At 42.9% G+C, this 61886-nt stretch overlaps 1 protein-coding gene, 1 long non-coding RNA gene and 1 other non-coding gene across 3 annotated transcripts; 2 read left to right on the top strand and 1 right to left on the bottom strand.

Moving 5' to 3' along the window:
* The first annotated feature begins 17869 nt into the window (after window positions 1–17869).
* Window positions 17870–20020, top strand: LOC116358663 (uncharacterized). Its single transcript, XR_004206448.1, has 2 exons — window positions 17870–18421; window positions 19541–20020. It is a non-coding gene; the product is annotated as an uncharacterized LOC116358663 (long non-coding RNA).
* On the bottom strand, window positions 19096–55857 carry LOC109875180 (amyloid beta A4 precursor protein-binding family B member 1-interacting protein-like). Its single transcript, XM_020467404.2, has 13 exons — window positions 55730–55857; window positions 53193–53252; window positions 49412–49499; window positions 43253–43497; window positions 42166–42243; window positions 41753–41912; window positions 40263–40384; window positions 39813–39887; window positions 39507–39650; window positions 34745–34855; window positions 24329–24427; window positions 22885–23005; window positions 19096–21134 (listed from the first exon to the last, which is right to left on the bottom strand). Exons 2-13 carry the CDS (start codon window positions 53250–53252, stop codon window positions 21046–21048), a joined length of 1392 nt encoding a protein of 463 aa, XP_020322993.1. The 5' UTR covers window positions 55730–55857; the 3' UTR covers window positions 19096–21045.
* Window positions 42746–42800, top strand: LOC116358700 (U7 small nuclear RNA). The gene has a single exon (XR_004206465.1). It is a non-coding gene; the product is annotated as a U7 small nuclear RNA (small nuclear RNA).
* Window positions 55858–61886: the final 6029 nt, after the last annotated feature.

Genomic DNA, 61886 nt, shown 5'->3' with positions numbered 1-61886 from the left:
CGGGGACTTTAATGCAGGGAAACTTAAATAGGTTTTACCTCATTTCTATCAACATGTTAAATGTGCAACCAGAGGGAAAATAACTTTGGACCACCTATACTCCACACACAGAGATGCATACAAAGCTCTCCCTCGCCCTCCATTTGGCAAATCTGACCATATTTCTATCCTCCTGATTCCTCCTTTCAAGCAAAAAATGTAAGCAGGAAGCACCAGTGACTTGATCAATAAAAAAGTGGTCAGATGAAGCAGATGCTAAACTACAGGACTGTTTTGCTAGCACAGACTGGAATATGTTCCAGGATTCCTCCAATGGCATTGAGGAGTACACCACATCTGTCATTGGCTTCATCAATAAGTGCATCGATGACATCGTCCCCACAGTGACCGTACATACATACCCCAACCAGAAACCATGGATTACAGGCTGCATCCGCACTGAGCTAAAGGCTAGAGCTGCCGCTTTCAAGGAGTGGGATTCTAACCCCGAAGCTTATAAGAAATCCCGCTATACTCTCCAACGAACCATCAAACAGGCAAAGCGTAAATACAGGACTAAGACCGAGTCGTACTACACCGGCTCTGAAGCTCGTCGGATGTGACAGGGCGTGCAAACCATTAGACTACAAAGGGAAGCACATCCGAGAGCTGCTCAGAGACAAGAGCCTACTGGACGAGCTTAACTACTTCTATACTCACATGCATGAGAGCACCAGCTGTACTGGAAGACTATGTGATCACACTCTCTGCAGCCGATGTGAGTAAGACCTTTAGACAGGTCAACATTCACAAGGCTACAGGGTCAGACGGATTACCAGGACGTGTACTGCGAGCATGCACTGACCAACTAGCAAGTGTCTTCACTGATATTTTCAACCTCTCCCGGTCCAAGTCTGTAATATCAACATGTTTTAAGCAGACCAACATAGTGTCTGTGCCCAAAAACACTAAGGTAACCTGCCTAAATGACTACCGACCCATCACTCATATCTGTAGCCATGAAGTGCTTTGAAAGGCTGGTCATGGCTCACATCAACACCATCATCCCAGAAGCCCTAGACCCACTCCAATTTGTATACCACCCACACAGATCCACAGATGATGCATTCCACACTGGAATGGGCATTCCACACTGCCCATTCCCACATGGACAAAAGGAACACCTATGTAAGAATGCTATTCATTGACTACAGCTCAGCATTCAACACCATAGTGCATAGTTCATCACTAAGCTAAGGACCCTGGGACTAAACGCCTCCCTCTGCAAATGGATCCTGGACTTCCTGACAGACCGCCCCCAGGTGGTAATGGTATGTAACAACACATCCACCACGCTGATCCTCAACACAGGGGCCCCTCAGGGGTGCGTGCTCAGACCCCTCGTGTACTCTCCATGAGGTGGCTGCATGGCCAGGCATGACTCCAACACCATCATTACATTTGCAGATGACACAACAGTGGTAAGCCTGATCAACGACAACAACGAGACAGCCTATAGGGATGAGATCAGAGACCTGGCCGTGTGGTGCCAGGACAACCACCTCTCCCTCAACGTGATCAAGACAAAGGAGATGATTGTGGACCACTAGAAAAAGAGGACCGAGCATGCCCCCATTCTCATCGACGGGGCTGCAGTGGAGCAGGTTGAGAGCTCCAAGTTCCTTGGTGTCACCGACAAACTAACATAGTCCAAGCACACCATGACAGTTGTGAAGCGGGCACGACAAAACCTATTCCCCCTCAGGAGACTGAAAAGATTTGGATTGGGTCCTCAGATCCTCAAAATGTTCTACAGCTGCACCATCGAGAGCATCCTGATTGGTTGCATTACTCCCTGGTATGGCAACTGTTTGGCCTCCGACCGCAAGGCACTACAGAGAGTAGTGTGATAGGCCCAGTACATCACTGGGGCCAAGCTTCCTGCCATCCAGGACCTCTATACCAGGCGGTGTCAGAGTAAGGCCCTGAAAATTGTCAAAGACTCCAGCCCCCCTAGTCATAGACTGTTCTCTCTGCTACCACACGGCAAGCGGTACCGGAGCGCCAAGTCTAGGCCAAAGAGGATTCTAAACAGCTTCTGCCCTCAAGCCATAAGACTCCTGAACATCTAGTCAAATGGCTACCCAGACTATTCACATTGCCCCCCTCCCCTCTCCACACCACTGCCACTTTCTGTTGTCATCTATGCATAGTCACTTGAATTAACTCTACCTACACGTACATACTACCTCAACCGGTGCCCCGCACGTTGACTCTGTACCGACACCCCCCTGTATATTTAGGTAATTTTTTACTACTCTTTAATTACTTCACTTTTATCTCTTACTCTTATCCGTATTTTTTGAAACTGCACTGTCGGTTAGGGGCTCGTAAGTAAGCATTTCATTGTAAGGTCTACACCTGTTGTATTCGGCGCATGTGACTAATAAAATTGGATTTGATTTGTGTCGAATCCCACCATGACATAGAGATCCATGAGGTGGCGCACAATTAGCCCAGAATCATATGGGTTAGGGGAGGGTTTGGCCATCCGGGTTGTCCTTGTCCCATCGCGCTCTAGCAACTCCTGTGGCAGGCCAGGCACATGCACGCTGACATGGTTGCCAGGTCGACAGTGTTTCCTCTGACTCATTGGTGTGGCTGGCTTCCGGATTAAGCGAGAAGTGTTTTAAGAAGCAGTGTGGCTTGGCAGGGTCGTGTTTCAGAGGATGCATGGCTCTCAACCTTCGCCTCTCCGGAGTCCGTACAGGACCTCCCTGACCAAGGCCCCTTCTCCCCCGATTGCTCAGTTTGGCTGGGCGGCCAGCTCTAGGAAGAGTCTTGATGGTTCCAAACTTCTTCCATTTAAGAATGATGGAGGCCACTGTGTTCTTGGGGACCTTCAATGCTGCAGAAATGTTTTGGTACCCTTCACCAGATCTGTGCCTGGACACAGTCATGTATCTGAGCTCTATGGACAATTCCTCATGGCCTTGTTTTTGCTCTGACATGCACTGTCAACTGTGGGATCTTTATATAGACAGGTGTGTGCCTTTCCAAATCATGTCCAATCAATTGAAGTTAACACAGGTGGACTCCAATCAAGTTGTGCAAACATCTCAAGGATGATCATTGGGAATGGGATGCACCTGAGCTCAAATTCAAGTCTCATAGCAAAGGGTTTGAATACTTATGTAAGGTATATTATGTAAGGTATTTCTGTTTTTTATTTGTAATACATTTGCAAAAAGAAAAAAACTGTTTTCAGTTTGTCATTATGCGGTATTGTGTGTAGATTGGTCAGATCATTTTTAAAATCCATTTTAGAATAAGGCTGTGTCGTAACAAAATATGGGAAAAGTCAAAGGGTCTGAATACTTTCCAAATGCACTGTATATGTATATATATACTGTAATGTGAGAAGCTGCCAGTTTGTGTGTCAGTAGTGTTTTACCTGTGATTTGCCATCTGTCTTTTAAGGGGTCAATGGCATGCAAAGTTGTGCCAGGTAGGGATGATGTTACTCGCTCTTATTTAACCATTGTTGGGTTTTTCTTTGATTTTTCACTTCTAGTGCCATTTCTACCCTCAGTTTAGCCAATTGTCACTTGATATTACGTTTTTTTAATGTAATTTTTAAAATGATATCTTCTTATTTTATGCTGTCAGGCTACTGTAGCAAAACGTGAAGAAACTGATTATTGTACGTTCTATTCCATCATGGTTCCATTGTGTTGGAATGTCTGCACTGATTAGTTCTCAATGGCTAAAAAGCCATCGATATGATATCAATCACATGGCTTTGATTGCAACACACGTTTGATTGCGTTCTGGCTATCCAAACGTTGCATTATCGTTGTTAGTTATATCAACCTGGCTTTGACAGTGGGCTCTGGTTAGGTGCTTATCTTTGGTACTTGATAACCATCATCAACACAACCTCAAAACAAGGACGCAAGACTGTCAAAAAAATGGTGTAGGCTACTAGCCTACTTATTGAGCAGAAAAGAGTGATTTGTAACAGTGGTAAACATTCAATCTTGAATGTAACCTTGCTCTATCATTTCTATCACAATGAATGTAGGCAATTCAGCAGTGCATTGTGGACTCAAATGTACTACATTGATTGTATTTAAAAGAAGCAGACACATTTGTGCCACACAGTTATGATGAACTAATATTCCACACACATTGTCAGTGCATAGGAATGCCTACACAACTTTATTGTCAACATGACATGATGACATTATAACTAAATACTTCCATGCAAATATGTAGGTTGCTTGTAGTTGGATGGCCTTACATCCTGTCATTTGAGGTTTATTTTTCATGAGCCATCAGTGATGTTACGGTTATGACAATAGGTTGTGACCACATGGAGTAGGTGTTATGACGCACAGACAAAGTTAAGTTAAAGCTGGCCACATGCGGCCTCCCGGGTGGCACGGTGGTCTAAGGCATTACAGTGCTAGCTGTGCCACTAGAGATTCTGGGTTCGAGTCCAGGGTCTGTCACAGCCGGCCACGACAGGTAGACCCATGGGGCGGCACACTATTGGCCCAGAGTCGTTCAGGTTAGGGGAGAGTTTGGCCGGCAGGGATGTCCTTGTCCCATCGCGCACTTGCAACTCCTGTTAGGGAGGCTGGCTTCTGGGTTAAGTGGACATTGTGTCAAGAAGCAGTTGTGTCAAGAACCAGCTTGGTCTGGTTTTTTCAGAGGACGCACAGCTCTCGACCTAGAGAATGGGATAAAGAGAGGGAAAGTGTGTGTGAGAAAGAAAGAATGAAAAATAACTAGAGTGAGAGACAGTGGAGGAGAGAAAGAGAGAATGAAAGTAAGAGAGAAAGCAGAGAGAGAGAGAGAGACCTGTCGTCCCCTGGTTCCAAATATAGTATACTCTGTTATTGTGGCTTTTTTTTATTAATTAAAGACTCATACATAACAAAATCCGTTTTCGTTCGGAGCATTGCTTTGTACAGACGTTTGATTGGCTTTTTGGCTCGATGAGACAAGACTGTAATTACCAATTGGATACCATGAAATTGGGGAGAAAATCTTCAACACAATCAGTATTCAACCTCAATGTATGCATACATTTTTTACTGAGACTAATAATTTGCCACTACATCCAGTTATTGACTGTACTTTTAACTCTTCCATCATTTTTGGTCATTTTTGTAAGAGAAAAAATTACTTTTCCTACCTAAGCATTTTTAGCATTCCATTTTGTTGTTTTGAAATACTTTGTCTGAGACTGCTGTACATGGTTAAGTAGCGGTGTGTGTTTTTATTTATTTCTATTTTCCTAGAAAAATATGAGACAACCACTCACATGCAGCAGAACATTGCATGTATGTTTACTACTAAAAACCTAAAACATTTCAGGGCACCAGGGCTCAAGGCATCTTGATTTTATGTCTGTTTTCTTATATGAAATGTGGAAAAAGTGATGATCTGTAACTTAAATGTTCATGGGAACATAATCTGATTTGTCTTCTTTCCTCTTGGTTTGTATATATAATGTGTTAATTGAAATGTATGTACAGTCCTTTTGTAATAAACAGCTCGCCGAAACAACAAATGAAGCTGGTCTTTGGTGGGGGATTTCTCCTTGGGACAGTTAAAGAACAGCATTTTTTTTGACTTTCTATGGCTTTTTGCCAAACAAATTAACACCAGATAATACTGCCCATAAAGCCACACACACACACACACACACACACACACACACACACACACACACACACACACACACACACACACACACACACACTCACTCAGTGGAGGCTTTTCAGAGGAGGACGGGGAGAACCATGCTCAGTGAATTTCATAAAAATAGTAAAACGTTAAAAAAGTTATCCTTTTTAGATAAAAATATACAATATTCACATCACCAAACAATTGATTAAAACACACAATGTTTTGCAATGAAGGTCTACAGTAGCCTCAGCAGCACTATGTAGGGTAGCACCATGGTGTAGCCGGAGGACAGCGTCCTCTGGATACATTGACTTCAATACAATACAAAACCTAGGAGGCTCATGGTTCTCACCCCCTTCCATAGATTTACACCAGGGCTGCCCAACCTTCTTCCTGGAGATCTATCATCCTGTGGGATTTTAGTCCAACCCTAATTTAACACACCTGATTCTACTTATTAGCTGCTCAACAAAACTATAGCTAGCTGAATCAGATATGCTAAATTAGGGTTGGACTGAAAAACTACAGGACAGTAGATCTCCGGGAAGAGGGTTGGGCAGCCCTGCCTTACACAGTAATTATGACAAGGACATCTGTTACGGGCGTCGTAAGAAGTGGACCAATGTGCAGAGTGGTGAGCGTACATATTCCTTTTTATTATAGAAAATAGTAGTGCCACTAACAAAGATAACTACCCACACTAAAAGGAGGGAAAAAGGGGTACCTAAGTATGATTCCCAATCAGAGACAACGATAGACAGCTGTCCCTGATTGAGAACCATACCCGGCCAACACATAGAAACACAAATCATAGAAATAAAGGACATAGAATGCCCACCCAAATCACACCCTGACCAAACCAAAAAGAGACATAAAAAAAGCTCTCTAAGGTCAGGGAGTGACAACGTCCTCCAAACTATCAGAGCTCTTGCAAAATGAACTGACATGTTGTCCATCCAATCAAGGATCGTAGAATGAATCTACTACTGAAATCATAAGCTACAGCTAGCTAGCACTGCAGTGCATAAAAGCGTGGTGAGTAGTTGACTCAAAGGGAGAGAGAAATTGTTGAACGGTTTGAACAAATTACTTTTTCCAAAATTAAGGAGGAGCGAGAGAGAGCGCCAGCTAGTTATATTTGGTTGTATTTTTCTTAAAATGTTGCTTTCACTTAGCTAGCAAACGCAGCTAGCTAGTTGAACATACTCAAACACCTGGCTCAAACAGAGAGGGATGCTATGTTAGCTAGCTGGCTATGGGCATAGTACTACTGGAACTCTTCCAAGTCAAGGTAAGCTTTTGGTTTTATTAATTTATTGCCTCCGGTGCCTGCCGGTGTAACTGCTAAAGTGCTTCCGGGCTGTACACTGTACTGCATGATTGTAGCGGGTTTACTAAAGCCTTAGTTCTAGTAGTTCTAGTTGACTATGATGTGAAAATGATGTAGGCTATGTGTAGCAGTTAGCAGTCATGATAGGAAGGTTTGGCATGGAAAGTTATTTTTGCCTGGTCACAGACAGCTGATATGATGTGCACTGAAGTCTACAAGTGAAGGGAAAAGGTGACAGGACGAGAGCGCGTAGATGGTTGCGAGAAAGAATCATATATACAACGAGCAAAGTGATCATGATCGTGTGACTACTATGAAAGTGAACGGATTGCGTGTGATCCAGGGGTGTATTCATTCCACCGAGCAAACGGACAAAACGGGGATAAACATACCTGGATTCGTCCAATAGAAACTCTCGTTTGCAACTGTTGGACTGATGATTATACCCTAGATCAGCTAGATGCAACCAAGATGCAGCCAGGTCTCTCGACCTGTGCACCTACATTTTAAACTTTCATTCATAGGCTAGGTTGTAGCAACCTCATGGGTACAGGGAACATTTCATGTAGTAGTAAAAACCTATCAATGTTACATTGAGCTAGGTGAATGGAATATGAATGACAGTCATCAGTCATCCAATATGCTATAATAGAAATAAGGCCATGCTTATAATTCTTAAACGGCACCGACCACCACTGACACACACACACACACACACACACAAACAGACACACACACACACAACTTAACCACTTTATTGCAAATACTAACCATAGTATGATTACTCTACATAAATGTTTTATTTAAGTTCGATCAACGACGAACAATAAGGTTCATTGTAAACTATCAGATAGTAACAGGAGTTAACGATATACATAGTGTATATTAAGCACTATGCCAAAGGCATGTTTATCTGCCATTCAACATGTAATAATACTATAGGGATTGATCTATCTTAGCCCACTTTATCTCAATTTTTGAAAAGGGAGTGGCTACATGACCTATGATGAAAAAGCTTAATACCAACATAATGCACATTTTTGTTTGGCTACAAAGATTGCCTTTCCAGTGGCATAGCGGTTGTTTAGACAGTTTTGGAGGTGGAACTGTACGGAAATCCAGAAATATCACAACTTAGTTATTTGATGATCACTACAATACAAAAGTTGTTTTAAAATCAAATCAAAGTAGCGAGGCTACATACAGACACTGGTTAGTCAGGCTGATTGAGGTAGTATGTACAGGTAGATATGGTTAAAGTGATTATGCATATATGATGAACAGAGAGTAGCAGTTGCATAAAGAGGGGTTGCGGGTGGTGGGTGGTGGGATACAATGCAGACAGCCTGGTTAGCCATTTGATTACCTGTTCAGGAGTCTTGTGGCTTGGGGGTAAAAACTGTTGAGAAGCCTTTTTGTCCTAGACTTAGCACTCCGGTACCACTTGCCATGTGGTAGTAGAGAGAACAGTTTATGACTGGGGTGGCTGGGGTCTTTAACAATCTTTAGGGTCTTCCTCTGACACCGCCTGGTGCAGAGGTCCTGGATGGCAGGCAGCTTAGCCCCAGTGGTGTACTGGGCCGATCACACTACTCTCTGTAGTGGACCATTCTAGTTTGTGGGTGATGTGGACACCAAGGAACTTGAAGCTCTCAACCTGCTCCACTACAGCCCGTAGATGAGAATGGAGGCGTGCTCGGTCCTCCTTTTCCTGTAGTCCACAATCATCTCCTTAGTCTTGGTTACGTTGAGGGATAGGTTGTTATTCTGGCACCACCCGGCCAAGTCTCTGACCTCCTCCCTATAGGCTGTTGTGTAGTCTGCAAACTTAATGATGATGTAGGAGTCGTGCCTGGCCTTGCAGTCGTGGGTGAACAGGGAGTACAGGAGGGGACTGAGCACGCACCCCTGGGGGCCTCTAGTGTTCAGGATCAGAGTGGCAGATGTGTTGTTACCTACCCTCACCACCTGGTGGTGTTTAGTCCCAGGATCCTTAGCTTAGTGATGAGCTTTGAGGGTAGTATGGTGTTGAACGCTGAGCTGTCGTCAATTAATTGCATTCTCACATAAGTGTTCCTTTTGTCCAGGTGGGAAAGGGCAGTGTGGAGTGCAATAGAGATTGCATCATCTGTGGATCTGTTGTGGCGGTATGCAAATTGGAGTGGGTCTAGGGTTTCTGGGATGATGGTGTTGATGTGAGCCATGACCAGCCTTTCAAAGCACTTCATGGCTACGGACGTGAGTGCATGGGTCTGTAGTAATTTAGGCAGGTTGCCTTTGTGCTCTTGGGCACAGGGACTATGGTGGTCTGCTTGAAACATGTTGGTGTTACAGACTCAATCAGGGACATGTTGAAAATGTCATTGAAGACACCTGCCAGTTGGTCAGCACATGCCCGGAGCCTTGTGTGTATTGACCTGTTTAAAGGTCTTACTCACGACGGCTATGGAGAGCGTGATCACACAGTCATCCGGAACAGCTTATGCTCTCATGCATGCCTCAGTGTTGCTTGCCTCGAAGCGAGCATAGAAGTGGTTTAGCTTGTCCAGTAGGCTTGTGTCACTGGGCAGCTCGCGGCTTTGCTTCCCTTTGTAGTCTGTAATAGTTTGCAAGCCCTGCCACGTAAAACGAGCGTCAGAGCGTGAGTAGTATGATTCAATCTTAGTCATGTATTGACGCTGTGCAAGTTTGATGGTTTGTCGCAGGGCATAGCAGAATTTCTTGTAAGCTTCCGGGTTAGAGTCCCGCACCTTGAAAGCGGCAGCTCTACCCTTTAGCTCAGTGTGAATGTTGCCTGTAATCCATGGCCTCTGGTTGGGGTATGTACGTACAGTCACTGTGGGGATGGCGTCCTCAATGCACTTATTGATAAAGCCATTGACTGATGTGGTGTCTCCTCAATGCCATCAGAGGAATCCCGGAATATGTTCCAGTCTGTGATAGCAAAACAGTCCTGTAGTTTAGCATCTGCTTCATCTGACCACTTTTTATAGACCGAGTCACTGGTGCTTCCTGCTTTAATTTGTGCTTGTAAGCAGGAATCAGGAGGATAGAGTAGTGGTCAGATTTACCAAATGGAGGGCGAGGGAGAGCTTTGTACTTGTCTCTGTATGTGGAGTAGAGGTGATAGGAGTGGATGTATTGATGATAGATTGACAGTATGGCTGAGATGGCAGAGCCCATGGTGGATGAATGTATTTGTTGATTGCTGCACTAAGGGATGGTACATTTCCTGCTAACATCATGCTTTCATTTGTGTGGAGCTCATTATCAGTTTATAAGTTAGAATGTTAGCAAGCTCTTACCTTGAGCTAAGAGCTCATGGGACAGCTAAGCCTTTGTGGGGCATTTAAGCCCTGAACCATTCCTGACAGGCAACCCTGTCTCCCAGTCTGCGTCACCCCCATGACCATAGCCACTTGCATGTAAGCAACAACACAGCTAATTTGGCTAGTGTTGTGAACGAGCGAGGTAGTTAGCTAGGTAGTATTTTTAGCTATCTAGGCTAGCTAGGTTGTTTTCTATTCTGGTTGTTAGCTTGTATAACAGATAACAGCATCTGCCTATAAAGAAATTTGACCTATGAAACAGCCTATAAGGCAGCATCCTGACTTATCAGCATCTGAGGCTGAAACTGAATCTGATCAGCCTGTCAAGAATGGAGCTCACCCACTGTAAATTGTAATAATATCCACAAAACATGAAGTGTCCCTTATAATTATACACATATCAGGTATGCAAGCTAACAACCAGCACAGATAACAAGCTAGTTTGCTAGTTAGATAACAAGACTACCTAGCTAACTAGCCATGTTACAATAATAGCCAAGTTAGCTGCATTGTTCCTTGCATGCAATTGGCTGTGGTCTTGGGGGCGACACGTAGCCTGGTAGACATAGTTGCCTATCAGGTATCGTTCAGGGCTTAAACGCCCCACGAGGACATCGCAATCAATGCAGCCACAGGACTCCTTGATGAGGTGGTTAATTGAATAATGCAAGTATGGAAAGCAGTTATAACATATATTTGACACACATACATATTTTAACTTACAAGCATTTCGCTACATTATTTCACTTATAATTCACTTAATCACAATTCCAGTGGGTCAGAAGTTTACATTCACTACATTTACATTCAGATAGGCTAATTGACATAATTTGATTCAATTGGAGGTGTTCCTGTGGATGTATTTCAAGGCATACCTTCAAACTCAGTGCCTCTTTGCTGGACCGCATGGGAAAATCAAAAGAAATCAGCCAAGACCTCAGAAAAAAATTGTAGACGTTCACAAGTCTGGTCATCCTTGGTAGCAATTTCCATACACTTGAAGGTACCACGTTCATCTGTAAAAACAATGGTACGCAAGCATAAACACCATGGCACCACGCAGCCATCATACCGCTCTGGAAGGAGAAGCGTTCTGTCTCATTGAGATGAATGTACTTTGGTGCAAAAAGTGCAAATCAATCCCGGAACAACAGCAAAGGACCTTGTGAAGATGCTGGAGGAAACCGGTACAAAAGTATCTATGTCCACAGTAAAACGAGTCCTATATCGTCATAACCTGAAAGGCCGCTCAGCAAGGAAGAAGCCATTGCTCCAAAACCGCCATAAAAAAGTCAGACTATGGTTTGCAACCGCACATGGGTACAAAGATCGTACTTTTCTGAGAAATGTCCTCTGGTCTGATGAAACAAAAATCGAACTGTTTGGTCATAACGACCATCGTTATGTTTGGAGGAAAAAGGGGTGTCACGCCCTGACCATAGAGTGCTGCTTATTCTCTGTTGGTTGGGGTGTGACAGTGACTAGGGTGGGTCATCTAGGTGTTTAATGATCTATGTTGGCCTGGTGTGGCACCCAATCAGAGGCAGCTGTTTATCGTTGTCTCTGATTGGGGATCATATTTAGGCAGCCATTTCCCCATTGTGCTTTGTGGGATCTTGACTTTGTATAGTTGCCTGTGAGCACTATGTTAGCTTCACATTTTGTTGGAGTTTATTGTTTTGTTTTGCTGTGTGTTTCACTTAGAAATAAAAAGAGGTGGAACGCAGATCAACCTGCGCTTTCGTCCACTCCTTATGACGAACGTAACAGAACATCCCACCAACAACGGACCAAGCAGCGTGCCCAGGAGGTAATGGCATCCTGATCTTTGGACAAGATTAGGGAGAGAGCATCCTGGACATGGGACGACATAGTGGCAGGAGAGAAGAGCCTGCCGTGGAAGCAGGCGGAAGCAGCGAAGGAGAGACAGCGACGAAGTCGGTGAGGAAGGCCACAGAAACCCCCCCCAAAAAAAATTGGAGCTGAGCCAAGAAGTGAACCAGAGCCAGTCTGGGAGAAGAAGGAGAATTTGGAGGAGAGAGAAATGGGGGTTGAGTTGGTGGAGGATTCACGAATTTGGAATAAAGGAATGTGTTGTCAGTTTGGTGCCACCTGAGTCAGCTCCCCGTACTCATCCTGAGAAGGGTGTTAAAGTTCCGGAACAATTGATGCCGGCTATACACACCAGGTCTCCAGTGCACATTCACAGCTCAGTATGTCCTGTGCCAGCTCCTCGCACTTGCCATGTGAAGTGTGTTAAAGTTCCGGTACCATTGATGCCGGCTATACGCACCAGGTCTCCAGTACGTCTCCACAGCCCGGTAAGTCCTGTGCCTACTACTCGCACTCTCCCTCAAGTGCCCTTTCCCAGTCAGGTCCGTCCTGTTCCTGCTCCTCGTACTCACCCTGAGATGCTTGTCACCATCCTGGTGCCACCTGTACTGGTTCCACGCATCAGGCCTCCAGTGCGCCTCCACAGTCCAGTGTGTCCAGTGCCTCCTCCCCCCACTCGCTCTGAGGTGCATGTCACCAGCCCGGTACCACCAGTGCCGGCACCACGCATCAGGTCTCCAGTGTGCCTCCACAGTCCAGTACGTCCTGTGCCTCCTTACCGCACTCGCCCTGAGGTGGGTGTCATCAGCCCGGTACCACCAGTGCCGGCCCCATGCACCAAGCTTCCGGCGACAGTTTCCAGTCCAGAGCTTCCGGCGACACAGTCCGGAACCTCCTGAGACGGTCCGCGTTCCGGAACCTCCTGAGACGGTCCGCGTTCCGGAACCTCCTGAGACGGTCCGCGGTCCGGAACCACTAGCGACGGTCCGCGGTCCAGCGCCTCCAGCGACGGTCTGCGGTCCAGAGCCTCCAGAGGGGGTTCCCAGTCCGGAGCCTCCTGCGAGGGTTCCTAGTCCCTAGCCTACTGCGAGGGTTCCCAGTTCGGAGCCAACTGGCAATGATCCACGGTCCGGCGCTTCCGGCGACGATCCCCGCACCAGAGCCACCATGGAAGATGATGCGTCTGCGAGCGGAGTGGGTACTTCGCCCCGCACCGGAGCCGCCCCCGAAGGTAGATGCCCATCCGGACCTTCCCCTAGAGTCAGGTTTTGCGGTCTGCACCTTTGGAGGGGGGTACTGTCACGCCCTGCCCATAGAGAGATGCTTCTTCTCTATGTTGGTTGGGGCGTGACAGTGACTGGGATGGGTCATCTAGGTGTTTAATGAGCTATGTTGGCCTGGTATGGTTCCCAATCAGAGGCAGCTGTTTATCGTTGTCTCTGATTGGGGATCATATTTAGGCTGCCATTTCCACATTGTGCTTTATGGGATCTTGACTTTGTATAGTTGCCTGTGTGCACTATGTTAGCATCACGTTTCGCTTGAGTTTATTGTTTTGCTGTGTGTTTCACTTAGAAATAAAAAGATGTGGAACCCAGATCACGCTGCGCTTTGGTCCACTCCTTATGACGAACGTGACAGGGGGAGCCTTGCAAGCCGAAGAGCACCATCCCAACCCAACCGTGACGCACGGGGGTGCAGCATCATGTTGTGGGGGTGCTTTGCTGCAGGAGGTACTGGTGCACTTCACAAAATAGATCAGCATCATGAGGTGGGAAATTATGTGTATATGGACAATGACCCCAAGCATACTTCCAAAGTTGTGGCAAAATGACTTAAGGATAACAAAGTCAAGCTATTGGAGTGGCCATCACAAAGCCCTGACCTCAATCCTATAGCAAATTTGTGGGCAGAACTGAAATTTTGTGCAAGGAGGCCTACAAACCTGACTCAGTTACACCAGCTCTGTCAGGAGTAACGGGCCAAAATTCACCCAACTTCACCCAAGCTTGTGGAAGGCTACCCAAAACATTTGACCCAGGTTAAACATTTTAAAGGCAATGCTAATTGAGTGTATGTAAACTTCTGACCCACTGGCAATGCGATGAAAGAAGTAAAAGCTAAAATAAATCATTCTCTCTACTATTATTCTGACATTTCACAGTCTTAAAATGAATTGGTGATCCTAACTGACCTAAGACAGGGAATTTTTACGATGATTAAAGGTCAGGATTTGTGAAAAACTGAGTTTAATTGTATTTGGATGTATGTAAACTTCCGAATTCAAGTGTATGTGACCAATACTATTTGATTTGATTCATGACATTATTTATATGAAAAATATTTTATTTTATAAATCAATAATTTAATTTCTAACATTTTTTAAATCGATATAATAAAAAAAAATATATATCCATAATTCCCCATAGGCTTCAATGGAGGAATCAATTTTTTATATTGACAATCCAATGTTTTATGTAATATATATACACTACCAGTCAAAAGTTTTAGAACACCTACTCATTCAAGGGTTTTTCTTTATTTTTTAAATTTTGTTTAACACTTATTTGGTTACTATGTGATTCCATATGTGTCATTTCATAGTTTTGATGTCTTCACTATTATTCTGCAATGTAGAAAATAGTAAAAATACATAACAACCCCTCTAATGAGTATATGTTCAAAAACCTTTGACCTGTAGTATACAGTGCCTTGCGAAAGTATTTGGCCCCCTTGAACTTTGTGACCTTTTGCCACATTTCAGGCTTCAAACATAAAGATATAAAACTGTATTTTTTTGTGAAGAATCAACAACAAGTGGGACACAATCATGAAGTGGAACGACATTTATTGGATATTTCAAACTTTTTTAACAAATCAAAAACAGAAAAATTGGGCGTGCAAAATTAATTAAAAGTCTGTCGTTGTCTCCGATTGGCGATCATATATAAGTTGTCCTTTTTCGTTTGGGTTTTGTGGGTAGGTATTTTCTGTTTTGTATCTGCACCTGACAGGACTATTTTGGTTTTCACTCTTTGTTATTTTGTTCGAGTGTTTGGAATAATACATTTATCATGAACACTTACCACGCTGGACCTCGGTCTCCTTCTTCATCCGACGAAAGCCGTCACACCCATCATATACCCCACTCCAACACAAATGGTTAATAAATTAATGTCAGGCAGCAGGTAGCCTAGCAGTTAAGAGTGTTGGGCCAGTAACCGCAAAGTCGCTGGTTTGAATCTCGGAGCTGACTAGGTGAAAAATCTGTCAATGTACCCTTGCACAAGGCACTTAACCCTAATTCCTCCTGTAAGTAACTGGATAAAAGTGTCTACAGTTGTGGCCAAAAGTTTTGAGATTGACACCAATATTAATTTCCACAAAGTTTGCTGCTTCAGTGTCTTTAGATATTTTTGTCAGATGTTACTATGGAATACTGAAGTATAATTACAAGCATTTCATAATTGTCAAAGGCTTTTATTGACAATGACAAGAAGTTGATGCAAAGAGTCCATATTTGCAGTGCTGACCCTCCTTTTTCAAGACCTCTGCAATCCGCCCTGGCATGCTGTCAATTAACTTCTGGGAAACATCCTGACTGATAGCAGCCCATTCTTGCATTATCAATGCTTGGAGTTTGTCAGAATTTGTGGGTTTTTGTTTGTCCATCTGTCTCTTGAGGATTGACCACAAGTTCTCAATGGGATTAAGGTCTGGGGAGTTTCCTGGCCATGGACCCAAAATATCAATGTTTTGTTCCTTGAGCCACTTAGTTATCACTTTTGCCTTATGGCAAGGTGCTCCATCATGCTGGAAAAGGCATTGTTCATCACCAAACTGTTCCTGGATGGTTGGGAGAAGTTGCTCTCGGAGGATGTGTTGGTACCATTCTTTATTCATGGCTGTGTTCTTCGTCAAAATTGTGAGTGAACACACTCCCTTGACTGAGAAGCAACCCCACACATGAATGGTCTCAGGATGCTTTACTGTTGGCATGACACAGGACTGATGGTAGCGCTCACCTTGTCTTCTCCGGACAAGCTTTTCTCCGGATGCCCCAAACAATCGGAAAGGGGATTCATCAGAGAAAATGACTTTACCCCAGTTCTCAGCAGTCTAATCGCTGTAACTTTTGCAGAATATCAGTCTGTCCCTGATGTTTTTCCTGGAGAGAAGTGACTTCTTTGCTGCCTTTCTTGACACCAGGTCATCCTCCAAAAGTATTCGCATCACTGTGCATGCAGATACACTCACACCTGCCTGCTGCCATTCCTGAGCAAGCTCTGTACTAGTGGTGCCCCGATCCCGCAGCTGAATCAACTTTAGGAGACGGTCCTGGCGCTTGCTGGACTTTGTTGGGTGCCCTGAAGCCTTCTTCACAACAATTGAACCGCTCTCCTTGATGATCTGAGAAATTATTGATTTAGGTGCAATCTTACTGGCAGCAATATCCTTGCCTGTGAAGCCCTTTTTGTGCAAAGCAATAATGATGGCACGTGTTTCCTTCCAGGTAACCATGGTTGACAGAGGAAGAACAATGATTCCAAGCACCACCCTCCCTTTGAGTTCAAATAACAGACTGGAAGCTTCAATCAGCATGACAGAGTGATCTCCAGCCTTGTCCTTGTCAACACTCACACCTGTGTTAACGAGAGAATCACTGACATGATGTCAGCTGGTCCTTTTGTGGCAGGGCTGAAATGCAGTTGAAATGTTTTTGGGGGATTCAGTTAATTTGCATGGCAAAGAGGTACTTTGCAATTCATCTGATCACTCTTCATAACATTCTGGAGTATATGCAAATTGCCATCATACAAACTGAGGCACTGAGTTTCAGCTGATGCCATCTAGGAGGCGTGACAGGGTGCCAATAAAGCCCCACAGTGGAGGTGTTATAATACCCATAAATCCTAGCGGTCAAACAGGAAAATGGTTCCAATAGTTTTTCCACCATTCATTTTTCCCTTAGGGGATTTTAAAAACACTGAACATAAAGGGCTGTGTTTTGTGTAGGCCTGGTGGGATGTTTTGATAACCATGTAAATCTCTCAGACAACGTGACTTTATCAATATATTCAGCTCTATTTACTCTCAGATTCGAAAATGCTAATTAGCATCAAAGTAAACATCATGCAAAAATACAAATCCCTGCAAGCTCCTGCGTGTTATCTGTAGCTGAAACCTTTGCTAATAGGTATTGTGTCAATTTAAAACGTGCACAAGACAGTTCACAGAATTGTCAATTTAAAGAACTTTTGCCAATTTATTCATTCCTAAATTTAGCTAACATTAAATAGTTCATCCAAAGATTCTTATCTTTGCCTTGATTTGGCAGTTTTGTCCAGATCATCATGGTGTTTGTAGTTCTTTACGATAGTCACATTTTCAGCTAATTAGCATTTTTGGGGGGGTAAGTGCAGGCAAATATATTACAGATTTTATAGCAAAGTGCATCCTCCTGGATGTTCCTCCTCTGGCTACATTGACTTCAATACAAAACCTAGGATGCTCGTAGGCCTCACCCCCTTCCATAGACATACATTGTAATTCTGACTACATCTGGAGGACGTCCTCCATCCAATCAAAGCTTTTGAGGTATGAACTGACATGTTGTCCATCCAGTCATAGAATTAGGATCAAAGAACGAACCCATGATTTGTATTGGGATTGTGCCACAGAGCATTATGGGGGTTCTATGTGTTGAGAAGCTTGGGGACATTGTTGGATAGAGATTAAGAGTGAAAAGTGATAGTTGAGCATTTTTTGGAAATTATTCAATTAAAATTCGTTTTTTCAAATTACAGGAGACAGGTGAAATATTATCAATTGTTTTCTTAACTTTATTTTTGCGTCCAGTTTGTGCAATTTATTTACATTTGCCTTGCTAACTTCAGTAATTTAGCTAACCTTAGCTATAGCTAGCTACCAGAGCGAGTGTGCCGTTTTCTGTGCCATAATGGTAACGTTAGAATGGCCAACGCTGCCGAAAATGTTGTGGACTTTTTGTTGACCCCTTCCATTCTCTGGGGTACACGGAAAAGCTGCGAATTAAAAGCGAGGGTCGACCTCTGCCTGAGATCAGTTTCATGAAGAAGGGTGAAAAGGTGAGGGTGTTCAATGGCATCTGGTATCAAAAGTATAGCTGGTAAACAGGGAGCCTTTCATCAAGCCGCCTCTATTGATGGCCTTGCAAGATTTTGAGATGGAAAGTTCCACCGACAAGGGGAACTACAAGGAGCTTGCAGAGGTAATTGCACGTTACGATGCTTCACTTGTTGAACATATCGATCTTTCGACTGTCTTTTCTGGCATGTCGAAAACAATTCCGAATTCCGAAAGCTTCCATCTCATCATAAAATATTAAAGAGAGTTTGACGCAGCGCATTTTTTCGCGTGCGCTCAAGTAGGCTTTCCACTTGCATCCAGTATACATTTAGCAAAGATGATAACACGTAATCACTCCGGACAGACACAAGAAACAACTCATGATATAAATGTTGCAGCAGCCTAGGCTACACCTAAACATTAGAAATCTGACATGCTGTATGGGATGAAAACGAGACTATTTTTCAGTCTGATCAACTGTAGGCTACTAATAAGAGTAGCTTATGCGCCCTGTCCATCTGGTCAGGATAAACTAATGGTAACGTTATCTATTTATAGTCCATTTGTGTGTCAGGAGAAAATGTGAATGGGATGAAATTGAGCTAGGCTGCCTATACGTGTTTAATCCATAATGATTAACTGGAATTAACGAATCAACATAAGTGATGACGGATGTGAGTAAATGTTTTGTAAGGCCTACAGTTGCATAGACCTGCATGATGCAAACATGCCTAAAGCAAGCTCAGCCCTGTGAGTTGTATTGCCTTATCAATTGTTGTCTGTGTCTGGGTAGAGGAAATCCCCCTCCTAATCTAGTCTGAATATAATTTATATGAACAAATATAAGATAGCTGCAATTTGTAGTCAGGAGTAAAAAAAAAAGTGACCTGATTGTGAAAAACTGGTCCTGTCTTAGCCCATATAAAACCTTTTTACAACTGTCATAACTTAGGGTCCAGAGTATTCCTAGTTAGGTTAACATATAAGGAAAAACTTCAGGCCCCAGGGGGTAAAAATTGCCCCACAGTTCTGGGACCTATGGTGGCACCAGTCTGCTTGCAGTAGTCCGTTATCGTCAGGTATGTGGATGATCAGGGCTTTATTCAGGAATGTTTCTTGGGATTCTTTGTGTCATGTGGGCAAAATGTGCAGTCTGGTTGACTTTATGTATTTTGAGATGTTTAAGTTCATAGAGAAAGTCGTTGTCCAAACCTACGATGGCGCAGCTGTAATGGAATGTATCTGTTATTTGTATTTACAGCTAAGTCCCCTCCTGTTCCCTGATGAAGAGGCGATAACTACTCCACTCCTCTACCTTTGTCAACATTCTCCTGACATGAACTGAAGCCACGTCTCGTGCCCACTCATCCACTGGCGCATTGAATGTTTCCTCGCCAAGGAGTACCCCTATACATTTTCTCTCATTCCTGTCAATCATTAGAGTCAATCACGTACACAATTCACATTATTAGACATCTATGATTTTACTCCCTGCTTAGACAAAAGGGCTAAAAATGAGTTAGATTGACTATGTAGTGTGTTGTGTTATTGTTTTTTGTCTTCCCAGTCAAATCCTATCCTGCACTGGTCAAGCCTCTGAACACCTCAACTCATGCATCATACCCTCATTCAATCACTTCTGTGATCCCGCTCAGCCCTCTCATTCCCCATAATATTGTACTATAAATGTCTTTATTAAATGCTTTAGGCTAAAGTAATTAGTCTTTGCCGATTTTTGAAACACACTTTGTCGTCTCCGTGAGTTACACGCCTATACCGTGGGTCTCCCATCCTCCTCAAAATGTGTGTCACCAGCCTCCATAGACCCTAAAGTCAACGCAGGAAGTGCAAACGCTATTGGATGCGTGAGCACACGCTCTCCACATGGGTGCGCCAGCAAAGCCCACTGTCAATGTGGACCCCCAGGTACTTGTATGAGTTTACCTGCTTAATGTTCTTTCCGTGTACCACCATGGGGATGTAGTCTCCAATGGACTTAGAGTCAAGGATCATCTCCTCAGTTTTTTTCACATTCAGTTGTCGGTGATGTTCATCACACCATCTGACGAATCCTTCAATCGCCGCCCTGTAGCCGTTGGTGTCAGAGCCTTTGTTTAAGAGTCCGAGGACAGTGGTTTTGTCCGAGAACTGAACTACGTAGTTGTTGCGGTGCTTGCAGAGCAGATGCAAAGGTTTGTGTACAACGTGAAGAGGATAGGCGACCTTGAGGATAAGGTGCCTCTTCTTGAACTGCACTGTTGGTTAAGGGCTTGTAAGCATTTCACGGTAAGGTCTACACTTGTTATATTCAGCGCATGTGACAAATAAAGTTTGATTTGATTTATGGAAGCACTGTTGGCAGCCATTACAGATGTGAATCATTTTGAATAAGATTAGTATTGTGGTGGCAGAATCATGTTATGGGTATGCTTGTTGCTGGAAGGGGCTGGGGAGTTTGTTAGGATCAAAATAAATATGAAAAGAGCAAAGGACAGGTAAAAAGTTAGAGGAAAACCCGCCATAGTCTTCTGAATAGCTAACCCTGCGATAGTTAGATATTTTTGCGGAACAATTGCACAAATTCTAATGCTAAAGATACACCAGAATGGCTTTCTAAGAGGTGTTGAGTGTTCCTAAATAGTCTAGTAGTCTCAGTTCTGACCTAAATCTGATTGAAAATATTATTGTCCATCTGCCTGTCATCAGGTAGGTTGAGAATGTCCTATGGTAGTCATGGTTGTGCATTGAGGGGGTGGAGCTCCTTCCCTAGACCCCAGAGCCCCAACCAGGAGGGGGCGGGGGAATAAAGTCTGGGGGAGGTTCAGGGAGGTCCTCCTGAGGGGTGTGTCCATTTGCTGAGGGAAAGAAAACAATATTATTTAGATTATGTTTTGGGGTTGACCATATTATATTCCATTTGTGTGTGGTTTTTGCTTAACTATCCTTGTGGGTACCAGAAATCCTCAAAAGGATAGTAAAAACAAGGAAAATTCAGACAGGAGGAAAATGGGATTAAGGTTAGGGGTTATGGTAAGGTTTAGGGAAAATAGGATTTTGAAAGGGAATAAATGTTTAGTCCCCATAAGGATGTGCGTACAGTTGATGTCGGAAGTTTACATACAATTATGTTGGAGTCATTAAAACTGATTTTTCAACCACTTCACAAATTTCTTGGTAACAAACTAGTTTTTAGCAAGTCAGTTAGGACATCCAGTGGGTCAGAGGTTTAGATACACTAAGTTTACTGTGCCTTTAAACAGCTTGGAAAATTGCAGAAAAGTATGTCATGGCTTTAGAAGCTTCTGATAGGCTAATTGACACCATTTGAGTCAATTGAAGGTGTACCTGTGGATGTATTTCAAGGCCTACCTTCAAACTCAGTACCTCTTTGCTTGACATCATGGGAAAAAGAAATCAGCCAATTGTAGACCTCCACAAGTCTGGTTCATCCTTGGGAGCAATTTCCAAACGCATGAAGGTACCATGTTCCTCTGTACAAACAATAGTACAGATGAATAGCAGGTATATACACCATGGGACCACACAGCTGTCATACTGCTCAAGAAGGAGACGTGTTCTGTCTCATAGAGATGAACGTACTTTGGTGCGAAAAGTGCAAACCAATCCCAGAACAACAGCAAAGGACCTTGTGAAGATGCTGGAGGAAATGGGTACAAAAGTATCTATATCCACAGTAAAACGAGTCTTAAATCGACAACCTGAAAGGCTGCTCGACAAGGAAGAAGCCACTGCTCCAAAACCGCCATAAAAAAGCCAGACTACAGTTTGCAACTGCACATGGTTACAAAGATCGTACTTTTTGGAGAAATGTCCTCTGGTCAAAATGACCATCGTTATGTTTGGAGGAAAAAGGGGGAGGTTTGCAAGCTGAAGAACACCATCTCAACCGGGAATCATGGGGGGTGGCAGCATCATGTTGTGGGGATGCTTTGCTGCAGGAGATGCTGGTGCACTTCACAAAATAGATGGAATCATGAGGGAAGAAAATGATGCGGATATATTGAACAACATCTGAAGCAACATCAGCCAAGTTAAATCTTGGTTGCAAATGGACAATGACTTCAAGCATACTGCCAAAGTTGTCGCCAAATGGCTTAATGACAACAAAGTCAAGGTACTGGAGAGGCCATCATAAAGCCCTGACCTCAATCCCATACAAAATTTGTGGGCAGAACTGAAAAAGTGTGTGTGAGCAAGGAGGCCTACAAACCTGACTCAGTTACACCAGCACTGTCAGGAGGAATGGGCCAAAATTCACCCAACTTATGTGGGAAGCTTGTGGAAGGCCACCCAAAATGTTTGACCCAAGTTAAACAATTTAAAGGCAATGCTACCTAATACCAATTGAGTGCATGTTAACGTCTGACCCACTGGGAATGTGATGAAAGAAGCAAAAGCTGAAGTAAAATATTTATCTACTATTATACTGACATTTCACATTCTTAAAATAAAGTGGTGATCCTAACTAACCTCAGACAGATCATTTTTACTAGGATTAAATGTCAGGAAAAATAGAGTTTAAATGTATTTGGCTAAGGTGTACGTAAACGTCCGACTTCAACTGTATGTGTGTAATTGTGTCACCTCTGTGCACAGTAGGTGTGGAAGGGCTGGAGGCAGGCAGACTAGTCAGGTGCAGAGTGGAGCTGATGGTTGATGCTCTCCTCACTGCCATCTGGTAGTTCTTGTACAGGGTGGCCCCATACTAAACAAAGATAGATACAATAGGTACACACAACATACAGTGCAGTGGAAAAGTATTTGCCACCTTTTGAATTTTCTCTACTTTTGCATATTGTTGATACTGAATGTTATCAGATATTCAACCAAAACCTAATATTAGATAAATGGAACCTGAGAAACCTACATGCCAAGTAAAGACCAAATGTTGTGTTCCCTACAGGTTGTAGAGAAGAGCACAAGCTCTGAACTCTCTTTACTGATGTCATTGTCCCCATGGGGAAATTTAGTTGTAGTACACGTTTAAAGTAGTGTTTAAATGCAGTAGAAAACAAGCTGACAATACAACATTCATTATAGTTACATACCAATAAAAAGATACTAGCCTGCTGGCCTTACTGGGTTGATAGGAACATTAGCCTGAGCTGTTTAGGAGGGATATCACACCTGGCACAAACTATTGTCCAGTTCTCTTCAGACCTTAATTCTACCTCTGCTACAGATCCAGACCCAACCCCCATACCAGAACACCGGAAGAGGCGCGGAGGAGGGATCAAAGATCTAACCTTCATCTGGAGTGAGCAGACCACTGGGAAGTACCACCATTGCATCTAGGGCTCGCTTGTGTGTCTGCCTGCTTCTCAGGTTGTCCTCCTCCCCTCTACAGACCCAGATCCTGACCCAGTTCCCGGTTCCTGCCCACCCCCCCAGTTTTCAACCTCAGCACGACTTCCAGTCCCGGCCCCAACACCAGCACCAACCCAGTTTTCTCCCGGTCCCAGCAACAAAACACGCAAAAACTCTGGACACAGCACCGACTAACCTCAACTGCCACCTCCATCCAGCAACTGCCAGCCCAGATCCCACCCCTTCCCCAACACAAAGAAGCAGACACATTGTGGACTGACTGACCAACGGACTGATTCTCTCTATTTTTTAAATGAATGATAATTGAATTTTAACTTGTGACATTTTACCTGTAAAGAAATTAATTTATAAAAAATGTAATACAAAAATTACCCAGTCCTACCTACCTACAGATTGTGGAAATCTGCTGTTTTAGCAAGTCAAATATGATAAAACAAAAACACTATAGTAAATACTACAGCATTCTCCGCAAAAACACAACAGTAAATACTTCAGTATACTACAAAAATACTACATTAATTACTGTAGTATTATACGACCGTTTTCTTTTAAATTCGTATTTATGCTATAGTTTACTGTAAATACTACAGTATATAGTATACTATAGTATTTTTTCATGTGGGAGTTGCTAGGACCATGCTAGAAAGAATAATGTGAAAGGAATATAACTAGTGGGAAAAGACTATTAATAAAGCCTGACCTTGGCTACTCTGATGGAGTTGACCCAGAGGGAGAGAGTGTGCTCATCATCACAACACAGGAATCTGATGTATTGGGACTCCTTCTGGATCTGAGGATGCTGAAGGGAAAAGAACAGAACAAATGGTATTGATGGTAATCTCTGCTCTTAGAGCAACATCTCCCGTGCATACAATGTCTGTCACAAAATACTGTATTGATGCTTGATTCACTTCTCTGTCTTTGTTCAAGTGGTCCAGTATTTTTGTTGTTGTAGTTCATCAAAGAGACAACAGGGGGCAGCCAATGCTCACTTGAGTCAAGCCATTAGAGGAGCACTATTTGTATTGCACTACCATGTTTCATGTTTGATTAGTCGTACGTACAGGATACACATGGTATACACTGTCCAATGAAATGTTTACATCCATGTGGGTTGCACTACCATGTTCTCAAACCCTCTCGCATTAAGAACCTTTCTCATTCATGTTAAGAATGCCTGAACATTCTCATACACATAATAAATGGTGAGTAAAAAATAAAGGCCCTAATTTGAACCATAACTTTGTTTCCTGTTTGAAATCAAATTTGAAGATGACTATTTTTTTTACTAACTTTTTGGCTTTACACTTAGAAACAAAGGAGCTATCTAGAACCTAGAAGGGTTCTTTTGCTGTCCCCATAGGAGAACCCTTTGAATAATCATTTCTGGTTCCCGGTAGAACCCTTTAGGCTTCCATGTAGGCCCCTTTCCACAGAGAGTTCTACGTGGAACCAAAAAGAGTTCTTTCTATGGGGACAGCTGAAGAATCATTTTAGAGTTTAGGGACACTTGGTGAGGAATATTTTTTTTCTCCAAAATGGACAAAAAAAAAATTCTGGTCATATGTTGTTGTTACGAACCATACAGTTTAAATACACGCTAAATATACGCTAAGTTAACTTCTTTAATGTACCTTTAAAAACAGATCATTGTCAGATATGGTTCTGCAAGTAACTGACATAAATAATTAAGCAACCAATATTGATAAGCCACCAAAGTACCTGTCAACCATGGGAAATCCACACTGTCCATAACCTTATGAATTAACATAAATATAAAATATTTCAAACGTGGTCTCAGGGCAATTCGTATTATTCTGTACATAAATCTGTGGCACTCATTTTAGTATGATATATTAAGTTACTTTAAGTTACATTATGAATGTAATAGCGGTCGTACAATATCAAACGAATTATAGGACGTACAGTATAGTATCATGTCTCACCCGGCAATACAATTACGTAATTACTTGTTACTTTGATTTATTATCCGTATATTTTTAAACTGCATTGTTGGTTAGGGGCTCGTAAATAAGCATTTCATTTTAAGGTCTACACCTGTTTTATTCGGCACTTGTGACTAATACAATTTGATTTGATTTGATTTTAATAGCATACAGATTGGATAATGTAACTTATCATACATACATCTTGAATCAGCAGGTATAGTATTATACCTCTTTCTCTGAGACCAGGAAAAAAAGACATTCAAAAAGAAATTGCTAAGAGAAGAGAATCCCCAGAGACTCTGAGGGCAGACTTCATCCTAAAAGTGAACACGGATGATCCTAATGCCTGCACACAGCTCTCCATAAGGCCTTAAAATGTCAGAAAACAGAACAATGAGGCAACTGTACATTGATTCCACCCCCAAATGTAACATTCATATTCATAATAACGGCACTGTGATGGATCAAGGTTCGGAGGCCAGTCTGGATCAATTTGTTTACTACTTCGACCAAATAAAACCTCTTCTTGCTGAACTTAAAACCGCTCCACTGTCACTACCTACAACAGCCTCCCATCCCTCTGTGCCCCAGTATTGTAGTCCCCAGTGTCCCTCTCCCTCCCTCGCCTGCAGCAGACACAGCCCTGAGCATGCCTCTCTCACACGTGACACCTGCATCATATACAGGAGGAGATCAGCCTGGTGCGTCGGCATAGGGGTTGAGGAGGACAACCAGGCTCTCAGGATGGAAGTGCGCAGTCTTAGAGAGGAACTGTCCAGCACAGACAACACCAGCCACATGCACGACCTCCAGAAGGAGTTACAGTACATGACCTAAGGCAGGAATTTCTCAGGTACCATCCATCTACAAAGAGTCACACAACTACGCAGGACCAGGCCAACAGCTGAATCAGAACCCACCTACCAACCCAACCAACCAATGCACCAACCCAGCTGATCCTCTCCATGCCCATCTCACGGCCTGTAATTACTCCCATCACTCTTGCCATCCTCCATAGACTTAGACGAAAACCAGACATTATATTAATGATGGACTCAAATGGAAAGTTTATATAGAGAATCAACTTTTCCCAAATAAAAAGGTGTCAAAGTTATGGTGCCCCACAACAGAGAGAGCTACTGGGGGAAATACCACAGTGTGCCATCACAGCAGAAAGATTTGTGACCTGTTGCCACCAGAAATGGGCAACCAGTGAAGAACAAACACCATTGTGTTGCTCTTGTTGTTGTACTTTTTTTGTATATATACAGCCTTGTACCATTTGCACATCGTTACAACGCTGTATATATACATGTACAACATTTGTAATTTCTTTATTCTTTTGGAACTTCTGTGAGTGTAATGTTTACTGTTCATTTTTATTGTTTATTTCACTTTGTATATGATCTACTTCATTTGCTTTGGCAATGTTAACATATGTTTCCCATGCCAATAAAGTCCCTTGAATTGAAATTGAGTTGAATTGAGAGCTATGGAGCCCATGACTGTGGCCCAGCTTGCTCACCAAGCTATATCATCATTCACACGGCGGCAGGGTAGCCTAGTGGTCAGAGAGTTGGACTAGGAACCGGAAGGTTGCAAGTTCAAACCCCCGAGCTGACAAGGTACTAATCTGTCGTTCTGCCCCTGAGCAGGTAGATAACCCACTGTTCCTAGGCCGTCATTGAAAATAAGAATTTGTTCTTAACTGACTTGCCTGGTTAAATAAAGGTCAAATTAAAATAAAAAACACCTGGGGACCTATGGCCTGGGTGGCCACATAACTAAGGGGACTGATAGACAGGGCCTCTACCATCTTTCCCCTTACAAAGATAGTCATATTTACCCTGCTGCAGAGGAGACTTCCATAAATGCCACCATCCATGGGGTAGATGCCAGTCTCTCTTGGGACTGTGTGCAATGGTTAACCCTGACTCAATGGTTAACCCTTCAAATTCTAGTGAATCTTTGTTTTCATTTCAACAATTTACTATCTCTGATGTGCCTTGATTAATGTAAAAAAAAAAGAATATAGGTCTGATATGCTTGATCCATATCTGCTGCAGCTCTCTGGCCCCCTGATTGCTGAATCATAAACCCATATTTTTAACCTGACGATTATCTTGTACTATCCCCAAGGTTTGGAAGGCGGGCAATGTACTCCACCTTCATAAAGGTGGTGACCCTTGTGACCTAAATAATTATCGCCCTATTTCTAAACTTTCTTGCCCAGGTAAAATGTTACAATCCTTGATTAATTCTCAGCTAAGATCTTTCTTATCTTTGAAATGTATTCTAAATGTACAGTACCAGTCAAAGGTTTGGACACACCTACTCATTCAATACTTTTTCTTTAGTTTTACTATTTCTACATTGTCGAATAATAGTGAAGACATCAAAACTATGAAATAACATATATGGAATCATGTAGCAACCAAAAAAGTGTTAAACAAATCTAAATATATTTTAGATTCTTAAAAGTTTTTTAAAGTTTTTTTTATTTCACCTTTATTTAACCAGGTAGGCTAGTTGAGAACAAGTTCTCATTTACAATTGCGACCTGGCCAAGATAAAGTAAAGCAGTTTGACACATACAACAAAACAGAGTTACACATGGAATAAACAAACATACAGTCAATAATACAGTAGAAAAATAAGTCTATATACAATGTGAGCAAATGAGGTGAGATAAGGGAGGTAAAGGCAAAAAAAAGGCCATGGTTGCGAAGTAAATACAATATAGCAAGTAAAACACGGGAATGGTAGATTTGCAGTGGAAGAATGTGCAAAGTAGAAATATAAATAATGGGGTGCAATGGAGCAAAATAAATAAACAAATCCAGTAGGGGAAGAGGTAGTTCTTTGGGCTAAATTATAGATGGGCTATGTACAGATGCAGTAATCTGTGAGCTGCTCTGACAGCTGGTGCTTAAAGCTAGTGAGGGAGATAAGTGTTTCCAGTTTCAGAGATTTTTGTAGTTCGTTCCAGTCATTGGCAGCAGAAAACTGGAAGGAGAGGCGGCCAAAGGAGGAATTGGCTTTGGGGGTGACCAGAGAGATATACCTGCTGGAGCGCGTGCTACAGGTGGGTGTTGCTATGGTGACCAGTGAGCTGAGATAAGGGTGACTTTACCTAGCAGGGTCTTGTAGATGACCTGTTGCCAGTGGGTTTGGCAACGAGTATGAAGCGAGGGCCAGCCAACGAGAGCGTACAGGTCGCAGTGGTGGGTAGTATATGGGGCTTTGGTGACAAAACGGATGGCACTGTGATAGACTGCATCCAATTTATTGAGTAAGGTATTGGAGGCTATTTTGTAGATGACATCGCCGAAGATGAGGATCGGTAGGATGGTCAGTTTTACGAGGGTATGTTTGGCAGCATGAGTGAAGGATGCTTTGTTGCGAAATAGGAAGCCAATTCTAGATTTAACTTTGTATTGGAGATGTTTGATGTGAGTCTGGAAGGAGAGTTTACAGTCTAACCAGACACCTAGGTATTTGTAGTTGTCCACATATTCTAAGTCAGAACCGTCCAGAGTAGTGATGTTGGACGGGCGGGCAGGTGCAGGCAGCGATCGGTTGAAGAGCATGCATTTAGTTTTACTTGTATTTAAGAGCAATTGGAGGCCACGGAAGGAGAGTTGTATGGCTATGAAGCTCGTCTGGAGGGTTGTTAACACAGTGTCCAAAGAAGGGCCAGAAGTATACAGAATGGTGTCGTCTGCGTAGAGATGGATCAGAGACTCACCAGCAGCGAGAGCGACATCATTGATGTATACAGAGAAGAGAGTCGGCCCAAAAATTGAACCCTGAGGCACCCCCATAGAGACTGCCAGAGGCCCGGACAACAGGCCCTCCGAATTGACACACTGAACTCTATCAGAGCAGTAGTTGGTGAACCAGGCGAGGCAATCAGTTGAGAAACCAAGGCTATCGAGCCTACCGATGAGGATGTGGTGATTGACAGAGTCGAAAGCCTTGGCCATATCAATGAATACGGCTGCACAGTAATGTTTCTTATCGATGGCGGTTAAGATATCGTTTAGGACCTTGAGCGTGGCTGAGGTGCACCCATGACCAGCTCTGAAACCAGATTGGTGCGGTGGGATTCGAAATGGTCGGTAATCTGTTTGTTGACTTGGCTTTCGAAGACCTTAGAAAGGCAGGGAGGATAAATACAGGTCTGTAGCAGTTTGGGTCAAGAGTGTCCCCCCCTTTGAAGAGGGGGGTGACTGCAGCTGCTTTCTAATCTCTGGGAATCTGAGACGACACGAAATAGAGGTTGAACAGGCTAGTAATAGGCTAGTTATCGGCAGATAATTTTAGAAAGAAAGGGTCCAAATTGTCTAGCCCAGCTGATTTGTAGGGGTCCAGATTTTGCAGCTCTTTCAGAACATCAGCTGACTGGATTTTGGGTGAAGGAGAAAATGGGGAAGACTTGGGCGAGTTGCTGTGGTGGGTGCAGGGCTGTTTACTGGGGTAGGGGTAATGGCCAGCCGTAGAAAAATGCTTATTGAAATTCTCAATTATAGTGGATTTATCGGTGGTGACAGAGTTTCCTATCCTCAGTGCAGTGGGCAGCTGGGAGGAGGTGTTCTTATTCTCCATGGACTTTACAGTGTCCCAGAATTTTTTGAGGTTGTGTTGCAGGAAGCAAATTTCTGCTTGAAAAAGCTAGCCTTGGAATTTCTAACTGCCTGTGCATATTGATTTCTAACTTCCCTGAAAAGTTGCATATCACGGGGGCTGTTCGATGCTAATGCAGAACGCCATAGGATGTTTTTGTGTTAGTTAAGGGCAGTCAGATCTGGAGAGAACCAAGGGCTATATCTGTTCCTGGTTCTAAATGTCTTGAATGGGGCATGCTTATTTAAGATGGTGAGGAAGGCATTAAAAAAAATAGCAGCATGAGCTTTGAAGCTAAATGGGGGGCAATCAGTTCACATATGGTGTCCAGAGTACAGCTGGGGGCAGAGGGTGGTCTATAGCAGGCGGCAACGGTGAGCGATTTGTTTTAAGAGAGGTGGATTTTTAAAAGAAGATGTTTGTTGTTTGGGTACAGACCTGGATAGTAGGACAGAACTCTGCAGGCTATCTCTGCAGTAGATTGCAACACCGCCCCCTTTGGCCGTTCTATCTTGTCTGAAAATGTTGTAGTTAGGGATGGAGATTTCAGAGTTTTTGGTGGTCTTCCTAAGCCAGGATTCAGACATGGCTAGGAGATCCGGGTTGGCAGAGTGTGCTAAAGCAGTGAATAAAACAAACTTAGGGAGGAGGCTTCTAATGTTAACATGCATGAAACCAAGGCTATTACGGTTACAGAAGTCATCAAAAGAGAGCGCCTGGTGAATAGGAGTGGAGCTAGGCACTGCAGGGTCTGGATTCACCTCTACATCACCAGAGGAACAGAGGAGGAGTAGGATAGGGGTACGGCTAAAAGCTATGCGAATTGGTCATCTAGGACGTCCGGAACAGAGAGTAAAAATCTGGGGGCCACCATCATGGGGGCGATAAAATAGCTTCATGGTATAATGTACAGACAAAGGTATGGTAGGATGTGAATACAGTGGAGGTAAACCTAGGCATTGAGTGATTATGAGAGAGATATTGTATCTAGAAACATCATTGAAACCAGGTGATGTCATCGCATGTGTGGGTGGTGGAACTGAAAGGTTGGATAAGGTATGAGCAGGGTTAGAGGCTCTACAGTGAGATAAGCCAATAAACAAAACCAGAACAGCAATGGACAAGGCATATTGACATTAAGGAGAGGCATGCTTAGCCAAGTGATCATAAGGGTCCAGTGAGTAGTGAGGTTGGTTGGGGTCACGGCGATTCAGACAGCTAGCCGGGCCATGGGTAGCAAGCTGGCAGAGTATGGAGGTCTGTTTTTAGCCACCTCGTGCGTTTCTGTCTGTAGATTAGTGGGGTTCCGTGTGGTAGAGGGGACCGATCCAATTGTCAAAATAGATATAGGTATAGTGGCCCAAGAAAATTGTCCGATAGACCTATTCAGATAGCAGCCGATAAGACAGCTAACGATTAGCGGGCCGCAGATGGGCGTTCAGGTTACGTTGCGATGGAGGGGCCAGTTGGATAACTCCCTCGGACAAGATAACGTCGGTAGTCCAGTCGTGAAGGCCTGGTGGGGCTCCGCATCGGCAGTAAAACGGGTCCGGATAGGTGATTGTAGCCCAGGAGTGGCTGATGGAACTCTTCAGCTGGCTAGCCCCGGAATAATTCATGTTTGCTCCGGGACCGACGTTAGCCAATAGTCACTCGGTTAGCAGCTAGCTAGCTGCAAGATCCAGGTGTAAATGTCCAGAGCTTCCGGTAGACATCCGGGGATATGGAGAGAAAATAGGTCCAGTATACTCTGGTCTGAGTCGCGTTGTACAAAGCCACCCTTTGCCTTGATGTCACCTGTGCACACTCTTGGCATTCTCTCAACCAGCTTCATGAGGTAGTCACCTGGAATGTATTTCAATTAACAGGAGTGCCTTGTTAAAAGTTAATTTGTGGAATTTCTTTCCTTCTTAATGCGTTTGTGCCAATCAGTTGTTGTGACAATGTAAGGGTGGCATACAAAAGATTTGGTATTTGGTAATGACCAAGTTCATATTATGGCAAGAACAACTCAAAAAAGCAAAGAGAAATGACAGTCCATCATTACTTTAAGACATGAAAGCCAGTCAATCCGGAAAATGTCAAGAACTTTTAAAGTTTCTTAAAGTGCAGTCGCAAAAACCATCAAGCACTATGATGAAACTGGCTCTCATGAAGACCGCCACAGGAAAGGAAGACCCAGAGTTACCTCTGCTGCAGAGGATAAGTTCATTAGAGTTCACTGCACTGCAGATTGCAGCCCAAACAAATGCTTTACAGAGTTCAAGTAACAGACACATTTCAACATCAATTGTTCAGAAGAGACTACGTGAATCAGGCCTTCATGGTCGAATTGCTGCAAGGAAACCACTACTAAAGGACACTAATAAAAAATAAGAGACTTGTTTGGACCAAGAAATCTGTCCTTTGGTCTGATGACTCCAAATGTTAGATTTTTGGTTCCAACCGCAGTGTCTTTGTGAGACGCAGAGTAGGTGAATGGATGATCTCCGCATGTGTGGTTCCCACCGTGAAGCATTGAAGAGGTGGTGTGATGATGTGGTAGTGCTTTGCTGATGACACTGTCAGTGATATATTTAGAATTCAAGGCACACTTAACCAGCACGGCTACCGCAGCATTCTGCAACAATACGCCATCCCATCTGGTTTGCGCTTAGTGAGACTATCATTTGTTTTTCAACAGGACAATGACCCAACACACCTCCAGACTGTGTAAGGGCTATTTGACCAAGTAGAAGAGTGATGGAGTGCTGCATCAGATGACCTGGCCTCCACAATCACCTGACCTCAACCCAATTGAGATGGTTTGGGATGAGTTGGACCGCAGCGTGAAAGAAAAGCAGCCAGCAAGTACTCAGCATATGTGGGAACTCCTTCAAGACTGTTGGGAAAGCATTCCAGGTGGAGTTGGTAGAGAGAATGCCAAGAATGTGCAAAGCTATCATCAAGGCAAAAGGTGGCTACTGAAGAATCTAAAATATATTTCGATTTGTTTAACTTCTTTGTGATAGGGGGCAATATTTTCACGACCGGTTGAAAATCGTGCCCAGAGTAAACTGCCTGCTACTCAGGTCCAGAAGCTAGGATATGCATATAATTAATTAGTAGATTTGGATAGAAAACACTCTGAAGTTTCGAAAACTGTTTGAATGATGTCTGTGAGTATAACAGAACTCATATGGCAGGTGAAAACCTGAGAAAAATCCAACCAGGAAGTGGGAAATCTGAGGTCTGTAGTTTTTCAAGTGATTGCCTATCAAATATCCAGTGTAAATGGGCTCAGATTGCACTACTAAAGGCTTCCACTACTAAAATTAATTTTTGCGAACTTCATGAACCTACATTTATTTCCTTGCTGGTGTGACCTTACCATGAGAACCACCACTATCATAAACTTAACTAATTTCCTGAAAATGTGAGGTGTAACTGTAGAGAGAACATGGGGGCAGATCTGGGTTCACGAACTATGTCAAATTTTTCCAAATATTTTAGCTGGGCTTGATTAAACTTGCCTGGCACAATGGAACCAATAGAATAATAGCAAAAAGGGAAAATCCTGCTCTTCTGGCACTCCAAGCAGGCTAAAGCAAACACTCAAAGTATTAGAAAGATTTTAAATAGCATTTGAATCCAGTTCTGGAGAGCACATAGGGGCTGAGCGGTAAATTGTAGTTGTTGTAGTAAAGATCAACATACACAGCTTAACCAAGTTGCAAGGTTCTAAATACCCGACACCAAACGTTCTTTTGAAGGGAAACCACAACCCAGCATGTCAGAGCTGCTTTACACTTTAACCAACTAACACCTCACTTCCCCCTGCTTTCGTTCTGTCGGAGCAAGTCCTATTCTGGGTATGGAAAATATTCCTTATTAAAATGCCTCCTCCTTGAAGACTGGCATTAGGTCGTTTAAGTTGACCCCTGTCTGTCTCTCTGTCTGTCTTGTATTCTCAGTCTCTCTCGTTCCACATAACAGCTGGTTTTGTGTGATCCTTTAGAGATCACCGTGGGAAACATGTGGGTCTGTCTGTGTGTGGTGGTGCATTGCCAATATGTTAAAGTAGTTGCAGTGCACAACTTCCTGTCGAACACATCTAGCCTATATTTAAACGTGTAAATATTCAGAATTAAGTTATCAGCTTCTTTTCTTCCCTGCTGGCCCTCAAAACTTTGCATTTTTAAATGTTGCAAATGTACAGTATTGAGGCGGAAATTTTTCCCATAACATCTGACTATCAGTCTGCAAATAGTTTTCAACAAATCGACTTGCCAAATGGGCCAAACATGGACACTAAACTTTCCACCCAGTCTAAACCCTGAACCTAAGTTTAAACCCCCAAAAGTGCTGCAGGACCATTGCACTGTGAATTCTTTCAGCCTGTCAGAGATGTGTGTGTGTGTGTGTGTGTGTGTGTGTGTGTGTGTGTGTGTGTTACCCGGTCTGTTACCTCAGCGAGTCGATTGGAGAAGAGCAGAAGACAAATGTCCACTGTGACAAACTGATAACATCTGTTAATCTTTCCTCCAAGATGGATGGCCTACCTTGAGGATGAAGCAGAAATCAGATGGTGCTTTGTATTTCTGTTTGTAATCAGTGGTGGTGTAGATATTGACTTTGTCAAGCTGAATGAAGCACGCCAGGTCCCTGGATGTCTGTCAAATAAGAAAAATATGAGAGAACCTGAATAAGTAGACTTTAGGTTATATCGTCTCTGTCTGATGAAAACATCTTATTTTTGAGACTTACCATATTTTCCCATTAACGAACATACAATTATGAAATTCAGAAACTATTTTGAATACATTTTCTTGGTCCTAAAGTCATTAAATATTCAGAGTACATTGAGGGTTGTTACTGCTTTCAAGAAAAAAAAAGAAAAAAAATGGTAACAAATGGAGTTACTAGGTTTTCATCAGACAGCGACGATATGGATCATATCATTGGAGATCCAGTGAGTAAGGATTTCACAGAGTAGTGTTTTAGTCTGAAAAGTCCCAACTTGAATGAATGTGTGCACTGTGGACTTCCTGAGCCAATAGTTTTTAAGCGTTTTGCAGACACAACATATACAGTGCATTCGGAAACTATTCAGACCCCTTGAATGTTTCCACATTTTGTTACGTTGTTACAGCCTTGTTCTAAAATGGATTACATCGTTTTCCCCCCATGATTAATCTGCACACAATGACAAAACAAAAACTGTTTATACAGTTTTGAAAATATATATGAAAAAAACACATTTACACAAGTATCAGACCCTTTACTCAGTACTTTGTTGAAGCACCTTTTGCAGCGATTACAGTCTCGAGTCTTCTTGGGTATGATACTACAAGCTTGGCACACCTGTATTTGGGTAGTTTTTCCCCATTCTTCTCTGCAGATTCTCTCAAGCTCTGTCAGGTTGGATGGGGAGTATTGCTGCACAGCTATTTTCAGGTCTCTCCAGAGAAGTTCGATCGGGTTCAAGTCCGGGCTCTGGCTGTGCCACTCAAGGACATTCAGAAACTTGTCTCGAAGCCAGTCCTGCGTTGTCTTGGCTATGTGCTTAGGGTTGTTGTCCAGTTGGAAGGCAAACCTTCTTCCCAAGTCTGAGGTCCTGAGCAGGTTTTCATCAAGGATCTCTCTGTACTTCAAATCAAATGTTATTGGTCACATACACATGGTTAGCAGATGTTAGTGCGAGTGTAGGAAAATGCTTGTGCTTCTAGTTCCGACAGTACAGCAATATCTAACAAATCCACAACAACTACCTAATACACACAAATCTAAGTAAAGGAATGGAATAAGAATATATACATATAAATATATGGATGAGCAATGACAGAGCGGCATGGTCAAGATGCAATAGATGGTATAAAATACAGTATATACATTTGAGATGAGTAATGCAAGATATGTTACATTATTAAAGTGGCATTATTAAAGTGGCCAATGATTTTAACAGTCTGATGTCCTTGTGACAGAAGCTGTTTTTCAGTCTCTCTGTCCGAGCTTTGATGCACCTGTACTGACCTCGCCTTCTGGATGGTAGCGGGGTGAACAGGCAGTGGCTCGGGTGGTTATTGTCCTTGATGATCTTTTTGGGGGTGGCAGGTAGCCTAGTGTTTAGAGTGTTGGACCAGTAACTGAAAGGTTGCAAGATCAAATCCCCAAGCTGACAAGGTAAAAATATGTAATTCTGTTCCTGGACAAGGCAGTTAACCCACGGTTCCTAGACTGTCATTGTAAATAAGAATTTAAGATGGCGGAACCGCAAAAGTTCTTCTGTGCAAAGGTGTTTATTTACAAGTGATTCCGGAACAGAAAACAACAGTACTGCAATCAACGTCTACCTTATGGGACAGCTTAACAACAATGCTGCCCCATCCACAGCTCAATCCAAAAAATCCCCCTTAGAGACTGGAGAGAGGCTCCTTTTGTAGGGCTAGCCCCTCCCCTCAGAACAATTAACCCTAATTAATTAATCAATTAACAATACAAACCTACATTTTCCATGAACTAAACATACTAAAGGATATACATTGCAACACGGTTTTAAACAATATCACAACATAACATTTACAACATTACATCACTACTGATAATATCTTTCAATATGCCCATATGCATTAATGAGCCATTTGGGACAGGCACTATAAAGCCAACCCAATTCCCTTAGCTCGGGTCCTTTTCCAGCATACCCAGAAGCTACAGAGATGGAGAGAGAGGAACAGAACAAACAAACAATGCGCTCATCCACAACATTGATAAGTATAAAATGCATGCACCAAGACAGAAGTTAAATTGTGTGTCGACCCACATTGTTAACTTATGGTATAATGGCGCAGGGAGGAGTGATGAATATGTGTATATATAAGAACCAAATGCTGCCCGCGGCCAGTGACGGACTTCTACGTCACAAACTGACTTGCCTACTTAAACAAGGGTAAAATATATATTTTTGGCCTTCCTGTGACATTGGGTACTGTAGGAATCCTGGAGGGCAGGTAGTTTACCCCCAGTGATGCATTGTGCAGACCGCACCACCCTCTGGAGACCCATATGGTTGTGGGCGGTGCAGTTGCCATACCAGGCGGTGATACAGCCTGACAGGATGCTCTCAATTGTGCATCTGTAAATGTTTGTGAGGGTTTAGGTGACAAGATATATTTCTTCAGCCTCCTGAGGTTGAAGAGGCGGTGTTGTGCCTTCTTCACCACACTGTCTGTGTGGGTGGACCATTTCAGTTTGTCCTTGATGTGTATGCTAAGGAACTTGAAGCTTTCCACCTTCTCCACTGCTGTCCCATCATTGTGGATAGGGGGTGCTCCCTCTGTTGTTTCCTGAAGTCCATGATCATCTCCTTTGTTTTGATGATGTTGAGTGAGAGGTTGTTTTCCTGACACCACACTCTGAGTGTCCTCACCTCCTCCTTATAGGCCACCTCGTCATTGTTGGTAATCAAGCCTACTACTGTTGTGTCATCTGCAAACTTTATGATTGAGTTGGAGACTTGCATGGCCATGCAGTCATGGGTGAAGAGGGAGTACAGGAGCGGGCTGAGCACGCACTCTTGTGGGGCCCCAGTGTTGAGGATCAGCGAAGTGGAGATGTTGTTTCCTAACTTCCCCACCTGGGGGCGGCCAGTCAGGAAGTCCAGGACCCAGTTGCACAGGCCGGGGTTGAGACCAAGGGCTTTAAGCTTAATGATGAGCTTGCAGGGTACTATGGTGTTGTATGCTGAGCTATAGTCAATGAACAGCATTCTTACATAGGTTTTCCTCTTGTCCAGATGGGATAGGGCAGTGTGCAGTGTGATGGAGATTGCATCGTCTGTGGACCTATTGGGACGGTAAGCAAATTGATTTGGGTCTAGGAGGACAGGTAAGGTGGAGGTGATATGATCCTTGACTGGTCTCTCAAAGCATTTCATGATGACAGAAGTCATTTAGTTCAGTTACCTTTGCCTTCTTGGGTGCAGGAACAATGGTGGCCATCTTGAAGCATGTGGGGACAGCAGACTGGGATAGGAAGAGATTGAATATGTCCGTAAACACACCAGCCAGCTGGTCTGCACATGTTCTGAGGACGCAGCTAGGGATGCTGTCTGGGCTGGCAACCTTGCGAGGGTTAGCACGTTTAAATGTCTTACTCACGTAGGCCACGAAAAAGGAGTGAATACAGTCCTTGGTAGCGGGTCGCGTCGGTGGCATTGTATTATCCTCAAAGCGGGCAAAGAAGGTGTTTAGTTTGTCTGGAAGCAAGACGTCGGTGTCCGTAACGTGGCTGGTTTTCCTTTTGTAGTCCGTGGTTGTCTGTAGACCCTGCCACATATGTCTCGTGTCTGAGCTGTTGAATTGTGACTCCACTTTGTCTCCACACTCAAATTTGTCTTGTTTGATTGTCTTGCGGAGGGAATAACTACACTGTTTGTACCATAAATGCCTGATTGTTGGAGCGCTGCAGAGTTACTTTGCTCCATTCATCTCTGGATCGATCCTGACTAGTCTCGGAAAAACATCCCCACATCATGATGCTGCCACCACAATGCTTCACCATAGGGATGGTGCCAGGTTTCCTCTAGACGTGACGCTTTGCATTCAGGCCAAACAGTTCCATCTTGGTTTCATCAGACCAGAGAATCTTGTTTCTCGGTCTAAAAGTCCTTTAAGGGCCTTTTGGCAAATTCCAAGCGGGCTGTCATGTGCCTTTTTACTGAGGAGTGGCTTCCATCTGGCCACTCTACAATAAATGCCTGATTAGGGGAGTGGTTTAGAGATGGTTGTCCTTCTGGAAGGTTCTCCCATCTCCCCATAGGAACTCTGGAGCTCTGTCAGAGTGACCATCGGGTTCTTGGTCACATCTTGGTCACATCTTGGTCACATCCCCAGGAAGCACCTAAGCTCAATTTTGAGTCTCATAGCAAAGGGTCTGAATACTTATGTAAATAAGGTATATCTGTTTTTATTTTTTATGTATTTGTAGAAGTTTTTGCCATTGTGGGGTATTGTGTGTAGATTGATGAGGATTTTACATTTTTTAAATCAATTTTAGAATAAGGCTGTAATGTAACAAAATGTGGAAAGAGTCAAGGGGTCTGAATACTATACATTTTTATATTAGTTCATAAACTGCCTATACAATATACTGTATGTGCAAGACTATGTATTGACAAAATGTTTACTCAACTTGCTGTGACGAAGGACATGCAGCCGAAACGCACCTGGGTTCATAATCTTTGTTTCCATTGAACATGGCATACAAATAAAGGCATTTTAATATATTATTTTTAGAGTGCCTTGGTACTCCTTTCACCTCCTGTACCTTTGTCTTTCCTTTAGGCACATAATATATCCCAGATGCCCTGAGCAGGAAGTAGCGACGTTTCCACGATTTCTTCCCGTCCTCTCTCAGATACAGCAGCCCCTCCAGGTCTGGGACGATGAGAGAAGGCCCATCAAAATTTTCCTGGACTCAGAAATAAAAAATAAGGTTTGTGGAAGTGTTTGCGGGTTTAGATAATCCTGATTTTCTCAAGAGGTAGGAGAACACCAACAAAATATTGGTACAGTAAATGTGTGTTCTGTATAGGCTATAGAGAAGACTACAGGTGTGTATGTGATAACTCACCTTTAGCAGAAGTTCCTTATGCCTTTCTTTTATCTCATTAATAGATTTTTGGTCTTTCTTCCATAGGTAGAATATCTTGAAGTTGACGTGAAAAAAAGCGAAAAGACAATGTCAGCACAAGGATATAAATAATGGAACTAAAACAAAGAGCTTGGTTGCTAGTTTGTCTCTACTTAAACCACTTTTTTGTTTGGTAAAACGTTGGCAGAAGTAGAGACAGATCACTGGCTTAAATTAGAAGCACAGTTAACTGCACTATTTTGTGTGAACTCTGGGTCATGTTCATATGGGCACGAAATGGAAAACGTTTTAAAAGAGCTTGCAACAGAAAACAAAAAATATTTTATTGGGGGGGGGGGGGGTGGGGGTCCAGGTAACTTCTCCCTGTTTCAGTCTATTTTCTTCCGTTTGGTGCTTAATGTTTGGAGCCCAGTCCTCTACTGTACTCACCTGGGGGTCCTTGAAGAAGAGATATTTGTTGGGTCTCAGAAGGAAAATTATTTGGTTTTTACTGTCTCGTGTCCATGCAAAAAGAGGCTCCACTAGATACTCATGGTCTTCAAACCCCCTTTCTGCATTGAGAACAAAAGAGGAGCCTCATTTCTTTATGAAAATGATATACATCAATCATACAATGTCAAATCTTAAATCATACCTAAAGTACACTAAATTACCAAAAGTATGTGGACACCTGGTCGTTCGTCCACACCGATATCGACAAACCATTTCTGTATGGGCCTCCCTTTTTTCACAGGGGTATTGCTATGCTGAAACAGGAAAGGGTTTTCCACAAACGATTGCCACAAAGTTGGAAGCACAAATCAAATCAACCTTTTTACATCAGCAGATGTTACAAAGTGCTTATACAGAAACCTAGCCTAAAACCCCAAACAGCAATGAATGCAGATGTAGAAGCACAGTGGTTAGGAAAAACTCCCTAGAAAGGCAGGAACCTAGGAAGAAACCTAGAGAGGAGCCAGTCTCTGAGGGGTGGCCAGTCCTCTTCGCCTAGAATTTCATTGCATGCTGTATCATCAAGATTTCCCTTCACTGGAACTAAGGGGCCTAGCCCGAACCATAAAAACACCCCAGACCATTATTCCTCCTCCACCAAACTTTACAGTGGTCACTATGCATTTGGACAGGTAGCGTTCTCCTGGCATCCGCCAAACCCAGATTCGTCCATCAGACTGCCAGATGGTGAAGCGTAATTTATCATTCCAGTGAACGTGTTTCCACTGCTCCAGAGTCCAGTGGTAGCAAGCTTTATACCACTCCAGCCGACGCTTGGCATTGCGCATGGTGATCTTAGGCTTGTGTGTGGCTGCCCGGCCATGGAAACCCATTTCATGAAGCTGCTGATGAATAGTTATTGTGCTGACGTTGCTTCCAGAGGCAGTTTGGAACTCGGTAGTGAGTGTTGCAACTGACGACAGATGATTTTTACGCGCTACGCACTTCAGCACTCAGCAGTCCCATTTTGTGAGACGTTGTTGCGCCTAGATATTTTCACTTCACAATAACATCACCTCTAGCAGGACAGATATTTGACAAACTGACTTGTTGGAAAGGCGGCATCCTATGACGGTGCCACGTTGAAAGTCACTGAGCTCTTCAGTAAGGCCATTCTACTGCCAATGATTGTCTATGGAGATTGCATGGCTATGTACTCGATTTATACAACTGTCAGCTGAAATAGCTGAATCCACTCATTTGAAAGGGTGTCCACATACTCTTGTATATATAGTGTACCTTGACTGCACTTGATTGAGCTTGCTTGGTGCAATGGAACCAATGGAAGAGCCCAAAAAGTGCAAACCTGACCCAACTGGCTCTTCAGCCGGGCTTCAGCCGGACAGAAGTGCCCAGCTTCAGAAGGGCTTCAGCCGGACAGAAAACAAATACCACCTGAACCAAGGTCTGGTGTGTATGATTCTCACCAGTCTGCAGCTCGGGGTTGGTTTCACACAGGCTCCAGTCCATGCCGAAGTCACAGTGGGTCTTCTCAAACAGATTATCCAGCACGTCCCTGACCGTCTGTCTCTCGTCCACCATCAGTGTCTTGGAGCTGCCATCACTCATCATCACCTTCACTACCATCTACCAGGAGGTACATACAAATAGCCATTGAAATATAAGTACTTATTGAGTACACTCAATATGACTGCTGGCCCACCCATCACAGAATGTTGACTTAAATGGGGATTGCCATTCTAGTAATCAACAATGATTACTAGAAACATTTGCATATATTTGCATTTTTATGCAACTCAAAGTGCATGATATAGGGGTAGCTCAAATCCTCACAATGTGAAGCTGTTATAGCCGGTTTAGTGAAATTAACCCACTATACCTTCTTAACCTTGGCTTCTTTTAGCTTCTCCAGAGCCAGCTTGATTTTGTCAGTTTTGGCTTGTGCTTCGGCCTCTCCCTGGAAATAGTTTAGTATACTGTTTGATTAAAAGAGCAGGAATGTGAAAAAGTGCCACACCCACATGAAAAAATACTACTTTACTATAGACACCTACAGTACTTACAGTAGAATTCTATATTAAACTGTAGTATACTGTACAATACCAAACTACTACACACTGTAGTATCCCTCGATCATGTGTAGTACTTACCATAGAATGCTGTAGTATACTGGAAAATACTATAGTAAATACTACAGTATTAACCAAAATAACACTGTAGTAAATACTACAGTAATGTCAGCAAAAACACTAGTTTTTACTATAGTAAATATTACTGTATCTTATTTGCATATACTCCGCTCATTCGCAATTCATGCCACCCATAACTGAGAAACCTACATGCAGAGTATAGAACATATATTGTGTTCTGTACAGTTTATAGAAAAGAGCAGAGGCTCTGAACTATCCGTTCATAGAACTTTCCTTTCAGACCTCAGTCATACCTAGCTATAGGTTATGGAGAATTTGCTCTTTTAGCATTTCTCCAGTAGGTTTCCTGAAGGAGAAAGCCTCCACTTATATGTCAAAGATAATAAAACAAATACACCATAGTAAATACTACACTGATGTCCTCAATAACACTACAGTAAATATACAATATAATACAATCTGCAAAAACCCTACATTCATTACTTTAGTATATACTACTATTTTACAGTATTTTAAATACACCTTAGTAAGTATTCACTTTTGTAGTGTTTTTGTACAAAAATCTACAGCGAATACTATAGTCATTATACCATAATATTTTTTATGTGGCAGTTTACTGTATATTGGCAGTAATTAGCTACAAAAGTAGAAAGGTAAGATGCCTTGATATGCAAATCAATAGAACTGCAGAACTCAAGGGCCTGATATTGTGCACCCCTGCATTTGAAACAGAAATAGTTCTGTAATCTTAGTTGAGACCTGAAGACTTGCATTAGCTGCCCTGGCTATCGCCTAGGGTTACACAGTCATAGTTACCGGTGGAAGTGGTTTGGGGGGTTCAGGAGGTAGAGAGGATGAGGAGGACGCCAGCGATGACATTTGGGACAAGGAGATAGGTGCACGGACATTTTGTTGTTGGGTGGAATAGCCAGACTTGTGCTGCTGTGTGTGGACATGTCCCGTCTCGGTTGCGTTCAGTTTCTCCCCTGTCTCTGACAAATCTGACCCCAGATCAGCCATCAGAGCGTCCAGGTCATGATCCTCTAGCTCATTTAGAGATTCTGCCAGAGGAAGATGGGAAATGAGGGGTTTATCTTAGACGTGATAACACAACCACTTCCCTTCTTATGAATACTTTACCATTCAAACTCATGTACTAGTGAAATGTGCTTAATAAGGTTGTTATTGGCAAGCAGGACTTAAAATATTTGTCATATGCTCATTGAATAACTTCCGGCGCCGACAGAGATGGCCGCCTCGCTTCGCGTTCCTAGGAAACTATGCAGTTTTTTGTTTTTTTACGTGTTATTTCTTACACTAGTACCCCAGGTCATCTTAGGTTTCATCACATACAGCCGAGAAGAACTACTGAATATAAGATCAGCGTCAACTCACCACCAGTACGACCAAGAATATGTTTTTCGCGATGCGGATCCTGTGTTCTGCCTTACAACCAGCGCCACGGGATGGTTCCCATGCAGCGACCCAAAAAAACGACTCAGAAAAAGAGGGAAACGAAGCGGTCTTCTGGTCAGACTCCGGAGACGGGCACATCGTGCACCACTCCCTAGCATTCTTCTTGCCAATGTCCAGTCTCTTGACAACAAGGTTGATGAAATCCGAGCAAGGGTAGCATTCCAGAGGGACATCAGAGACTGTAACGTTCTCTGTTTCACGGAAACGTGGCTCACTGGAGAGACGCAATCCGAAGCGGTGCAGCCAGCGGGTTTCTCCACGCATCGCGCGGACAGAAACGAACATCTTTCTGGTAAGAAGAGGGGCGGGGGCGTATGCCTTATGGCCAACGTGACATGGTGTGATGAAAGAAACATACAGGAACTCAAATCCTTCTGTTCACCTGATTTAGAATTCCTCACAATCAAATGTAGACCGCATTATCTACCAAGAGAATTCTCTTCGATTATAATCACAGCCGTATATATCCCCCCCCAAGCAGACACATCGATGGCTCTGAACGAACTTTATTTAACTCTCTGCAAACTGGAAACGATTTATCCGGAGGCTGCATTCATTGTAGCTGGGGATTTTAACAAGGCTAATCTGAAAACAAGACTCCCTAAATTTTATCAGCATATCGATTGCGCAACCAGGGGTGGAAAGACCCTGGATCATTGTTACTCTAACTTCCGCGACGCATATAAGGCCCTGCCCCGCCCCCCTTTCGGAAAAGCTGACCACGACTCCATTTTGTTGATCCCTGCCTACAGACAGAAACTAAAACAAGAAGCTCCCACGCTGAGGTCTGTCCAACGCTGGTCCGACCAAGCTGACTCCACACTCCAAGACTGCTTCCATCACGTGGACTGGGAGATGTTTCGTATTGCGTCAGCCAACAACATTGACGAATACGCTGATTCGGTGTGCGAGTTCATTAGAACGTGCGTTGAAGATGTCATTCCCATAGCAACGATTAAAACATTCCCCAACCAGAAACCGTGGATTGATGGCAGCATTCGTGTGGAACTGAAGGCGCGAACCACTGCTTTTAATCAGGGCAAGGTGTCTGGTAACATGACTGAATACAAACAGCGCAGCTATTCCCTCCGCAAGGCTATCAAACAAGCTAAGCGCCAGTACAGAGACAAAGTAGAATCTCAATTCAACGGCTCAGACACAAGAGGCATGTGGCAGGGTCTACAGTCAATCACGGACTACAGGAAGAAACCCAGCCCAGTCACGGACCAGGATGTCTTGCTCCCAGGCAGACTAAACAACTTTTTGCCCGCTTTGAGGACAATACAGTGCCACTGACACGGCCTGCAACGAAAACATGCGGTCTCTCCTTCACTGCAGCCGAAGTGAGTAAGACATTTAAACGTGTTAACCCTCGCAAGGCTGCAGGCCCAGACGGCATCCCCAGCCGCGCCCTCAGAGCATGCGCAGACCAGCTGGCCGGTGTGTTTACGGACATATTCAACCAATCCCTATACCAGTCTGCTGTTCCCACATGCTTCAAGAGGGCCACCATTGTTCCTGTTCCCAAGAAAGCTAAGGTAACTGAGCTAAACGACTACCGCCCCGTAGCACTCACATCCGTCATCATGAAGTGCTTTGAGAGACTAGTCAAGGACCATATCACCTCCACCCTACCTGACACCCTTGACCCACTCCAATTTGCTTACCGCCCAAATAGGTCCACAGACGATGCAATCTCAACCACACTGCACACTGCCCTAACCCATCTGGACAAGAGGAATACCTATGTGAGAATGCTGTTCATCGACTACAGCTCGGCATTCAACACCATAGTACCCTCCAAGCTCGTCATCAAGCTCGAGACCCTGGGTCTCGACCCCGCCCTGTGCAACTGGGTACTGGACTTCCTGACGGGCCGCCCCCAGGTGGTGAGGGTAGGCAACAACATCTCCTCCCCGCTGATCCTCAACACTGGGGCCCCACAAGGGTGCGTTCTGAGCCCTCTCCTGTACTCCCTGTTCACCCACGACTGCGTGGCCACGCACGCCTCCAACTCAATCATCAAGTTTGCGGACGACACAACAGTGGTAGGCTTGATTACCAACAACGACGAGACGGCCTACAGGGAGGAGGTGAGGGCCCTCGGAGTGTGGTGTCAGGAAAATAACCTCACACTCAACGTCAACAAAACTAAGGAGATGATTGTGGACTTCAGGAAACAGCAGAGGGAACACCCCCCCCCATCCACATCGATGGAACAGTAGTGGAGAGGGTAGCAAGTTTTAAGTTCCTCGGCATACACATCACAGACAAACTGAATTGGTCCACTCACACAGACAGCATCGTGAGGAAGGCGCAGCAGCGCCTCTTCAACCTCAGGAGGCTGAAGAAATTCGGCTTGTCACCAAAAGCACTCACAAACTTCTACAGATGCACAATCGAGAGCATCCTGGCGGGCTGTATCACCGCCTGGTATGGCAACTGCACCGCCCTCAACCGTAAGGCTCTCCAGAGGGTAGTGAGGTCTGCACAACGCATCACCGGGGGCAAACTACCTGCCCTCCAGGACACCTACACCACCCGATGCTACAGGAAGGCCATAAAGATCGTCAAGGACATCAACCACCCGAGCCACTGCCTGTTCACCCCGCTGTCATCCAGAAGGCGAGGTCAGTACAGGTGCATCAAAGCTGGGACCGAGAGACTGAAAAACAGCTTCTATCTCAAGGCCATCAGACTGTTAAACAGCCACCACTAACATTGAGTGGTTACTGCCAACACACTGTCAATGCCACTGACTCTACTCCAGCCACTTTAATCATGGGAATTGATGGGAAATTATGTAAATATATCACTAGCCACTTTAAACAATGCTACCTTATATAATGTTACTTACCCTACATTATTCATCTCATATGCATACGTAGATACTGTACTCTATATCATCGACTGCATCCTTATGTAATACATGTATCACTAGCCACTTTAACTATGCCACTTGGTTTACATACTCATCTCATATGTATATACTGTACTCGATATCATCTACTGTATCTTGCCTATGCTGCTCTGTACCATCACTCATTCATATATCTTTATGTACATATTCTTTATCCCCTTACACTGTGTATAAGACAGTAGTTTTTTTTGGAATTGTTAGTTAGATCACTTGTTCGTTATTACTGCATTGTCGGAACTAGAAGCACAAGCATTTCGCTACACTCGCATTAACATCTGCTAACCATGTGTATGTGACAAATACATTTGATTTGATTTGATTTTGATTTGATATGCATCAACTCTAATTGTAAACCAGGTAGTTTGGGTCCAGTATTTCAGCCATATGTATATGTAAGGGATACATGCAGACGTTCAGTACATTACACTCTTAGAAAAAAGGGTTCCAAAAGGGTTCTCCGGCAGTCCCCATAGGAGAACCCTTTTGGGTTCCATTTAGAACCCTCTGTGGAAAGGGGGTCTACATGGAACCAAAACGGGTTCTTCAAAGTGTTCTCCTATGGAGACAGCTGAAGAACCCTTTTTGGTGCTAGATAGCACCTTTTTTTCTAAGATTGTACCTTGGAAATAATGGACGACGAAGCATGATGAGGCGGAGCTGAGTCCCTTTGTGTAGTTCCTTTTTCCAAGGTAATGTACAGAACGAAGGTGTTCATCCGCTAATACCACAGTTTCCAAAGAAAACAATACTAAAGTACACATTTACTGGTAGAAATGAAACATTTTCATTGATATTAAATATTAAACAACAGCAAAGTAGCTGCATTTGCATTTGTTTAAGCTGTTTTCTATTGACATTCATGTGGATACATCCATAAGGAGCTGATGATGCCAGTTTTTTGCCTGGCATAGCTAGAAAAGTGGTTTGAGCCGACATACACTTTTACTGCTCTAATTACGTTTGGAAACAATTTACAATAGCAGTAAGGCACCTCGGGAACTTGTGGTGCATGGCCAATATACCACTGCTAATGGCTGAATGCTGATTGGCTTCCGTCGTGCCTAAGAATAGACCTTAGCCGTGAAATATTAGCCATGTACCACACTCCCTCAGGCCTTATTGCTTAAATACAGTTGAAATCGGAAGTTTACATACACCTTAGCCAAATACATTTAAACACAGTTTTTCACAAATCCTGTCATTTAATCCTGGTAACAATCCCTGTCTTAGGTCAGTTAGGATCACTTTTTTCTAAGAATGTGAAATGTCAGAATAATAGTAGGGAGAAGGATTTATTTCAGCTTTTATTTCTTTCATCACATTCCCAGTGGGACAGAAGTTTACATACACTCAATTGGTATTAGGTAGCATTGCCTTTAAATTGTTTAACTTGGGTCTAACGTTTCGGGTAGCCTTCCACAAGCTTCCCGCAATAAGTTGGATGAATTTTGGCCCATTCCTCCTGACAGAGCTGGTGTAACTGAGTCAGGTTTGTAGGCCTCCTTGCTCGTACACGCTTGTCAGTTCTGCCCACAAATTTTCTATGGGATTGAGGTCAGGGCTTTGTGATGGCCACTCCAATACATTGACTTTGTTGTCCTTAAGCCATTTTGCCACAACTTTGGAAGTATACTTGATGTCATTGTCCATTTGGAAGATCCATTTGCGATCAAGCTTTAACTTCCTGACTGATGTCTTGGGATGTTGCTTCAATATATCCACATCATTTTCTTTCCTCATGATGCCATCTATTTTGTGAAATGCACCAGTTCCTCCTGCAGCAAAGCACCCCCACAACATGATGCTGCCACCCCTGTGCTTCGCGGTTGGGATGGTGTTCTTCGGGCTTGCAAGCCTCCCCCTTTTTCCTCCAATCATAACATTGGTCATTATTGCCAAACAGGTTTATTTTAGTTTCATCAGGCATTTGGAAATTGCTCCCAAGGATGAACCAGACTTGTGGAGGTCCCAATAAAATTCAGAGGTCTTGGCTGATTTCTTTTGATTTTCCCATAACGTCAAGCAAAAATGCACAGAGTTTGAAGGTATCCCTTGAAATACATCCACAGGTACACCTCCAATTGACGTCAATTAACCTATCAGAAGCTTCTAAAGCCATGACATCATTTTCTGGAATTTTCCAAGCTGTTTAAAGGCACAGTCAACTTAGTGTATGTAAACTTCTGACCCACTGGAACTGTGATACAATGAATTATAAGGGAAATAATCTGTCTGTAAACAATTGTTGGAAAAATTACTTGTGTCATGCACAAAGTAGATGTCTTAACCGACTTGCCAAAACTATAGTTTGTTAACAATACATTTGTGGAGTGGTTGAAAAACGAGTTTTAATGACTCCAACCTAATGTATGTAAACTTCCGTCTTCAACTGCATACCACCGGTACGATGCAAAAAGACTTGTTTAATGTACTAATTATGTTGGTAACCAGTTTATAATAGCAATAAGGAAACTCTGGGTTTGTGGTATATGGCCAATATACTACACCCCGTTGGGTCTTATTGTGTCAAGATACAATTTCCACTGTTTACTGATGTACTGTTGCATTATGTTTCTCACCGTTCAAATCTGTCAACCCAATAGAGAAGTTGTTTTCTCTCTGTGAGCTGGATGACATTTCTGAGGGCTCCATTTCATACCCAAGACTCTGCCAAAAAAAATGGTTTCAGATGAAATGTTGGCATAGTACAGAACTCAAAAGAAATGGTATGTTTTACATAACACCAATACAGATAGAGAACACTACAACAATATTTGCAACATTTTTACATTCATTCTAAGAAAACCCTCTTCAAGGACCATCTCAGAAGCCACATTTATAAGCTGTGCAGAACACAGTCAAAATTCAAACCTTATACTTCGAATGCAAAAAAAAAAAAAAAAAAGCACTATGGTGAGGATGTGATATCATAGGAAAGTGATTATTTCATCTGATATGTCATATTTTCATAAATGTCCCCAGCAGGCAATTCCAGCAAATCATACACAGTGGATTCGGAAAGTATTCAGACCTCTTCACTTTTTCCACATTTTGTGACGTTACAGCCTTATTCTAAAATTGATTACAAAACATTTTTCCTCATCACTCTACACACAATACCCCATAATGACAAAGCAAAAACTGTTTGTAATTTGTTTGCAAATGTATGAACAAAAACAACTGAAATATTATATTAACATAAGTTTTCAGACCCTTTTCTCAGTACTTGTTGAAGCACCTTTGGCAGCGATTACAGCCTCGAGTCGTCTTGGGTATGATGCTACAAGCTTTGCACACCTGTATTTGGGGAGTTTCTCCCATTCTTCTCTGCAGATCCTCTCAAACTCTGTCAGGTTGGAGGGGGAGAGTCGCTGCACAGATATTTTCAGGTCTCTCCAGAAATGTGCTTTTTTAGCATTTCTCCAGTAGGTTTCCTGAAGGAGAAAGCCTCCACTCCTATGTCAAAGATAATAAAACCAATACACCATAGTAAATACTACACTGATGTCCTCAATAACACTACAGTAAATATACAATATAATACACCTTAGTATAAAAATACAGTAAAACTGTAGTATATACTTGTCACGCCCTGGTCTTAGTATTTTGTGTTTATATATTTATTTGGTCAGGCCAGGGTGTGACATGGGTTTATTTTGTGTTGTGTTTTCCTATTGGGGGTTTTAGTAGGCATTGGGATTGTGGCTGAGTAGGGGTGTCTAGCATAGGCTTGGCTGCCTGAGGCTGTTCTCAATCAGAGTCAGGTGATTATCGTTCTCTGATTGGGAACCATATTTAGGCAGCCATATTCTGTGAGTGTTTTCGTGGGTGATTGTTCCTGTCTCAGTGTGTTTGTATTCACCAGACAGGCTGTATAGGTTTTCACATTTTCCGTTTGTTGTTTTTGTATTGTACGTATTCGTTTTCATTAAACATGTATCGAACTAACCACGCTGCATTTTGGTCCGACTCTCCTTCAACGGAAGAAAGCCGTAACAATACTAAAGTAACGAAAGTATGGTTTTTGCAGATTGTATTATACTGTATATTTACTGTAGTGTTTTTAGGGACTGTAGTACACTACTAAAAATCCTAAGTATTCACTGTAGTGTTTTTGTGCAAAAAATCTACAGTGAATACTATAGTCATTATACCATAGTATTTTTTTCTGTGGCAGTTTACTGTATATTGGCAGTAATTAGCAACAAAAACAGAAAGGTAAGATGCCTTGATATGCAAATCAATAGAACTGTAGAACTCAAGGGCCTGATATTGTGCACCCCTGCATTTGAAACAGAAATAGTTATGTAATCTTGGTTGAGACCTGAAGACTTGCATTAGCTCCCCTGGTGTTCGATTGGGTTCAAGTCCGGGCTCTGGCTGGGCCACTCAAGGACATTCAGAGACTTGTCCTGAAGCCACTCCTGCGTTGTCTTGGCTGTGTGCTTAGGGTTGTTGTCCTGTTGGAAGGTGATCCTTCATCAAGGATCTCTCTGTACTTTGCTCCATTTATCTTAGCCTCGATCCTGACTAGTCTCCCAGTCCCTGCCACTGAAAAACATCCCCACAGCATAATGCTGACGTCACAATGCTTCCCCATAGGGATGGTGCCAGGTTTCCTCCATACGTGACGCTTGGCATTCAGGCCAAAGCGTCCAATCTTGGTTTCATCAGACCAGAGAATCTTGTTTCTCATGGCCTAAAAGTCCTTTAGGTGCCTTTTGGCGAACTCTAGGCGTGCTGTCATGTGCCTTTTACTGAGGAGTGGCTTCCGTCTGGCCACTCTACCATAAATGCCTGATTAGGGGAGTGCTGCAGAGATGGTTGTCCTTCTGGAAGGTTTGCCCATCACAAAAGAGGAACTCTCAGAGGAACTCAGAGGAGCTCTGTCAGAGTGACCATCGGGTTCTTGGTCACCTCCCTGACCAAGGCCCTTGTCCCCCGATTGCTCAGTTTGGCCAGGTGGCCAGCTCTAGGAAGTGTCTTGGTGGTTCCAAACTTCTTCCATTTAAGAGTGATCGATGCCACTGTGGTCTTGGGGACCTTCAATGCTGCAGAAACGTTTTGGTACCCTTCCCCAGATCTGTGCCTCAACACAATCCTGTCTCTGAGCTCTACGGACAATTCCTTTGACCTTATGGCTTGGTTTTTGCTCTGACATTGCTCTGACATGCACTGCACCTTATATAGACAGATGTGTGCCTTTCCAAATCATGTCCAGTCAATTTAATTTACCAGAAGTTGACTCCAATCAAATTGTAGAAACATCTCAAGAATAATCAATGGAAACAGGATGCACCTGTCTCACAACAAAGGGTTTGAATACTTATGTAAATATTTGAATACTTATGTTTCTGTTCTTTTTTAAATACATTTGGGAAAAAAATTTAAAACCTGTTCTCACTTTGTCGTTATGGGGTATTGTGTGTAGATTGATGAGGAAAATGTTTTATTTCATCAATTTTAGAATAAGTCTGTAACGTAACAAATGTGGTAAAAGTCAATGGGTCTGAAGACTTTCCGAGTGCACTATATCGTAAACAGTCTATAGAACTGGGTGACCTGCTGACCTGCATATGATCTCACCCTGAAAGAAGTCTATGGGCCAGGAGAAACTGTAATCCATCGTTCGGTTTTCTTTACATCCACTACAAACTACAGCTAACATTATCTACTGCTAGCAGCTAAAAATCAATGGAAGTGATATCGCAGCATCAAACCAGATATTGAGTTGTTTCATTTGCTTGGTTGCCCCTATCACTTCCATTGATTGTTTGCTAGCAGTGTTAGCTGTAGTTTTTAGTGGCTGTTTCATGAAAACCCAGCCATCGATTACAGTTTGTCTGGTCCCATAGACTGCGTACAGGGTGAGAAACCATCTAATATTAAGTTGTAAAATACGGAACTTCCCCTTTAAGAGGAGTTTACTGCTGAGTACAATGTACAATGCACATAGGTATTAGCCAGGATTCTATTAATGGCATGTAATGTTTCATATGGCAAGCCACATACTGTACACACTAGTGTCATGGAGGGCCAAAGTGCTTGAGGACACCTTGGTGCCATGACCTTAATACCAGTGGCTTGTGTCCATTACTCAACCCAGATAATGTTTCTCGTCATTAATTTTACTTTATTTTATTTATTTGACAGAGATAATGCACAATAATCAACACCCTCTGTAAATGTTCCAGATTTAGCCCTAAGGTTAATTTCCATCTGTAGGCTCTGGGTTACACCTCTACAGTCTCAACAAAAACGACTTTTACACAGCTGACGTATGTCTAGTTTGTCCATTTCTGGTAAAAACACTTCTGATGAATCAGGGGTGGTATAAGAGTGGTCCCAGTGAGAACTCACCTGTGTTAGGAGGTCCATCTCTCCCAGCAGGTCAGTGAACATGGAGTCTATATCATCCATCTGTGACAGATAACAAGCAGACATATTTTAGACAAACGTCTGCACACTAGAAGGCCATCAATGAGCCCTATATACCTAAACATGACATCATTGATGTTGACATAAACACTAAGGACCATTATTGTGGCAGACAGAGAATAGGTCTACACAACCAATGCCACTTAAACTTGTAAAATCATGATTAAAGGGATAGTTCAGCCAAATTATAAATGTCCATATTTCTTTCATAACTTTGAAAGCAGTCTATGGACAAAGAGAGGCAGTAATCCAGCTGTGGCTTTTGCCAGCAGCGTACCACCCTGTATACCACTGCTGGCTTGCTTCTGAAGCTAAGCAGGGTTGGTCCGGGTCAGTTCCTGGATGGGAGACCAGATGCTGCTGGAAGTGGTGTTGGAGTGTCAGTAGGAGGCACTCTTTCCTCTGGTCTAAAAAAATATCCCAATTCCTCAGGGCAGTGATTGGGGACACTGCCCTGTGTAGGGTGTAGTCTTTCGGATGGGATGTTAAACAGGTGTCCTGACTCTCTGAGGTCATTAAAGATCCCATGGCACTTATTGTAAGAGTAGGGGTGTTAACCCCAGTGTCCTGGCTAAATTCCTAATCTGGCCCTCAAATCATCACGGTCACCTCATAATCCCCAGTTTACAATTGGCTCATTCATTCCTCTCCCCTGTAACTATTCCCCAGGTCATTGCTGCAAATGAGAATGTGTTCTCAGTCCTTACCTGGTAAAATAAAGGATAAATAAAAAATCAAATAATACTAGCCAATGCCAACAACTGCTAGTTTGAGCTATTTCTAACCAAAAACCAATGTGCTCCAGTTAGCATGTTTTAAATGTCATGCCCATAGTACCACGGGGAGTCTGCAATGTGTTATGTGACCACTAAAATCTCTCCAAGTATGCAGTTTAGATACGAGCACCGTCTCACCAAATTTGAGAGGCCTTCTACAACCACTACTCATTTTTTGGGGTATTTTATTTTTTGCACTGACTCTTTTGCACTGGCTCTATGCACACTCTATTGACTCTACACACACACACACACACACACACACACACACACACACACACACACACACACACACACACACACACACACACACACACACATACTGGTACTCCTTGTATATAGCCTCATTATTGTTATTTTATTGTGTTACTATTTTGTTTTTTATTTATCAAATATTTTTCTTACTTTTTAACTTTGCATTGTTGGGAATGGGCTAGTAAGTAAGCATTTCACAGTCAATTCTACACCTGTTGTATTCGGCGCATGTGGCCTGTGGGCATGCTACTTCTGCACTGACACAATAAAGTGACTCACTAAAGTTCAGACAGAGAGAATGACCTAATGCCTAATCATCAACAATGACTTAGTGTGCATAGAAAGAGATACTGTGGTTCTCGATAGGCTGGCTACATATGTTGAATTTTCTTGTGTTCAAATGGTCCCTCTGTTTTATACTTGTTTTATAACTGTTTTATACTTGTTTTATAACTGTTTTATAATTGTTTTATAACTGTTTTATAATTGTTTTATAACTGTTTTATAATTGAGTACATAAACAATTGCTGGCTGCTACTGTAGAAAGATGTGTTCACTTTAAAGGGGCAATCTTATTCATTTAAATGTCCAGAGTGGATGTTTTTTTAAATTTTATTTCACCTTTATTTAACCAGGTAGGCTAGTTGAGAACAAGTTCTCATTTGCAACTGCGACCTGGCCAAGATAAAGCATAGCAGTGTGAGCAGACAACAAAGAGTTACACATGGAGTAAACAATTAACAAGTCAATAACACAGTAGAAAACAAAGGGGGAGTCTATATACAATGTGTGCAAAAGGCATGAGGAGGTAGGCAGATAATTACAATTTTGCAGATTAACACTGGAGTGATGAATGATCAGATGGTCATGTACAGGTAGAGATATTGGTGTGCAAAAGAGCAGAAAAGTAAATAAATAAAAACAGTATGGGGATGAGGTAGGTGAAAAAGGGTGGGCTATTTACCAATAGACTATGTACAGCTGCAGCGATCGGTTAGCTGCTCAGATAGCTGATGTTTGAAGTTGGTGAGGGAGATAAAAGTCTCCAACAATGTACCAATTCCAGATTGCCCCTTTAACCAACGATGGCTGTTGAAGTATTTCCTAACTGGCCAATGGGCTGTATTTGTGAGTATTGTACAATACTGTATAACTTTTTTATCACATTGCATCAGAACATGAAAGTAATACAATGCCCAATATGAGAAAGTTGAATGTAACAATCACATAATTGTCTTTAGTAGTACTATGAAGAAGCATTAAAGCTCAAATGTAGACTGTAAGGTAACATAACATACAATGACTCTACAAGTAATGCTAAGCATCTATTCACAGACATTTTAAGGAAGCAAAGTCATGTAATAAAAGTCAAAAGACACAAATGTCAAAGATAAACAGCATCCTGTCAAAAATCACCAGAGAGTTTACCTTTTCTAGTTTAATGATCTCCTGGATTACTCTTCGGTAATAGATTAGATATAAGATATTGTATCGTTAAGTACATGTGCACCTTGCACATGTGGGGTTGAATTGGAAATGGTATGACTACTGAGACTGAATGATAGGGGCTCTATTTCCTGTTCTATGCGAAAGTTTACCTTCTTACTGTCACATGACTCAGGAAGAGGTTTGGTTTGTGTCTAACAATGAGGTGGCTTCCTCTTCTTGTCTCCTTAATCTGAACTGGTCTGAAGACTCAGGATAGGTGCCAACAAAATGGTTGACACTTACTGTGAATTTGCTTGCGCCTGTCCAGATTTGATGGAGGATTTAATATTCAGTCTGAAAATCAAAGGTGTTGTTTAATTTTATTATAGGTTGTCTTAAAGTGGCAATCAGTAACAGAGCAACACCCCTCCACTGTTTCGTTAAAAAGATGAGGGATGGGCTGGAGAAATGTAACCACTCTCAAATTCATGGACATAGAGTTATGGATGCAAGGACTGACCATCCATGATATCAAAATTATAGTGTTACCCAAGTTTTGAGGCTATACACATTTTGTTTATATTTAATTTGTTTACAATCATGGTTTGAAACAATGTTATATTTGGGGTTCTGATGGGGTTGGAAGGTTGAATTAAGCTCATTGTCACACCCTGACCATAGTTTGCTTTGTATGTTTCAATGTTTTGGTTGGTCAGGGTGTGATCTGAGTGGGCATTCTATGTTGGATGTCTTGTTTGTCTATTTCTATGTCTGGCCTGATATGGTTCTCAATCAGAGGCAGGTGTTAGTCATTGTCTCTGATTGGGAACCATATTTAGGTAGCCTTGGTTTCACTGTGTGTTTGTGGGTGATTGTTCCTGTCTCTGTGTTTTGCACCAGAGAGGGCTGTTTTTGGTTTTCCACGTTTATTGTTTTTGTTAGTTTATTCATGTCTAGTGTCTTTATTAAAAAACATGAATAACCACCACAGTGCGTTTTGGTCCGCCTCTCCTTCACCTAAGGAAAACCGTTACACTCATGAGGCATTTTTTTGTTATATTCTTCAAGAATGTATCATTAATTAACTGAAGTAAAACATTTGATGTACAGTGAGGTATTCAGAAGTTATTCATACCCCTTGACTTATTCCACATGTTATGTTACAGCCTGAATTCAGAATATATTTAATTTATTTGTTTTCTCAACCATAATAACAAAGTGAAAACATTATTTTTTTAAATATTAGCAAATTTATTGAAATATAATTTACATGCAGTGCATTCAGAAAGTATTCACACCCCTTGACTTGTTCCACATCTATTTTACAATCCAGGTGTGCAAAGCTCTTAGACTTACCCAGAAATACTCACTGCTGTAATCGCTGCCAAAAGCGATTCTAACAGGGGTGTGAATACTTAAATAAATAAGATATTTCTGTATTTAAGTTTTCAGACATTTGCACCTATGCATCTATGTAGATAGGTGAGAGAGAAATATATTTAATCCATTTTTAATTCAGGCTGTAACACAACAAAATGTGGAATAAGTCAATGGGTACAAGGACTTTCTGAAGGCACTGCATGTGTTTACATCTGTGGGTGGGGAGGAGCTAAGGGTTAAGAAGGTGTGAACGATGTTGAATAGGCGTAAACAAAGAGCTCTCTAGGAAGTGTGAAAAGGCCTACCACCAGTTGAGTTGTGTGCGGCCACGCAGCCGTGGGTGAAAAGTGAGTACAGGAGTGGACTAAGGACGCACCCCTGAGGGTCCCCCGTGTTGAGGGTCAGCGTGGTGGATGTGTTGTTGCCTACCCTCTCCACCTGGAGGCAGTAGATAGCCTAGTGGTTAAGAGTGCTCGGCCAGTAACCGAAAGATCCTTGCTTCGAATCCCAGAAGGTGAAATAATCTGACGTTTTGCCCTAATCGCCAACAACAACTGTTCCCTGGGTGCTGATGACATGGACGCCGATTAAGGCAGCCTCCCGCACCTCTCTAATTCAGAGGGGTTGGGTTAAATGTGGAGGACACATTTCGGTTGAATGCATTTAGTTGTGCAACTGACTATGTTTCCCTTTCTCAACAGGAAATCCAGGAAGGTGTTTACGCCCAGGGTCCTTAGTTTAGTGATGAGCTTGGAAGGCACTATGGTGTTGAACGCTGAGCTGTAGTCAATGAACAACATTCTCACATACAGTGGGGCAAAAAAGTATTTAGTCAGCCACCAATTGTGCATGTTCTCCCACTTAAAAAGATGAGAGGCCTGTAATTTTCATCATAGGTACACTTCAACTATGACAGACAAAATGAGAAAGAAAATCCAGAAAATCACATTGTAGGATTTTTTATGAATTAATTTAGCAAATTATAGTGGAAAATAAGTATTTGGTCACCTACAAACAAGCAAGATTTCTGGCTCTCACAGACTTGTAACTTCTTCTTTAAGAGGCTCCTCTGTCCTCCACTCATTACCTGTATTAATGGCACCTGTTTGAACTTGTTATCAGTATAAAAGACACCTGTCCGCAACCTCAAACAGTCACACTCCAAACTCCACTATGGCCAAGAGCTGTCAAAGGACACCAGAAACAAAATTGTAGACCTGCACCAGGCTGGGAAGACTGAATCTGCAATAGGTAAGCAGCTTGGTTTGAAGAAATCAACTGTGGGAGCAATTATTAGGAAATGGAAGACATACAAGACCACTGATAATCTCCCTCGATCTGGGGCTCCATGCAAGATCTCACCCCGTGGGGTCAAAATGATCACAAGAACGGTGAGCAAAAATCCCAGAACTTCACGTGGGGACCTAGTGAATGACCTGCAGAGAGCTGGGAACAAAGTAACAAAGCCTACCATCAGTAACACAATACGCCGCCATGGACTCAAATCCTGCAGTGCCAGACGTGTCCCCCTGCTTAAGCCAGTACATGTCCAGGCCCGTCTGAAGTTTGCTAGAGAGCATTTGGATGATCCAGAAGAAGATTGGGAGAATGTCATATGGTCAGATGAAACCAAAATATAACTTTTGGGTAAAAACTCAACTCGTTGTGTTTGGAGGACAAAGAATGCTGAGTTGCATCCAAAGAACACCATACCTACTGTGAAGCATGGGGGTGGAAACATCATGCTTTGGGGCTGTTTTTCTGCAAAGGGACCAGGACGACTGATCCGTGTAAAGGAAAGAATGAATGGGGCCATGTATCGTGAGATTTTGAGTGAAAACCTCCTTCTATCAGCAAGGGCATTGAAGATGAAACGTGGCTGGGTCTTTCAGCATGACAATGATCCCAAACACACCGCCTGGGCATCGAAGGAATGGCTTCGTAAGAAGCATTTCAAGGTCCTGGAGTGGCCTAGCCAGTCTCCAGATCTCAACCCCATAGAAAATCTTTGGAGGGAGTTGAAAGTCCGTGTTGCCCAGCAACAGCCCCAAAACATCACTGCTCTAGAAGAGATCTGCATGGAGGAATGGGCCAAAATACCAGCAACAGTGTGTGAAAACCTTGTGAAGACTTACAGAAAAGGTTTGACCTCTGTCATTGCCAACAAAGGGTATATAACAAAGTATTGAGATAAACTTTTGTTATTGACCAAATACTTATTTTCCACCATAATTTGCAAATAAATTAATAAAAATCCTACAATGTGATTTTCTGGATTTTTTCTCTCATTTTGTCTGTCATAGTTGAAGTGTACCTATGATGAAAATTACAGGCCTCTCTCATCTTTTTAAGTGGGAGAACTTGCACAATTGGTGGCTGACTAAATACTTTTTTGCCCCACTGTAGGTGTTCCTTTTGTCCAGGTGGGAAAGGGCAGTATTGAGTGCAATAGAGATTGCAGTGGATCTGTTGGGGAGGTATGCAGATTGGAGTAGGTCTAGGTTTCTGGGATAATGGTGTTGAAGTGAGCCTTGACCAGCTTTTCAAATGACTTCATAGCTACAGACGTGAGTGCTCTTTGTCAGTAGTCATTTAGGCAGTTACCTTAGTGTTCTTGGGCACAGGGACTATGGTGGTCTCCTTGTAACATGTTGGTATTACAGACTCAGTCAGGGACAGGTTTAAAATGTCAGTGAAGACACTTGCCAGTTGGTCAGCCCATGCTCGTAGTACACGTCCTGGTAATCCGTTTGGCCCTGCGGCCTTGTGGATGTTGACCTGTTTAAAGGTCTTATACTCACATCGGCTACGGAGATCGTGATCACACAGTTGTCCGGAACAGCTGGTCCTCTCATGCATGTTTCAGTGTTACTTGCCTTGAAGCGAGTATAGTAGAAGTATAGTAGAAGTAATTTAGCTCATCGGGTAGGTTCATGTCACTAAGCAGCTCTCGGCGTTGCTTGCCTTTGTAGTCTGTAATGGTTTGCAAGCCCTGCCACATCTGACTAGCGCCAGAGCCGGTGTAGTACGATTACATTTTTGTCCTGTATTGGCGCTTTGTCTGTTTTGTGGTTCGTCGGAGGAAATAGCGGGATTGCTTATAGGCTTCCGGGTTAGAGTCCGGCACCTTGAAAGCGGTAGCTCTAGCCTTTAGCTCAGTGAGGCTGTTGCCTGTAATCCATGGTTTCTGGTTGGGGTATGTACGTACAATCACTGTGGGGACGACATCATCGATGCACTTATTGATGAAGCCAATGACTGATGTGGTGTATTCCTCAATGCCATCTGAGGAATCCCTGGAACATATTCCAGTCTGTGCTAGCAAAACAGTTCTGTAGCTTAGCATCTGCTTCATCTGACCACTTTTTTATTGATCTAGTCACTGGTGCTTCCTGCTTTAATTCTTTCTTGTAAGCAGGAATCAGGAGGATAGAATTATGGTCAGATTTGCTAACTGGGGGGAGGGAGAGCTTTGTATGTGTGGAGTAAAGGTGGTCTAGAGTTTTTTCCCCTCTGGTTGCACATTTAACATGCTGATAGAAATTTGGTAAAATGGATTTAAGTTTCCCTGCATTCAAGTCCCCAGCTACTAGGAGCGTCGCCTCTGGGTGAGTGTTTTCTTGTTTGCTTATGGCGGAATACAGCTGATTCAATGCTGTCTTAGTGCCAGCCTCAGTCTGTGGTGGTATGTAAACAGCTACGAAAAATACATATGAAACCTCTCTAGGTAGTTAGTGTGGTCTACAGCTTATCATGAGATACTCTACCTTGGGCGAGCAATAGCTCGAGACTTTTTTAGATATTGTGCACCAGCTGTTATTTAAAAAAATACGCCCCTTTCTTACCAGACACCGCTGTTCTATCCTGCCGGTACAGCGTCGTCGTTCAGCCAGGACTCCATGAAACATAAGATATTACAGTTTTGAATGTCCCGTTGGTAGGTTAATCTTCCGCAGGGGTCATCTATTTTATTCTCCAAAGATTGCACGTTTGCTAGCAGAATGGAAGGAAGTGGAGGTTTATTTGATCACCTACAAATTCTCAGAAGGCAGCCCACCCTCTGGACCCTTTTTTTCTCTGCCTCCTCTTCACACAAATCACAGGGATCTGGGCCTGTTCCAGTGAAAGCAGTATATCATTCGCGTCGGGCTCATCAGACTCGTTAAAGGAAAAAAAGGATTCTGTCAAGTTATTTTTGGTCATAAAAATAATAGTGGTGGCAACATTATGTACAAAATCAGTAAAAAAAAAAGTTTCAAACAACGCAAATAAACAAACCAAAAAATTGCACATTGAAAATTTATCATAATCTATCCATATTTCATACTGTATTTTGTTACTATATTGATGCTAGAATTAGCATTGTTATTCAACAATTCTTGGTAAGAACCTTTGTGTGACAATACAGAGGCGGATGCAAGATGCAAGCAACGATGGTTTAATGAATACAGTTTACAGCAGCAACAGGACAGACAGACTGTACTCAGACGGAATCCGACCCAGGGACTAGGGTGCATCTTCCGATGATAGCGTGCTGAGAAATCCAGGGGAGTGTGTCCGGATGGGTAGGAGGGAGCACAGCAGATAATCCACACAAGGGCGGTGAGAGATGAGCACGGACACACGACACAACCTCAGAAGTAACAACGATCTGACAACAAGAAACACTGGTTACAGAACATATAAAGGGAAGATAAGTGATTCCAGCTGGCACAGACAATCAGGCCGAGATTGGGAACCACGCCCACACGAGAGAGAGAGAGAGAGAGAGAGAGAG

The sequence above is a fragment of the Oncorhynchus kisutch genome, linkage group LG30 (assembly GCF_002021735.2).
Source record: "Oncorhynchus kisutch isolate 150728-3 linkage group LG30, Okis_V2, whole genome shotgun sequence".
Lineage (NCBI taxonomy): Eukaryota > Metazoa > Chordata > Actinopteri > Salmoniformes > Salmonidae > Oncorhynchus > Oncorhynchus kisutch.
The sequence above is the reverse complement of the archived record's forward strand: the minus strand, read 5'-3'. Positions and strand labels throughout refer to the sequence as shown.

Excerpts from the sequence above, each read along its gene's own strand:
- LOC109875180 (XM_020467404.2), bottom strand. The coding sequence starts at position 53,252 with ATGGATGATATAGACTCCATGTTCACTGACCTGCTGGGAGAGATGGAC. Across the intron at positions 39,651-39,812 it reads ATAAGGAACTTCTGCTAAAG|GAAAATTTTGATGGGCCTTC; the intron begins GTGAGTTATCAC and ends TTCTGAGTCCAG. Across the intron at positions 24,428-34,744 it reads ATTTCTGCTTCATCCTCAAG|CATCCTCAGATCCAGAAGGA; the intron begins GTAGGCCATCCA and ends TTTTCCCTTCAG.